General features: G+C 42.0%; 2 protein-coding genes across 8 annotated transcripts in view; one reads left to right on the forward strand and one right to left on the reverse strand.

Annotated features, from left to right (window-relative positions):
• Positions 1 to 18660, forward strand: part of ilf3.L (interleukin enhancer binding factor 3 L homeolog) — a 23628-nt gene extending 4968 nt beyond the window's left edge. Inside the window, exons 4-20 of one of the 3 annotated variants that reach the window (XM_018250832.2) lie at positions 1 to 163; positions 250 to 397; positions 2009 to 2100; positions 2504 to 2599; positions 2981 to 3092; positions 3184 to 3281; positions 3402 to 3516; positions 3599 to 3709; positions 4527 to 4726; positions 5568 to 5711; positions 6561 to 6698; positions 6789 to 6965; positions 7164 to 7308; positions 7740 to 7799; positions 15084 to 15482; positions 16738 to 16860; positions 17668 to 18660. The exon at positions 1 to 163 is cut by the window's left edge and continues 18 nt beyond it. In XM_018250832.2, coding sequence (XP_018106321.1) covers positions 1 to 163; positions 250 to 397; positions 2009 to 2100; positions 2504 to 2599; positions 2981 to 3092; positions 3184 to 3281; positions 3402 to 3516; positions 3599 to 3709; positions 4527 to 4726; positions 5568 to 5711; positions 6561 to 6698; positions 6789 to 6965; positions 7164 to 7308; positions 7740 to 7799; positions 15084 to 15482; positions 16738 to 16860; positions 17668 to 17807 — 2461 coding nt within the window. In that variant the 3' untranslated portion in view covers positions 17808 to 18660. 3 annotated transcript variants of the gene reach the window in all.
• A 12033-nt stretch (positions 18661 to 30693) lies between these two features.
• Positions 30694 to 55652, reverse strand: LOC108710164 (beta-1,3-galactosyltransferase 2). Of its 5 annotated transcripts, none has more exons than XM_041587231.1 (4): positions 55410 to 55652; positions 54134 to 54238; positions 47447 to 47536; positions 30694 to 31770 (listed from the first exon to the last, which is right to left on the reverse strand). In XM_041587231.1, exons 3-4 carry the CDS (start codon positions 47519 to 47521, stop codon positions 30781 to 30783), a joined length of 1065 nt encoding a protein of 354 aa, XP_041443165.1. In that variant the 5' UTR covers positions 47522 to 47536; positions 54134 to 54238; positions 55410 to 55652; the 3' UTR covers positions 30694 to 30780. The 5 variants fall into 5 exon arrangements, with proteins under 5 accessions (XP_041443165.1, XP_041443164.1, XP_041443166.1 ...); XM_041587230.1 differs by having other exon boundaries at positions 54134 to 54355; XM_041587232.1 differs by lacking the exon at positions 47447 to 47536 and having other exon boundaries at positions 55410 to 55649.
• Between the last annotated feature and the right edge of the window lie 16437 nt (positions 55653 to 72089).

The raw sequence follows: 72089 nt of genomic DNA on the forward strand, positions 1-72089 counted from the left end.
AAATCCAACAAGGACTCTTCGTGGCGTGATGAGGGTTGGACTTGTTGCGAAAGGGCTTCTACTGAAGGGAGACTTGGACCTTGAGCTTGTTCTGTTGTGCAGAGATAAACCCACAATTTCTCTTCTGAAAAGGGTGGCTGACAACCTTGTCTTGCAGTTTGAGGTATGAAAAACTATTTGTATGTATCCTACTGCTGGTCCAGTTTGTGTTTGAAGTAAGCATGTCTTCCTTATTCTCTCCCCTTGTAGACCGTATCCGAGGATAAATACGAAGTCGTACAGAACATAAGAGAAGCTTCAATCGTCATCAAAAACACTAAAGAGACCCCTCTGACTCTTCACATTCGGCTCACATCCCCCCTGGTCCGAGAGGAGGTTGAGAAACTGAGTGCCGGAGGTATGGGAAGAAGAAAATGGGCAGTGATCACACTACTAAACGTTCTCCTTTAAATTTTGCTATCAGCCCACCCCCCATATCTGGTTTGGCTTCAGATCAGTGTTTTGCTTATTTGTCTAATTCATAGAAGATCATAACTGCACTGTTTTATAACTGCCCGTGTCACTGTAATACCCTTGAATTCTGGGCCTAGTTGCCAGCTATGTTATAACTTTGTAGTGGCCTTCTGCTATGGATATTACAGTTGTCCACCTGCTGTGCCAGCGCCTCCTGCTACTTGGTTTAAAGGGGTTGTTCATCTTTAAATTAACTTAAGTATGATGGAGTGTGATATTCTGAGACCATTTGCAATTGGTTTTCATTTTTTATTTGTGGTTTTTGTTTTATTTAGCAGCTTTCCAGTTTGCAATTTCAGCCGTCTGGTTGCTGGGGTTCAAATTGCCCTAGCAACCATGCATTGATAACATTTGTAGCCTTAAATAGCATTTGTTTTTTAGATGGGTTCAGTGACCCCCATTTGAAAGCTGAAGAGTCAGAAGAAGGCAAATGATTAACTATAGAAAATAAGTAATAAAGACCAACTGAAAAGTTGATTAGAATTGGCCATTCTATAACATACTAAAAGTTCATTTAAAGGCGAACCATCCCTTTAATGAGTAGCAGATCCCTCTGGCTCAGAGTGAATTTCTTGACAGTAGAAGGTGTATATATTTGCATGTACATTGGGATGTGTGTGTTGCAGCAATAATGACTGACTTGGCCCTGTTTGAAACAAGTCTACTGCCAACCTGTTTTAAAATCAATGCAGAGTTTTGGATAAAGTTAGATTAGTTCTTTTGTGGAGACCTAATCGAACACAACCTAGATTCCCGAGCCCTATTTACTGTTCAGGCACGTTCCTATTTCATAGGCTAGCCTTATCTAAAACCCTGGTCTTCAGGCATTTGACTTGCTGCAGCACAGACCTGATCCCAACTTGTTGTGCTTCTATGAATATATTTGATTTTTTTCTATATGGTTCTGACATCTGATCTCGTATCAAGACTTTTAGTTTGTCGATTTTTAGGGACGCTGGACCTTTGACCAACAGGAATCTCTCTGTCATGGGCTGTGGCCAGGGCAGTCGAGCTGGGCTGGGATAGCGTTCCACCATACAGAAATCTTAGCTTTTAGCTGCAGAATGTGTGATATTTTAATCATTGAAGCAGCATTCTGTCCCTTCTGCTAATGTCAACGGTCAATGGTCCTATTTAAAAGCATTATCAATTTCTGCCTTTTATTAAATTGTGTGCAGCTAAGGCTATAGTAAATGATGAATAAACAAAACAGACTGCTGCTTTAATGCATTTCAGTATTGTAGTGTTCTAGTCTTTATAATAGCATGGGGTTTTTTCTAATTCTTTTCAGCCCATAGTACAGTTTTTTTGTTTTGTGGGAAGCATTGTGAGTGCTAGAGATTCCCCAAATTAGTTTCCTTAGTTTAGCTGTAGCCAGGGAACGAAGAGAGCAGTTATAGGAGCCCCACTGCCCTCTGGAATCTGCCTCATCCCCCGTCCACCTGACAGACACCCCCTTGGTCAAACCGTGCCTTGTCTTCTTATCCATGAATAGAAACGCTAACAGTCAGCGATCCTCCGGACGTTCTGGACAGGCACAAATGCCTTGCTGCATTGGCGTCACTCCGACACGCCAAGTGGTTCCAGGTTTGCACTTTATTATTTCTGTATTAAAGTAGTAAAATAATTTATTTATCCTTAATGTAATCATGTTTAAAGCAACTATTAAGTTAACCACAAATATCTGTGCAGGACTTGGCACCTGTTTCTCAGTAGGCTGTATAAGAGTGTGCACTCAGAGTATACACCACCCCACGTGGTGACATAAATGCCTACTACATAGTTGCTGCTTTGTTCTAAGAGTAATTTTATTTTATATTTTTGCTACACTTAATTGCAAACTTAATACATACATATGGCATATTTTTTAAACATAGTTTATTTTACCCTTGACAAAGTAGCACTAAAATTTGTTAATCTTCTTTATTTTATTTTCTCTTTGGCTCTGATTGTGACACCAAATGTTGACTTGTATTTGATATTGTCTTAGGCTAGGGCCAATGGTCTGAAATCCTGCGTGATTGTCATTCGTGTGCTGCGGGACCTGTGCACACGTGTACCGACATGGGAGCCTCTTCGTGGATGGGTATGTCCCTAAACTTAAAATATAAGCAATAATTGCAATCTGTTTGTGGTGTAGGAAAAGCATATAGCAAGCTGGTTTGAGTATATGGCCAATCTCACAACATTAGGGGCCATTCTGATATTTCAACTGTGCAGAGAACAGGTTTACAATAGCAGTTACATTTGGTTAACTAAAATTATATTTCTATATTGTGAATCTAGTATAGGTAAATCTAAAAACTGGACTTGCTGAGTAATCAATAAAGACGTTTCACTACTCATCCAAGCAGTTTCTTCCGTTCTATATAGTGAAGTGTCTTCATTTATACCACATTCTGTCTTTGTATTGACTCCTAGTAAGTACTTGTTTCTATCTAACCGTATGTATTCTGTATAATTTTAGCCTCTGGAACTTCTTTGTGAAAAGGCAATTGGAACAGCAAACAGACCCATGGGTGCTGGGGAGGCACTGAGGAGAGTTCTGGAGTGCCTGAGCTCTGGGATCCTCATGCCAGGTTTGTTTTGTTGCGCATTCCTTAGTAGATTGAGTCTTTGTCTTGTAGCTTCCCAGAAATAATGTTTACAGGGGTTTTTTTTTTTGTTTAGATGGTCCTGGATTGTATGACCCTTGTGAAAAAGATGCTAGTGATGCTCTTGAGCATCTTGAAAGGCAGCAAAGGGAGGACATCACACAGAGTGCACAGGTCAGTATTGAACAAGTTTTGTATTACATTAAACATCCCAGATGAATTTCTAGAACGGACTCGAGTTTTATATAGCCCAACTTTCTTCTTGAGCTATCTGACGCTGTTTTCTCTTTGCAGCATGCATTGAGGTTAGCAGCTTTTGGCCAATTGCACAAAGTCTTGGGCATGGACCCATTGCCTACAAAGATGCCAAAGAAAACCAAAATTGAGATACCCATCATTGACTATACAGGTAGATCTCCAATACGCTCATATTTTAAAAACAAAGCTTCTTACTTTGTTCTATGTTCTAACTTTTCTCATCGATCCCACAGTCCAGATTCCTCCCAGCACTACCTATGCCATGCCAGCTCTCAAGCGCCCTATTGAGGAGGACGGAGAAGACAAGTCGCCGAGTAAGAAGAAAAAGAAGATTCAGAAGAAAGGTATTTGAATATTATAAGCAGAAAACCTTCCCCGCCCCCCACGCTTGCTGAAGACAATCTTTGTTATGGTCCGATTTTAATGTAGTTTGGTATAATTTGTAAGCTGTGCAGATATTATTCCATCCTGGGGCTGTACTGCATGGTACAATATCCATGCATAAATCTTGACACTATTTCATCGGAAATATTTTTTGCTTAGTTACTGCAGCAATTTGTCTCCAAGTACTCGTGGCCTATGGCACAGATACAATACTTTTGCTATAAACAATTTAGTTAATGCTTGGGTCTCCAAGCACAAGTTAAACAGTGCAGTAGTCGCGCTAACTGGAAAGAACTACTCATTTTACTGTTAGAGTCCCAGTAAGTGTAATCAGTCCAATCAAATTGAAATATTTCATATTTTACCTGCTTTATGCTTAAAGGGGGAAATTGTAATATTAGCTTCAGCATACTAAAATAAGAAACTTTCTCAATACAATCAAAACTTCTGTAGTTTCTGAAATAATGCAAGTTTATCTTTTCCTCTCGGCATCTTTTTCTCATTCTGTTTTCATTCAGGAGTTGTAAACTGGATTATTTCAGAAATTTTGCAGAATTTAATTGATTGTATTTCGAGTTTCTTCAGTATGAGGAAGATTATATCAAATGTTCATTTTCATGATCGTTCCCCTTTAAGAGTGTTTAATGAATAGTAATACAGTAGTGAATAATCTTAGGACATTCGTTAAGCATGTTGCTACCAGAAAAGATCGAATGTATTCAATTTTAACTTGTTATGCAGACTGTTTACAGTTAAAATTGTGTAATCTACACACAGATGAGAAGAGTGAACCTCCTCAAGCTATGAATGCATTAATGAGGCTGAACCAGCTTAAGCCAGGTCTGCAGTACAAGCTAATATCCCAAACAGGACCTGTACATGCTCCTATCTTTACTATGTCAGTGGAAGTCGATGACAAGACGTTTGAAGCTTCAGGTCCTTCAAAGAAGACTGCAAAACTTCATGTAGCAGTTAAGGTAGGCATCTGCGTGTTGATATATTGCACTGTCTTTGGCTTTAATAGAATGCTATACAACACACAATCGTTAACTTTGCTACTTATGAGCTACCTTTGGATAGCATGCTTATTAATGTAGTTTTACACCCTTGAATGGATTCTGTCAAGATTATTACTGTTTACACTGCAAATTCCCTCTACCATATTTCATTCCTGAATCAGCAAGTGTCATTTTTTTTAGATTTAATATTGGTGTGTAGTTGAATCTCAGGTCATTTTGCCTGGTCATGTGATTTCAGAAAGAGCCAGCACTTTAGGATTGAACTGCTTTCTGGCAGGCTGTTTCCCATACTCAATGTAACGGAGTGTGTCTCAGTGCGACCTGGATTTTACTATTGAGTGCTGTTCTTGGATCTACCAGGGAGTGGTTATCTTGTGTTGGGGAGCTACTATCTGGTTACCTTCCCGTTGTTCTGTTAGGTTGCTGGGGGGGAAAAGTTGGGTCATATCGCTCCAACTTGCAGTAAAAAAGTGACTTATGTTTAGCCCCATGTCAGATTTCTATTGAATATAAAAAAAAATCTGCTGTTACGAGAAACTGATTTCCGTGCTGGAGCATCACTATTAACTGATGCTTTTTGGGGGGGAAAACATTTTTTTTTCCCTTGACAGTATCCCTTTAAGGTTTTTGTTAGATGCCATGCCTATGTTAGCAAAGAGACAAAGATCTCTGTAGTGATGGTTGGACCAGTCAACCTTTTACTTTTGTGGTTTGTTCAGCATTCCCCTAATTGAAGGGACGTGTGTGTCCCTGCTTGCTAACTATAGACACTTTAATCGGATTTTCCTCTTCATGAAAGGTGCTGCAAGACATGGGTCTCCCTACTGGTATAGACGAAAAGGAAGAATCAGTTGATGAATCTGAAGAGAAACCAGTTTTACAAACTCCATCACAAACCGCTGATTCTGAACAAGCTGATTCTTCTGCAGGAGATCAATCGGAGGTAACGTTGTAACAGGCTTGCTTTTGTTTAACAAATGTAGACCAGCCTTTCATAATACCAGCCCCAAGGCTGCAAACAGTTACCCTGCTCTTTAAAGGTAAAACCTTGACTCTCCTTGTGTTTAAAGGGCATGTAAAGACAAAAAAAATATATCCAATTTTTACTTTAATGAAAGATCTATTTCCAATATACCTTAATTAAAAAATGTGTACCGTTTTTATACCTGACTGTATGCAGTGAAATTCTCCCTTCATTTACTGCTGTGGTAAGGAATTGTCAGACGGTCCCTAACTGCTCTGCAGGGAAACAATCATACTTATGAACAGCAGGGGGAGCTCCGCCTTACTTTCCAGCCATACAGAACTCAAGCAGCTTCGTTTGTTTCCCTGTAGAGCAGTGGGTGACTGTGTAGAGGTTTGTATTGGATTTTATTTTTGCCTTTACATCCCCTTTACTGTTTCCAACTCCAGCTGCAGGGACAAAGATCACAGATTGCTTATATTGAAATTGCCAGTAATGTGCTTTGTTTTCATTTACTAATGGCACAATAAATTCTTTAATTTTCTTTCAGTGGATACCAAGAGCTGCAAGAGTAGTGTTCTGGCTATTGTATTAAGCCATCCAGTCACTCCAGCCTTTACATTTTTGGTTAACTGTATATTGGAAAAATTTATTTTGCACAGCCTTTCTATTTACCTAGTTTTTATTTTTATACTGAACAATTCCTTTAAAGGGTTTATGATGCCAACATTAAGGGTGAAATAAAATCGTTTTAGTATCTGATAAATAGCAGGTACCATGCTATTACTTATATTTATTAGATATAAATATATATTTCCTCCTCCCTAGAGTGGAAAGCAGCAGGGACCTATTCTTACAAGGCATGGCAAGAACCCCGTCATGGAACTGAATGAGAAAAGGCGTGGCCTGAAATATGAACTGATTTCAGAGACTGGTGGAAGCCATGACAAGCGATTTATAATGGAGGTAAGTTGGCTCTGTTTGACCTGCGTTTGCCAAGGAAGTCTTACTGTACGGTTATACACACAGGCTCAGACTGTGGGTTTTTTCTTTTAGGTTGAAGTTGATGGCGTGAAATTCCAGGGAAATGGCTCTAACAAGAAAGTGGCAAAAGCTTATGCTGCGCTTTCTGCCCTGGAAAAACTCTTCCCAGACTACACGACGTACACAGAAGCTCCCAAGAAGAAGAGACCTCCTATGATGCCAAGAGGTGGACCCAAATTTGCAGGAAAGGTGTGTGAATTTGCCACAATAGATGCTATTGGAGTGTCTTTACTAATGCAAGTCACTCGCTATAAGTTTTAAAGTTAGAGTGGTTCCAATTTAAGAAATTTTAAGTGGGTGTTAAAAGGGTGTGAGCTGGTCACTACAAATTGCAGCTTCTAGTAACTAGTCAATTTAGAAATCTGACAGAACCTTTCTTTCAAGCAGCATAACCAAGGTTTTGGAATGATGTACAATGAGGTACCCCCTCCCCAAGTCATGAGAGGTCGTGGTAGGGGTGGAATGAATCGTGGCAGAGGAAGAGGCCGAGGTGGATTTGGTGGTGGGAACTATGGCGGCTACATGAATTCTGGTAGGTTCTGTTACATATTAAATGTTTTGTATCTTACTGAAATGTCTGGGTAATTTGTCTGCTGGAAGGGTCAGAATAAAAGGGCTGCTAAACATCTATGCTGCTACCATCAGTTCAGTGTATGTGGCATTTCTAGCCTTCTCATTTTTAAGCTTTGGTTCTGCTTTACAGTGGCTTAATTCAAAGCAGTTGGGGAACCCTTGGACGCCCACATCCAGCCCATGGTCCTCCATTTGCAAGGCCTTGTTCTAAGAAGTATAGCTGTGCATCTCTTTGAAGGGCACAGTAGGTGAAAAATAAATTCAGCTCAAATCTTATTCCACTGATTGTGAACAAAGGGAACTATACTTTTAAGCATAAATGGAGTCCTAATCTGCACTTAGGGCTTTTTTCTTGCTTACCTTTTAATATCTGAACCTTCCCTTTCATAGGTGGCTACGGCGGAGGTTATGGTGGAAACAACTATCAAACTTCTGCAACAGCAGGTTACAGTAAGTTGACTCCCTGCAACATAATTTGAGGATGTCTGATTTTAATCTAAAGGTCTTGTTTTGTACGCAGTTTATTTTTCCCCTTAAGTTCTTTAAAGGGATCCTGTCATGATTTTTTATGGTGTAGCTTTATTTCTAAATTACTGTTTACACAGCAAATAATTCACTCTGCCATGTAAAATGTAATTCCTAATCTAACAAGTCTATTTTTTTGTTGTTGTAATATTGGTGTGTAGGGAGCCATCTTGGGTCATTTTGCCTGGTCATGTGCTTTCAGCTAGAGCCAGCACTTTAGGATGGAACTGCTTTCTTGCAGGCTTTCTCCTACTCAATATAACAGTATCAGTGGGACCTGGATTTTACAATTGAATACAAAACTACCAGGGAGCAGTTATCTTGTGTTCGGTAGATGCTATCTGTTTACCTTCCCATTGTTCGTTTAGGCTGCTGCTGGGGGGGGGGGGGTGTTATATCAGTGGGACTTGAATTTTACTATTGAGTGCTGTTAGATCTACCAGGCAGCTGTTATCTTGTGTTAGGGAGCTGCTATCTGGTTACCTTCCCATTGTTCTGTTAGGCTGCTGGGGGAAAAGATCAGAGCACAAGTCACATGACTGGTCTCAATTTTATATAAAAATCCGCTTTATCTTTTGAAAAATGGATTCAGTGCAGAAGTCTGCTGGTGCGGCACTATTAACTGATGTGTTTTGAAAAAAAAAAAGTGTTTTCCCATGACAGTATCCCTTTAAACTCACCAGTAATGGCTTTACTTCAGCCCACAGGGGGAATCAAAGATGCGTTTGTGCACTACTCGAGGAGAGAGTAGCCTTTTTTTTTTTTTTCCCTCCACAAAGACTGACTGTGTATACTTTCTAGATTACAAAGGCCGGCAACCTGACACATGCAAGTGTAAAAACTTAAGTGGTGGTGTAAAGCATTCAAAAGGGGCTGATAGATTGAATGACTTAGGTCACCTGCACCTGTTGTGAGTTTACCTGTGGCAAAGCATCATATTTATTATAATGCATTCTAGTTAAAGGGGGAACGATTGCAACAATGTAATATAAACTCCATCTTACTGAAATAACTACAATGTATTGAATATCCTGCATTGTTTCTGAAGTCGTTTATCTTTAATATTCCTCTCTCAGCATCCGTTTCTCTTTATTCTGTCTTCATGCAGCAGTTGGGTGTCAGATATTCATTGACAGTTAGATCCAATATATCTTATAGGGGGCTCCTTTTGCCTAGAAGATGTATTAGAGCTCACGCTATTAAAATCACCAGACATCATGTCTCTCTACATGCAGAATTTGTGCAAAAGGCAGTTATTTTGTTAGATTTTGTTTGTACTGCAATCAGTTATTTGAGCTCTAATACATCTGCTAGGAAAGGAGCCCCCTATAAGATATATTGGATCATTCATCTGACACCCAACTGCTGCATGAAGAGAGAATAAGGCAAAACAGATGTTGAAAGAGGATTAGTGAAGATAAACTTGAATATTTGATTGCATTTACTAAGTTTCTTATTTCAGCATGATGAAGCTTATATTAATATTTCATTTTCGTTTTAATTCCCTTTTAATGAATAGGGCTGCTTTTGTCTTTCATTTTACATTTCTCTGCTTTGGTTTAACAAAGTGAGACCACCTACAACTCACGTCTTTGTTTGTGCCTTTTCCCCCTTTTTCACCACTTGGAGCAGCATCTACATTTTTGGTGGGAGGGGGGAGACGTGAGCAGAGAAATCTAAAACATTGTACAAAAATTGTGGCTCCGTGCCCCTTTACAAAAGAATTCTAATTCTTTTTTTCTCTGCTGTCTCCCCCTTTTTGTAGGTGACTTTTTCACAGACTGCTACGGTTATCATGATTTTGCATCTGCCTAGAACATCTCTAGAGTATTGTACCCACACACAGGCTTTTAAATCCAGTCTCTTGAACTACAAAGCCAAGAACGTTCTACTTTTTTTTAATTTGCCTCCTCCCTTGTCCTCTTCCTTTCCCTTGTACATGCCTGAGTTCTCGGAACGCACACATCAAGCTTTCTGACTTGGCAATGTAAACAATTTTGGCAGACTGAACCTTCCCTGGAGCATTTTTATTGCCGGAATTGGATTTTTTTTTTTTTTGTCGATTTTTAAATTGTCTAGTTACTGCACTCTTCGTTTCTCGATAAACTGAAGCCACTCTGCTGTTCTTGAAGCGTAGCTTTACAGGCAATTTTAAAATTTCTTTTTCTTTTTTTTAAACTTATTTTTTACTTCAAGTGTTTTTATTGTCTCAAGAAGTTGCATTCATTGTTTTGGATTTTGGCGTGGTCGTAATGTTTTAATAAACCTTGTTAAAACTACTGCGGATAAGCTCCTTTTTGTACATCTTGCTTTGGGCTAAGTATGCTCTTCTAAAATTGGCCTTTTTGTTTATTTTAAAGGGTCCATTTTATAACTGCAAATATGGTTAACCTTTGGCACCCCAGCTCCACTTCCCTGCAGCCATCTTTGCAACCGATCTTCGAGCAGCCAATAGCAGGGGTGCCATAGGTTCTTTCAAGTAGCAGTTACATCTTGCTACGCAGGTTCTCTTCAGTCCTCAAGCCATTTCAATGGCACCATGGTTGGTTACCAGAGTGTTTCTTAAAGGCAGCGACACACAGGGAAATTGTGATTCTAGTTTCCAACGGCAGGAAACAAAATCCCAAATCATTCACTTTTATAGCCAATGTTGCTGCTTGTAGCAAGGCATGAGCACTGGCTATAATAGGATTTTTTTCCCTGCCCTTTGAGATACTAATTGCTGTGTAAACCCTGTGTGTGGTTGTCCTTAAATGGGAACTTTAATATAAAAATTGTTGGGAATGTTAAAATTAAGTCATCTCTGGCCACATATATGGTACATTAAAGAGGTGGATCACCTTTAAATTAACTTAGAATGCTATAGAATGGCCAAATGTAAGCAACTTTTCAACTGGTTTTCATTTTTTAGTTTTTGAATTATTTGCCTTGTGCTTCTAACTTATCAGCTTTCAAATGGACCCCATCTAAAAAGCAAATGCTCTCTACGGCCATAAACATATTATTGTTGCTACTTTCTTCCTTTTTTATTCAGGCCTCTTCTATTCATATGCCAGTGTTATTCATATCAATGCATGGTTGCTAGGGTAATTTGGACACTAGTTACCATACTGCAGGGATTACAAACTGAGTTAGCTTTCTATTCAGCAGCTCTCCAAACTACAAAATATAAAAAATGAAAACCAACTGCAAGTTCTAAGAATATCATTCTACATACTAAAAATTAATTCAAAGGTGAACAACCCCTTTAAAACTCTGTGATGACTCCCTATTTGCAGTGATGGGTTACAATGAACTCCTGCTTTTGCAGCTTTCTGTTGGGACAGAAATCAAGGCTGTATTGTCGGCATTATGATTTCATCCTGACCTGAAACACTGCAGCACCCACCTCAGAGATGGCTGAGGCTCGGACTCGACCTCTTGTGTCACTGACCATCTTCTCTGCAGGGTTTAAAGGATAGGTAAACATTAAAAATTTTAAATTTAAGAGGGTGCCATTATAAGTACTTTTGTAATGTACATTCATTTGTGTTTTTTTTAATTTCAAGGTATTAAAGGATACACGTACTGTTAATATGAATGAATTTATAGTTACAACAGCGCCACCTGCCATTTTACGACCAGTCGGACCACCAAGTAGTCAAGAAAGTTGTCAGAAGTAAGTCTGCTCTAATGTTCTGCTTAGGAAATAAAATTTGAAACCTCTATCAAATCTTTCCTAAGCAGAAGAACATCAGAGCAGCCTCTTTCTTTCTCCTGACAACTTCCTTGACTACTTGGTGGTCAGACTGGTGGGAAACTGACCAGCAGGTGGCGCTGTTGTAACCAAATGCATTTATATTAACAGTAAATGTATCCTTTAAAATCTTGGAATTTAAAAAAAAAAACTGTGCATTGCAAAAGTACTTAGAATAGTACCCACGTCAATTTTAGTTATTTTTAAGGTTTAATTATCCTTTAAGGGTGAAGCTCTTCATCTTAAAAAGCAGAATGGGTTTTTTTTTACCCTAAAATTTAAATGGCATGTCAACCCAAAGATGATTTGTCTAATGAGGGAAGTCATTTTAAGCAACTTTCCAGTGCGTTGGGAATGGCTTATGTTTTCCTTTTATTGGGCACATTTTTATTTGTGGGTTTTCATCCCCTTGAACTGCATACTATGTACTGGAAAATGTGTTAACTCTCCCAGCAACATTTGTACATTGTTCTCTTTTTAATGCTCTCCTCCTCAGTTCAGTCCTTTTTTTTTAAATGAGCAACCCTTTACTCTGAACCTGAAATGAGTTTACTAAACACAGGAGGTAAACTATGATTTATGGAGGGAGAATGCAGAAAATGTGGTTAAGGTGGCCATAGACGTAACAATTACAATCTTTCCTGGAAAAGATGTTTCAAGGAAAGATTGTAGAGCTGAATCGTCATATATATAGAGAGAGAAACAATATAATTCTACCTGTATCAGACGATTCAGCACTAACAATGGCTGATCAAGTGCCTACAAAGGTGCGGAATCAATTCCGGCTCAATCGACGAGCCGACCGATATCGGTCTTCTGCCCATATCAGTCGGCTCTTCCATCAGATCATACAAAATATTGTCAAAGATTTTATTGGTGCGTCTATGGCCCCCTTTAGTGTAGCTTTATTGCCATGTATGTTATATTACAGAGACACTTTCTGCATTTTCCTCTGAAATCTATTGGTTGCTATTATGGACTGAACTTTAGGGACCACGATGAGACATTGAATGCCTTAACCTGTGTGACCCTTTGGACTGAACTTGGCCATTTTATAAATTTCCAGCAATCCTTGGCTCCAAGCTAATGTATATTGTTAGGAGCAGTACCACGTGTAGCTGTTTAGGTGCTTGCAAAGCTTGTCTGTTGTACACTTGTGGGACTCTATAAGTAGGGCTGTGTTCTTTTGTAGGGGATAGTCCTATAGACTTGTGCTTTGTTTTGTTTTTGGCTTTTACCCACTTATTTCTTTTCTGGTCGTATTTATTGGATTTAAAAGGCTGCATTTGGTTGTTCAAGAGGTTATATTTTGAGCTAGATGCTTGAATTTTGAATGGTTTCTATGGCTACTGTGAAGGTGGTGCCTGTTGTAAAGCTCCCCATAGATGCAACGATTCTTCTTGCCGAACGACCGATTTTAGGGAAGTCAGACCAATCCTTCAAAATTATCATGCGGATTCGAACGATCATACATCTTACGATTTTTCGGCTGTCAGGAAATCGGCCAGGTCAAAAAAATCTGTCGGTCCCAGTGCAATCTATCTGTTTGCAGGGCCAAGCAGGCAGTTACTCTTTGTTTACCTGGCAAATTGGTCTTTTTAGTTGGTCAATTTGTACGGACGTTCCGAGAAAATCGTGGTCTCACGATGAGGATCTTTTAGAGATCTCAACATCTATGGCCAGCTACTTAGATTTTGGTTTTGGAGGACTTTGGTAGTGACAGGTTTATACCCCCCCCCCAACTTATGCAATTATAGGTTTTAGGGAACCTCTCTGATCAAGCTGTATAATATCTAGTATAAGGGGCATGTTTACTAACATTGGAGATGTTGCCCATAGCAACCAATCAATCTAACTTATATGTGTCTGTTTAAGTTTAATTGCCGATTGGTTGCCATGGGCAACATCTCCAGAAATCTCTCCAGATATTTATCTCCCATGTTAGTAAACATGCCCCTAAAGGTCTGTGTGTTGAGCCCCCCCCCCCCCATGGTCTTTCCTGGTCAATATCTTGCTGAAAGTTGGCATGTTAGAAAATCCTGTTGGATCGGGGGCCGCATCTTTTCATTAGTTGCCAGTAATGAGATTTTAGTCTTTATTTATTTTTTACAATTTTGGAGTTGTCAAAACTACGGGAAAAAAGGGTTATTGGCTAAATAGTAAAGGCAGTGAAGTCTCACTATGTGTCAGATCTTGGGAATAGAAGGCCGTATCCTCTCATAGGATGCCTGATTGCATAGAGGTTTGAAGGGTGGTTTTAGAGAAGCCTGACTGTGTCAAGCCAAGAATGTGTGGGGGCCCCCCCCCCCCGAAGTTTGTTTGAATGGCCTAGTCATGTTGCTTGGATATTGTATTCAGGGGATATTCTTTATAATGTGAAATATCTTCCCATTTATATCTGTCGCCAGGCTGTCCAATGGTGGATGTGGCTCATTTAGTTGCTTACCTTTGCTCTAGTTTGTCTTATGCAGACTTTCCACAGGGTTTTAGTTGAATCAGCTGTAGCCTATTAGCAAAGGTTCTGATGAAGGTGAGGGGCTGAAAAGTGGATACATAGCAATGGTAGGAAGTACTAATGTTGCTGATAAAGCCAAGCAGTGGTGCCATAATACTGCCAACACATACATTCCTTTCTAATAACAGTATCACCTGAATGTGAGAAGTCTACTCTTCTTAAAGGACATGCAAACCTCCTCCACAAAAATGTAACCAGTGAACAGCCTCTTTGAAATCTTTAAATACCTGCTACTCTAGTTGTTTAAAGGTTAACAGTAAGACTGCAGTATCCCATTAATCACTTAGAAATTCTTCTCTTCCTCTAACCCACGCTGCCCCCTCCCTCAGGAATTTGCTTTGGCTGTTGACTTATGAGCATGCTCAGTTCTTCTCTGCTCAGATCACCAAACACACCCTCCAGTCTTAACAGCCAATGAAGAGAGGACATTGCTGGATCCCATTGAAGCTCTGCTCCAGCTGTCTGATCCTATTTATTAATTTTTTAACCACCTCTCCTGAGCTCAGCTTAACCATTTCAGTGCTCAACCCCAGCAGAACTTTTTATCAAAGTATGTTGTGCCTGTGTAACTTTGCATTCTGCATTGTATGAATGTTACAGCATACATGTCCTGTTTGTACATGTCAATGCTACTGATGATGTATCAGAGGGAAAATGGCTGCCGGGTAAAAGCTGCCATTTGTTGTAGGAAAATGTGATTGCATTGGCAAAATGGAGGTGGTATATGCAGTACAAATGATGTGGCTTTGCTGGGGAAGAAATGCCCAATTTATATACATGGTAGGAAAATGCAAGCTTTACACGTCCTTTAACCGTTTTCTTATGGCCATCATTCTTATATGCAGCTTCTGTTGCTTTGCCATATAGAATGGGCAAAGAGTTGGCCACAGGATTGATGATTTCGTTTTCCTGTCATGATCACCGCACTTACTTGATACTTGATCTTTCCATGTTGCAGGTCAGTTCTATAGCAATGGAGGAGCTTCAGGTAATGCAGGAGGGGGAGGTGCAGGATCTGGTGGCTACAGCTCTTACTATCAGGGGGAAGGTTATAATGCACCTACTCCACCAAAACCTTTTGTGAAGAAGCCACCCCCTCCTCAACAACAGCAACAACCACCTCCACAGCATGCCAGCAACCCTCCCAAACCATCCTATAACCAAGGCTACCAGGGCCATCAAGGTGGGCAGCAGCAGCAACAACCACAACAGCAGCAGCAGACTTACAACCAGAACCAGTACAGCAATTATGGTCCACCTCAGAAACAAAAAGGTGGCTACAACCAGGGGACACAGGGAGCTGCAAGTGCCGGCTCTTACAACTATTCCAACTCTTACACAGGAGGCACAGCCTCAGGTAAGTAATGGTGTTTTGGTGGGCTGGATTACATATACCTGAAATAAAATTGCCAGTGGAAATTATTCTCATATACACCTTTTTAAAGGAATCATGGGTAAATAGGCTGTGCATGATTACGACAAAAAGTATCTCAAAACTCGCACTCGGTAGATCCAATCGCAAGTCAAAAAATCATTCAATTTTATTAACTACACATCTCATAAATTGTCTAACCACATCAATTCAAGTTCCTTTCAAATTGATCAAAATTGAATGAATTCATTTCATAAACTGGATAAAATGCAGCTGTTAAAACAAACTAATTCACCCAGATATCACAAAAATTGAGTTCATGATGATTTAATCTGATACTATTAAAAATCCTGGAGGTTAAGACAAGAGGTTTTTGTCACTGACCCTTAGCAACAGGTCGTTCCCGTTTTTTATACGTGCCAAGTCTAAATGGGAATTTGTTACTCTGTTCAAATTAGTGCACTAGTCAACTAGTCAAATGCATAGTTGCTGTTTAAAGGGGAAGATTTGTTGGCACTCAGATTAAAGTGGACCTGTCACCCAGACACACAAATCTGTATAATAAAAGTCCTTTTCAAATTAAACATGAAATCCAATTTCTATTTTTTATTAAAGCATTCATAGCTGTTGTAAGCTCATTTAAACATCTCAGCTGTCAATCAAATATTGTCTGCCCCTCCTCTATGCCTTAGGCATGGAGGAAGTGTCCAAGCACTGCCTGCTTGCTATAATTTGTTCCCAGACTGGAGGAAACAAGATTCAAATAATTTATATCGTTAATTTTGCTTGACTATTGTGATAAAATCGGATTTTGAATAATTTTTTTGAGTGACCGGTCCCCTTTAAGGGATAATTACCCCAGATTTCCATTGAATTACATCCGTTTGGGGATTTTAATTTGAAAGTTCCACAATAAGATGTGATCCTTTCCCACAATGAGTGCATGAGCGCTTATTATTGGAACTAAAGTCGCATAATAAAGGCTGTTTCTAATAGAATTGGCCTAAAATGTAATCTATAAAGTTGAAAGTAAACGGAGTCTAGCCAGAATACTGCTTCAATGTTGCAGCTCTTTAACTGCTTAGTCAGCACCTGGTTGGGGATATTTGTTCAGTTTAATTTTTATATTGAACATGGCCTTACCCTTTCCCAGCACTTCAACAATTATGAGTGTTTATTGAATTCGATAATTTCTGGATAGCACTTGTGTTCCATGTTCTAAACTCTCGCTGATCTCTAGGGTACGGCAGTGGAGAGGGTGCAGGAGGGCGAGGTGGCAGCTCTTACACAGCGCCAAGCTCTGGTTACAACACAGGGGCGCACACCAGCTATGGTGCAGCCAGCAGTACCTCATCGTACCAAGGCAAGAAGCGATTTACTGCCTTTCGTAACATTGGTGTAATGAATTGCCATATCCCACTGTGTGCCTTGAACATTATTCTACTATTTAAAAGGATTTTTTGCTACTATTGACAAGCTCAAACTTAAGCCTCATGCAATAATAAGTTCACTATATAAAATGTTATTTTTAGCCACATTCATTTTTAGGACTTAGTTATCCTTTAAGGGTTCAGCCATCCAAAATTTAAATTTTTGTTTTAAAGGAACAGTAACGTCAAAAAATAAGTTTTAAAGTAATGAAGAAAATAGAACGCTGTGCTGCCCTGCACTGGTAAACCTGTTTGCTTCAGAAACACTACTATAGTTTATATAAATAAGCTGCTGTGTAGCAATGGGGGCAGCCATTCAAAGCAGAAAAGGCTCAGGTTACACAGCAGATAAACTCTGTAGAACATAATGGTGTTATCTGTTATCCATTAGTTAACCTGTGCCATAGACTTTTTTCAATTTCCACCATTGCTACACAGCAGCTTGTTTATATGAACTATAGTAGTGTTTCTGAAGAAAACACATCAGTTTTACCAGTGCAGGGCAACACTACATGATATTTTCATTACTTTTAAACACTTATATTTTTTGGTGTTACTGTTCCTTTAAGCCGATTGACTTAATTTGCTCTAAGTGAATCTTTTTGCAAGTCACTGGGGAGGGGGTGTATAGTTTAATAGAATATTTAGTTTTTCCACTGGGGTTGGCGCTTTAAATGATAAAATCTTATCTGAATGTTCTTGTGAACTTTGTATGTTAATGAATTGAACTATCCTTGTAGGTTACACACAGTCGAACTACAATCAAGGTCCCCCCGGACAGAACTACAGCGGCCCTCCAAATAATTACCAGCCCCCTCAGGGAGGAGCAGGAGGTTATGGCAGGAATACAGATCACAACATGAGCTACCAGTACAGATAGACTCTCTAGTCCATCAGTCTCCTTCCAAGGAGTCCCAAGCTTTTGTTACTTCTCGTTTTAACACGCCATTAAGGGGATGTTCTGCTCTTAACCTCCTCCTGGTTGCAGTGCTTTTATGTAACGGCATCACTCCCTTCTAAATGACCTCTTTTCTTCCATTTTTGTTCTTAAATTGGCCCCTCAGCTGTGTTGTCATAATGCTCGACCTCCCCCGGAAGCAGCCTTGTCTGTAACTTGTAATTTTTTGGGTTTTTTTATCCACCTTTTCATAAACTTGGAGTTATAGAGAAACATGGTCTGGGAAGAGCAGCTAAATATTTCAGGGGGAGGGATGTAGTCGATGAAGGTTTAATATAAAGGTCACCAAAACCTTTGTGCTCTTGGGATTTGACTTTCACCCTCCTTTATAAAAGTAATAGTGACCTGGCAGTACGAATGGCTGTGTAGGAATATTGTACATTTACAATCAACAATTTTGCTTTATTTTTTTGCAAATGTACGTTTCATAACTCCCCAATCAAGACAAGCTATTAAGGTTTTGCACTACCCCCCCCCCCCCCGAAGCATGAGAAGGTGGTTTAACCCCTCTTGGGCATCATTTTCTTTGTTCTGCTGCATCAGGCACTTCCACTGCTACACGTAAGAGAGGGGGGACTCAGCCTGTCTTTTAGGCAAGGGAAGTTTTAATCCTGGGCAGAATCTTCATCCATTTTCACCTCCATTTCCTTATCGGTAAAATAATTCTGTGAAGTGACTTAAGCTTTGTGTATTTTAACGCGTTAGTGTTTTTGAAATGTTTTTGTTTTTCCCTCCGTTTTATAAGTGAAGAATTTATTTTAAGAATACAGTGGGATGCATTTTTTTTTTTGTTTTTTTTTGTATGTCTCGTATCATTCAGGCAGTATCTCGAGTGAACCGAAACATAGGTGAATAAAACATAAAAAAAATGAATGGCGTTTGTTTTTTTGGGGGGGGGGGTTTCCCTAAAATGTGTCCAAATAGAATTTAATTGTCGGTTCAGAACAGGCCAGTTGTATTGCCTCTGCTGGAGAGAATCCAAGCAAAGTATTGATGAAGGTCTAGAAATCTGCAGTGTTTTCATAAGTCAAAACGAAATGGTGGTCCTATTGAGGGGAGATCCGGAACACTGGCTCTGTTTAAAGAAGGAAATACCTACACTGAACATGGTCCATACTACTGACACCACAGAACCCCAAAAAAATGGTTATTGTGGGGGTTATTGCTCCATGAAAACCACAACTAAAACATTTTACATTTTGTGGGCCAATCATATTAGACTATATGTTCAAGGGCCTCTTTAGGTGGCCATAGACACACCGATCCTAACGTACAAATCAAGGATTCTTACGATATTCGGATCGTGTGGCGTGTGCCGACATCTTTCGTCCGGCGGAGATCGGTCAGGTTTGCTTTTGACCTGACCGATCCTGCCGGAGCCCACGGCACATCCCGATATAGTCATGTTTGTTAATGGCATATCGGGGAAAGATCCGCTCGTTTGGCGATGTTGCCAAACGAGCGGATCTTTGCATCTATGGCCACCTTTAGACTTGTCTGGCACTCAGAGTATAGTCTTAAAAATCTCTTTGTAGGTCCTCAACCAACCTCAAGTCTCTTGTTAAAGTGGTTATTCACCTTAAAATAACTTTTAGTATTTTGAGTTATTTAGCTTTTTGCTCAGCAGCTCTCGAAGACTGTCAGACCTTGAGAAAGGCCCTAAAGAGGGCTGAAATGTTCAGGGGCAGGTAATATATGATTGACAGCTGAGGTTTTTTTTAGAGTTTTATAGCATGGGTTTTTGAATAAAATAATTTTTGGGTTTCTTGCTTAATTTGAAAACTTTTATTCTATACTTAAATCTGGGTGCCAGGTCTCCTTTCTGCACTGCTGGTTCTGATGGTTGAAATAATGTAGCAAAAGTCAGTTGTGCATTCTTCACAGGTCTGCTAATCTGCTGGCCTTCTCCATTGTCTGGGGGACACAGGAAACAGTGGGGTATAGTGGGTACCACTAGGAGGCAGGACACAACAAGAGAACACGCCCCTCCTCCGCAGGCTTTACCGCTCCAGTAGACTGATACAGTTTTTTTTTTTGTTTTTTTTTTGAGGTAGGACATTATTTTTTTCTGTGATAGTGGTCAGGGTATTATGACTTCAGGAGATGTTAGACACCTACATGAAATAGGTTGCCTGCCTCTGTCATCTTCCAGCATGGGAACTGTACCTGGGGTCCTTGGGTGCTAGCAGCATGGATAATCCAGCCTGAATTTCTCTCCCAGTCCCAATCCAGTACCCTGGACACACCATGCTCGCCCCCCCGCCCTCATGTCTAGGCTTAGGAGACAGCTGAAAAAAAAAAATGGCCTTTTTTTTGTTATGCAGCTAATGCATTCACACACCATGTCTGAGGGAACCAGTGAGGGTTTTTTCCCCAGGGGGGTCTACAGTCACTTCTGTAAAGTTCCTTGCTTGTGCCAAATGCCATAAAAGATTGCCATCGGGCCATAATGTTCAAAAATGCAGGCCTCCTGAGCAAAGTCCAGAACTCCCAGTAAACCCTTCCCCCCCACCAGTGTGCCAGACTTCCCATGGGGGAACTGCTGTGGCACAAGGGGACCCACAACTACCAGCGTCACAAGCCATCAGCTCAGTTCAATATTGGGATCCCCAAGTTATGTACAAAATTGGGGGGTTGTGGAAGCACTCCTAAGGCTAAATCAAAGTATATTTAAGTATAATGGAAGTGCTACTTACAATGCACTTCCCTGGGCCCCTGTCTCATAAGTAATTCAATATAAATGCAAGTGCATGTGTTTACAAAGACAGGGGGTTTTTTAGTTACAAAGTTATGATCATAAAGTTGAAAAGCCACCATACCACGTCAAGGTAAACCCCATAGGGCGGTCCCTAACTTGTTTATTCTCAGGTCATAATATAAAAAGACAATTCTCTGCATAATAGCATTACCTGTATTCAGTGTTTGTGGAACATTGGTTTCACTCTGGAGCCTAGATCCTCCCCCGCCAGTTAAGGCTTTTAAGAGAGACACAGGATCCTCAATACTATGACGGGTAGGTAAACAAGTTAGGGACCGCCATATGGGGTTTACCTTGATGTGGTATGGTGGCTTTTCAACTTTATGATCATAACTTTGCAACTAAAAACCCTTGTCTTTGTTAACACATGCATTTGCATATCTACTGAATTACTTAGACAGGGGCCCAGGGAATGTGCACTGACCCATTTGGATATGCCAGTAGCACTTCCCTTATACTTATATATATTTTTACTTAGCAATGCGGGTGCTCCCACAACCCCCCTTGTGTATTTGCTTTTACAGCCTGTAGCTTTGGCTAAGCTTCTTGTGGCTTGTAGCACCCCCCATACCCACCCCTATTAATTAATAGTGGCCCTATGCTTTTAACTGCACCATATTTATACATTTTTGTCAAAAATGGGCGTTGGTTTGGGCAATCACTCTCTCTTAAAAGCTGCAATTCAGCAGCGGGGGAGGATTTAGCCCTCCAGAAACCAAGGTTCAGCAGACTTTTACTTTTTACTTTACTATTGCTATTATGCAGAGAGACACAGGATCCTCAATACTATGACGGGTAGGTAAACAAGTAAGGGACCGCCATATGGGGTTTACCTTGACGTGGTTTACCTCAACTTTATGATCATAACTTTGCAACTAAAAACCCTTGTCTTTGTTAACACATGCATTTGCATATCTACTGAATTACTTAGACAGGGGCCCAGGGAATGTGCACTGACCCATTTGGATATGCCAGTAGCACTTCCCTTATACTTATATATATTTTTACTTAGCAATGCGGGTGCTCCCACAACCCCCCTTGTGTATCCCCAAGTTATCCCTATCTGTGGACAAACTCCTTTATCGCCTCGATAACCCAAAAGTTAGGTTTCTAAACATAGGGCACCTTCTCCCTCAGAGGATGAGTGAAGCCAACTCCAGAAATCAGTCTCTGCCACCTCCAGAATGGGAGGAGGATTCATTTCTCCTTAGTCTGCTTGGGGGACACAGGAACAGTGGGGTACAGCTTGCACCACTAGGAGGCAGGACACAAAAAAACAAACTAGTCCCTCCTCCTTCTATAACCCAGCTCCCAGCCTGAGCCAGGCCGGTTTTGTTGTGTCCTCAGGAGGTTAGGACATAGGGCTCCTACAGGTGTTAGATTTTCGCGCCCCACTTAGTAAAGGCGGAGCGTCCTGCCTCATGCCACTTCCTCTCCTTACCTACTGTCCAGTTCTAGGCCTGGTGGCGCGTAGTCTCGAGCGCCAGCTCATTCCTGGAACCAGCAGAGCTGCATCAGACTCCCTCAACCGCACAATAGCCATGCTGTCTTCCCTATTTTTGAGACAGTCCTGTTAGGTGCACGCAGCAGGGGTTTTTTTATTTTTGTTTTTCAGTCACCACTAGTGGTGCCAATTCTACAGATACGTAGTGCTTTTTACTGCTGTACTGGCAGACCCATAGTGCAATTTTCAGAGGGCTTTTTAGGTCTCTGTTATACCCCTGGTCCCAGAAGTACCTTGTGGTCAGAATCAGATCTGTTTCAAATAATTCCATTGATTTTATTCACTTTTAGCTCACCATGTCATTCCAGTCGCAACCTCTTTCCAATGGTGGCAGCTACTGCACCGGTCATATTCTTAGCCTGTGCCAAATGCCGCAAACGTTAAACACCTGGTAACAAGGAACCTCTGTGCTCCACGTGAAAGCCACTTGAGACTGTCTAGACCCCCTTGGGGCACCAGTGAGCCAAGCCATAGACCCCCCACCACAGGGATCCCAATCCCCTCCCCAGTGGGCTTCTCAACTGGCATCAGGCATTCCTAAGATAGATAGTTCACTAGACAGACTTCTAGCCCATCTAGACAACCCCAAACCTAAGCCTATTAAGCGCAGGGCTCCGTCTCCTTCCCCAGGGGAGAGCGACGATGAGTCCATAGCTCCATCTCCCCTTCCCTTAGACTCAGGAGATGAACAGGCCCTCTCTGATGGAGAACTGTCCCACAGCTCCGATCAGGAGGAAGAGAACTCGCCTAAAATATCCTCTGAGGCCATTGACTCCCTTATTACTTCTGTCCTAGAAACCCTACACCTACAGGAACCTGGAAATAGCTCCAGTTCCTCCTCAAGCCTTTTCAAACGGCAGAGCAGATCCTCTACTTCTTTTCCCTCCCATGACCAGCTCAATCACATCATTCAGCAGGAATGGGATAAGCCCGAGAGACGTTTTCAGCCAAACCAGCATTTTCTCAAGCTATATCCTTTCCAATCGGACCTCACTGAGAAGTGGGCCCCTCCCCCTTCTGTGGATGCCCCAGTCTCAAGTCTTTTAGAACACTGCATTACCAGTCCCTGACGCAGCTTCCTTTAAGGATTCCATGGACAAGAAGCTGGAGGGCCTTCTACGTTCCCTCTTCTCTGCTGCCGGCACCTCTCTGTGTCCTGTTTTAGCTTCCGCATGGGTCAGTAGGGCTGTCCAATCCTGGTCAGACGCCCTATGCCGAGCAATCTCTTCTGGTGTTCCACGCCAGGAACTTTCAGAGCTGGCTTCACAGATCAAAGAAGCCAACGACTATTTGTGTGAGGCATCGCTGACTCTGCCCAGGTGATAGGCCAATCTTCTGCATTAGCGGTGGCCGCCCACCACTCTCTTTGGATGAAATTCTGGGCAGCGGACCTCTCTTCTAAGAAATCCCTCACTTCTATTCCGTTCAAGCCCTGACCTGGACAAGATCATCAGTCAAGCTACAGCGGACAAGAGCACTCTTTTGCCCCTGCCTAAGGCATGCTCTTCCTTTTGTAGGGGAAAATTTTTCAATTTTTGCCATTTGCTGTCCAGAATCAGCATTTCCAATTTACAGCTCTTCCCTTTCGGCCCCTCGAGTTTTCACAAAGATCATGCCAGTAGCCACGGCACTGATCCGTACCTCGGGGGTATCCTTTACTCCTTACGTCGACAACCTTCTGATCAAGGCTCCATCCTTCCTAGCTGCCCAGCAAGCTCTCCAGTTGACCATGGACAGATTGCAGGACATCAATCGCGACAAGTCTTCCCTGACTCCAAGTCAATCAATGGTGTTCTTGGGAATGCTCTTCGATACACAGGTGCAAACTGTGTCTCTCCCCCCAGACAAGGCCCATCCTTTACGGACCCTAATGCGGTCTCTGCTCTCGAAATCCAAGCACACTGCCAAATTCTGCATGAAAGTTCTGGGAGTCATGGTGTTGACCATAGAAGCAGTCCCTTTTGCACAACATCACCTCAGGGAGCTTCAATGGAACATCCTCTCAGCCAGGAAACGCAGATCTCTACTTCAGAAGATTCGACTATCGCACAGGACCAAGGCGTCTCTTCATTGGTGGACTCAAATCAGTCACCTGACCAAGGGCATTCCCCTCGGGCATCCTCCATGGTGCCTCCTCACCACGGATGCAAGCCTATCCGGTTGGGGAGCGGTCCTGGAGGGACATTCAGCACAGGGACTCTGGTCCCCAGTGGAGAAAGGTCTCCACATCAATCTTTTGGAGATTCGGGCCATCCGTCTAGCCTTAGTCCATTGGTAAGAATCCAATCCGACAATGCCACAGCAGTAGCATATGTCAATCACCAAGGCGGACCAAGAAGCAGGCGTGCACTAAATGAAGTCGAAATCTTTCGCTGGGCAGAGAATTACCAAGCACATTTCTCAGCGATATACATCCCAGGACTTCTCAACTGTGTTCCTGTGTCCCCCAAGCAGACTAAGGAGAAAAGAAGATTTTGTGTACTCACCGTTAAATCTCTTTCTCTCCAATCGCTTGGGGGACACAGGACTTCCCTCCCTGGTTGAGGCCTTCACTCTTCAGACATGGTTGCCTATGCAACCAACCTTTCATTGTATATAGTTTATTAAGGCTTCATGTTATTGGTAACCTCCTGTGATATAGCAGGAGGGGGTATAGCAGGAGGAGGAGGGACTAGTTTTTTGTTTTTTATTGTGTCCTGCCCTCTAGTGGTGCAAGCTATACCCCATTGTTCCTGTGTCCCCCAAGCGGCAGGAGAGAAAATTATTTAACGGTGAGTACACAAAATATCCTTGTCTTTCAGAGGGGGAACTCTCACATAGTCTCCAAAATTCTACTCAAGCAGTGGATTCTCTGATACTTTCAGTTCTAGAAACCCTTAATCTACATGAACCGGAGGGCAGCTCTGACAGTTCCAAAGGGCTTTTCAAGGGTCACAAATGTTTCCCTCTCAGCTCGAGCAGATTATCCAACAGGAATGGAACATGGCCGAGAGACGTTTTCAAGCTAAAGCTGTATCCCTGCTCTACAGACCTCACTAAGAAATGGTCCTCACCACCTTCAGTGGATGCTCCTGTATCACGGCTTTCCAAGAACACAGCCCTCCCAGTCCCTCATTTAAAGGAGAATTCAACCCCCCACTGTGATAAGTCCCCACTGGACCTCCCACCTGCATAGTCTTATCCCTGAATTCTGTCCCCTCTAGAAATAGTGACCACACATGCAGAGTGAACGCAGTGGATCTCACTGCTGCCAGCTTCACTTCAGTAATCTTCGTGAAGTGAGCAGTGCAGTTGGAGCAATCTTCCAGTTCGTGACAACTGTGCATGCACCGAAAGAGACGGAAATTGCCGACAGGGAGGAAGAAGACCCGAAGATGGAGCTCATTGGATGGAGCAAATTAAAGAGGCAAATAAGTATATTTGTGAAGCTTCTCTATACTTGGTCCAAGTGATCAGCAGAACATCAGCATTGGCTGTAGCAGACAGCAGGTCCCTTTGGATGAAACTGTGGTCAGCAGACCTCTCTTCAAAATCAACTTCTTTACCATTTAAGGGTTGGCTATTCTTTGGCCCAGACCCAGACAAAATTTTTAGCCAAATTACGGGAGGCAAGCACACTCTACTTACTCACACATCCTTTCACTGGGGAATTTTTTTCGTTCCTCCCAGAACAAAAGCACCAGATTTCCACTATGACAAACCTCCTCAAGAAGAGGACGTTTTAGGGGCAAACCCAGGTCACCCTTGCAGAACCGCAAGCCCTCCTCCAGACCTGCAGATAAGCCCACTTCAGCATGACGGGGTACCCCCACCGGAGGTTACAGACTTCCAACCACTCCACTGGTCGATACCTGGGGGAAACTCATTGGCGTCTGATAACGACAGATGCGAGTCTCTTTGGCTGGGGATCGCTTCTGGACAGCCGCGCAGCACAGGGTCAGTGGACCCAGGAAATACGAGCAATCAGCCTGGGCCTACATCACTGGCAACAAGACCTAACTGAGCAAGTCATAAAAATTCAGTCAGACAACTCCACTGCGGTGGCATACATAAACCTCCAAGCTGGCTCAAGCAGCAGAGCGGCACTGAACGAGGTTAACTTAATATTTCAATGGGCGGAAACCCATCACACTCACCTGTCCGCCATCTACATCCCAGGCAAAATTGGGAGGCAGACGTCTTCAGCAAACAAATATTGGACCAGGCGAATGGTCACTAACGGAAGAAATCTTCTATAACACTACGGGGGGGGGGGTACCGGAGGTGGACCTCGTAGCAACGAGGTACAATCGAAAAGTGCTGGTATTATTCGATCATTACCAAGACCCTCTGGACAGCTCCCTGGAATCTTCGCCTAGCATACACTTTCCCTCCGCTTTCCTTAGTACCCAGAACGATCAAGAAGCTACAGAGGGAACAAACCATTCTCATTCTGATAGCTCCGAAGTGGTCCAGACACACCTGGTTTTCAGATCTTCTCAACCTCTCAGTAGCGGACCCATGGACCTTGCCTCCCTGACTGGACCTGCTCCACCAAGGGCAAATTCGGCATCCTAATCCAGCCAGCCTCAATTTAACTGCATGGCTCTTGAGACCCAGATCCTGAGGTTTTTTCCGTGCCCCACCCCTTGGAATTACTACAGGAGGGCCTGTCCAAGGATCTGTCCCACAGGTCATTCAAGTCACCAGTTTCAGCCCTATCAGTTCTATATCAGAAATGACTAGCACTCCTACCTAACGTCAAAACATTTATACACGGGGTAACTCCATGGAAGCGGCGCTACATTCCTTGGACCCAGTCAGGGCTCTCAAGTTCTACGTACATTGTTTCAAAAGTCACAACCAGCAGTGCAGAGAACAGAAAGGGAAAGTTGCTGTTTTCAATAACCCTTACAAATATCTGTCACACTTGAAACGTATTTTGGAAAACACTTCGATCCTTAGGGCTTTTACACACGGGCGGTTTTACCTGCGTTTCCCTGCGTCTTCTGTTCAGCCGCAGGGGAGCGCAGGAGTAGACGCACTCAATTATTGTGAAGGGGGCTGTACTCACACAGACGCATGTATGTGCCGAAAAGCAGGTGAAATGCAACATGCTGTGTCCCACCTGTGCTTGGCGCTTACGTCTGTGTGAGTACAGCCCCCTTCACAATAATTGAGTGTGTCTACTCCTGCGCCCCCCTGCAGCTGAACAGAGGAAAGCGCAACACAGGGTAGCGCAGGTTTAACCGCCTGTGTGTAAGAACCCTAAAGTCCTGGTTTATTGACCAAATTTACTCAGGGGAAACTTATCAGTACAATCACCAAGGGACGAGAGCATTTGTAATCATGATATTTAATTGATTTGCATTTTTAGGTGTGGGAAATTGCAAGGCCAACTAACTCAGCAGCCATTAAGTTTATCAGGGCGAACGGTCATTCTCTCTATAGGCACTGAAATGTTCAGAATCCCTATCCCACTGTTTAGGCACCATCTCTCCCTACTATACCTGCTATCCCACAGTCACACTCCCTTCCCAGAGACTATTATCCACTGTTACTATAGACACCATCTCTCCCTACTATACCTGCTATCCCACAGTCACACTCCCTTCCCAGAGACTATTATCCCACTGTTACTATAGGCACCATCTCTCCCTACTATACCTGCTATCCCACAGTCACACTCCCTTCCCAGAGAGTATTATCCACTGTTACTATAGGCACCATCTCTCCCTACTATACCTGCTATCCCACAGTCACTCCCTTCCCAGAGACTATTATCCCATTTTTACTATAGGCACCATCTCTCCCTACTATACCTGCTATCCCACAGTCACACTCCCTTCCCAGAGACTATTATCCACTGTTACTATAGGCACCATCTCTCCCTACTATACCTGCTATCCCACAGTCACACTCCCTTCCCAGAGACTATTATCCACTGTTACTATAGGCACATCTCTCCCTACTATACCTGCTATCCCACAGTCACACTCCCTTCCCAGAGACTATTATCCACTGTTACTATAGGCACCATCTCTCCCTACTATACCTGCTATCCACAGTCACACTCCCTTCCCAGAGACTCTTATCCCACTGTTACTATAGGCACCATCTCTCCCTACTATACCTGCTATCCCACAGTCACACTCCCTTCCCAGAGACTATTATCCACTGTTACTATAGGCACCATCTCTCCCTACTAATACCTGCTATCCCACAGTCACCACTCCTTCCCAGAGACTATTATCCCACTGTTACTATAGGCACCATCTCTCCCTACTATACCTGCTATCACACAGTCACACTCCCTTCCCAGAGACTATTATCCACTGTTACTATAGGCACCATCTCTCCCTACTATACTTGTTATCCCACAGTCACACTCCCTTCCCAGAGACTATTATCCACTGTTACTATAGACACCATCTCTCCCTACTATACCTGCTATCCCACAGTCACACTCCCTTCCCAGAGACTATTATCCACTGTTACTATAGGCACCATCTCTCCCTACTATACCTGCTATCCCACAGTCACACTCCCTTCCCAGAGACTATTATCCCACTGTTACTATAGGCACCATCTCTCCCTACTATACCTGCTATCCCACAGTCACACTCCCTTCCCAGAGACTATTATCCCACTGTTACTATAGGCACCATCTCTCCTACTATACCTGCTATCCCACAGGCACATTCCCTTCCCTGAGACTATTATCCACTGTTACTATAGGCACCATCTCTCCCTACTATACCTGCTATCCCACAGGCACATTCCCTTCCCTGAGACTATTATCCACTGTTACTATAGGCACCATCTCTCCCTACTATACCTGCTATCCCACAGTCACACTCCCTTCCCAGAGACTATTATCCACTGTTACTATAGGCACCATCTCTCCCTACTATACCTGTTATCCCACAGTCACACTCCCTTCCCAGAGACTATTATCCACTGTTACTATAGACACCATCTCTCCCTACTATACCTGCTATCCCACAGGCACATTCCCTTCCTAGGCCCCTTATTATTCTCCCTCTATACTTACTCCCTCGGCAAACTAATGAACTCATATGGTTTCCACTACCACCTCTATGCTGACGATACTCAGATCTATCTTTCCTCTCCTGATCTCAACCCAGAACTCCTAATTTGGTGATATGCACACTTTGTGGATGAATTGATCCTGAAACGTTCAGTGGCTTTAACTTCAGAGTAAGGCACCACCAGGCTGTCCAAATATTCACAAATAGTAGATAGCACTCTGGAGAACTGATTTCCGTAGTTAAAAAGTTACTTTATTTTAAAAATGCATGCCGGCGTCCATTTTCTAAAAAAAAGTAACTTTTTAACTACAGAAATCGGTTCTCCAGAGTGCTATCTACTATTTGTGAACTCCTAATTTGGGTCTCCTCATGCCTGGCCGCTATCTCTACTTGGATGTGGCAACACTATCTCAAATTAAACCTCTCTAAAATGGAAATGGTTCTCTTTCCTCTAACTAACACCCGTAACATCCTGGAAGTATCCATCATAGTTAACAATTCCACTATCACCCCATCTCCCCAGGCCCGGTGCCTTGGGGTTATCCTAGATTCTGCCCTGTCATTCACTCCTCATATCCAGTCACTTATTAAATCATGTCACTTCCACCTAAGGAACATATCCAAAATACGATCATTTATCACCCAAGATGCTGCAAAAATTCTTCTTCACTCTCTCATCATATCGCGTCTAGACTACTGTAACTCTCTATTTAATTGGCCTTACCCTCCAGAGACTGTCATCTCTCCAGTCCATAATGAACACTGCTGCGAGGCTCATACACCTCAGCATCCGCTCCTCCTCTGCCTCGCCATTCTGTCAATCCCTGCACTGGCTTCCGTTACCTTTCAGAATCAAATTCAAATTAATGACACTGACTTTCAAAGCACTTCATAACTCTGCTCCACCCTACATCTCTGAACTCATCTCTATATACTCACCCACTCGCTTACTACGGTCCTCTACTGACCTGCTACTCAACTCTTCTCTCATTACCTCCTCACATGCTCGCATTCAAGACTTTGCAAGGGCTGCACCCATTCTCTGGAACTCTCTCCCACGGTCTGTCTGACTTCCTTTCTGCTTTCAAAAGATCTCTGAAAACGCACTTCTTTCGGGAGCCTACCCTCACTCTGCTTCACTACCAAATGCAATACCACATACAGAACCACATCTCTCACCCACTTCATTCTGATCTTGCCCACTCCCACACCTTGTGTCTTATTCCCTCCCTTCCCTTTAGATTGTAAGCTCCTTTGCACAGGGCCTTCCTCACCTTTTGTACCGGTATTGGCTGTTAATTATGTAACTCCATATGTTCTATGTATGTAATTTATGTGATTTAGTTGTATTAACACATTTATAAACACAGCGCTGAGAAATGTGTTGGCGCTATATAAATACATGTCAATAATAATTATAATAATAATATCCCACAGTTTTTCAACACCTTTTCTGCATATACCTTTTTCACCTATTTATTTTCCCAATAATATATTGTGGTATATTATATGCAGTGTGATTTACAGAACATTTATTAGAAAACAAAAGCAGATATGATCCATATTTAGAAATAGGGTTCATGTTCTCGGCAAGGCATCTTATCACGTACACGTTTTTATTGCCTTGAGGAAATCGGGCCACAAATTAAGCAACTCCTCTGACTTATAATGGTGGACAGTAACCAGCCTGGCAAACTGGCAGCCATTGTACTTGATCCTGTCAATGTTAAACCAGTATCGTCCTGGCCAGGATATGTACAACCCTATTCTTTTCAAGCAGAGACCCACAAAGACATCCTCAAATGGCAAGAGGCTCAACTCCATTGCCTGTTTGTATATGAGCGGGGCCAAGCCTCCAGAGAAGACATAGCCTGTGCCGGAACAGTAAGTGGCGTAGCCATTTTCAGAGTAGTCTGAATATGAAATGTACCACTTGCTTTTTTTATTCCTGTTGGGTGAAGCTCCTGACATGACCCGTCCTGTGAATAAACCCAATTTGAGGGGCTTCTCTGGCTGTAAGATCTGCTTCACCAGGAACCAAGGGTTGAAGAACATGTCACTATCCACCTTCATGACATAACTGACTCGGGGGCAGAGACGACTCACCCACTCTATACCCATCAGTGTTTTGATGGTCAGATTACGGTAGGTGTCCAGGAAATCCTGTTGGATGATGTCATGGAATGTAGAACTCTCTTGTCTCACAGCCATTTCAACATCATTATTATGGGAATGACCCAGAAGGAAAATCCTCTTGATGGAGATTTCAGGGACTAAGCTTTCATTGGCCCAAGTCTTCCTCAGGACGTCCCTGATGAGAACATCTTGTGGCATTGAAGGAATGAGCAGCAGTAAGAATGGGGGGTCTCCTCTACATTTTGATGGCTCCTCGATGAGATAAGGGTATAAGGGCTTTGTGATAATGGGCTCCTTTGTGGCTAATATCACAGCAATGTTATTCCTCCCGATGGTGTTGTAACTGTATGAAACATAAACCAGCAATACAAGCCAGCACAGAATGAAGAAACTGAAGCGTTGGGTTTTATTTCCTCCTTGCTGAGTAAATGAATTTTCATTCATTCCAGTTTTTACCTGTGAACACAAAAAATTCACATAAAGAAACGTTCATAATTAGACACCGGTCACAACAAAAAACCTTTCCAGATTACTCTAGCAACCATGCATTGATTTGAATGAGACTGAAATATGACTACGAGAGGCCTGAATAGAAAGATGAGTAATAACAAGTAGCAATAACAATACATTTGTAGCCTTAGTTGAACCACCCCATTTCATTTATCAATAATATTTTATTGGCAACTATAATAATAAACCACCAGAATGACATAAAACGGTCTGAACATATAAGATCATGTTACATCTGTCAGTGAGTATAAATTGAGTACAAGTGGTATTGGCCAATCCGTGATACAATGAATACAATTAATACAGTCAATAATTACTTGTAATACCAGTGAACGACCCCTTTGGACAACAGGCAGGACAGATAGAGAAGCATTTTCTCTGTATACAGATGACTCCATATAACCCCCTGACTTGGATGATTTCTTAGCTTTGGTGACTGCCACCTTGGCTTTAGCACCTGATCAACAGAAAGAGCAGTTTCTTATCTGTAAGTTTATTTTTTCCGTAGTGAAGTGAGCACACAGGCAAACGGCGGCTCTTGCTTCGGCCTCCGCGTAAGTGTGTCCTATTTTTTGTCTGGAAGTTCCCATTCTATGTTTATGGTGGACTTTAAAGGAATTGTTCAGTATAAAAATAAAAACTGGGTAAATAGGCTGTGCAAAATAAATAATGTTTCTAATATAGTTAGTTAGCCAAAAATGTAATGTATAAAGGCTGGAGTGACTGGATGTGTAACATAATAGCCAGAACTCTACTTCCTGCTTTTCAGCTCTGACTGGTTACCTCAGAGACTTGAAGGGGGGCCACATGGGTCATATCTGTTGCTTTTGAATCTGAGCTGAAAGCTGAGGATCAATTGCAACAGTTATGTCCCATGTGGCCCCCCTTATAGTCACTGTCTAACTCAGAGTTAGAGAGCTGAAAAGCAGGAAGTAGTGTTCTGGCTATTATGTTACACATCCAGTCACTCCAGCCTTTATACATTACATTTTTGGCAAACTAATTATATTAGAAACATTTTTTATTTTGCACAGCCTATTTATTTACACAGTTTTTATTGTCATACTGAACTGTTCCTTTAATGACCACATGTACGGGAAAAAGATGGTTCTTTTTGGATACATCCTGTCTGGTCTGGTAGCTGATGCTCCTTGTTTCTCTAGATCAAGTGGGACATTCACTAAAAATCGTAGATGCGCTGGCGTCCGCTTCTCCGCCATGTAACAGACGCACTTATGTGCAAAGTTACTTACAGAATGACTTATGTAAAAAAAAACTTGGACAGAATATATAATAGTGTAACTAACTAGTGAATGACAAACTAGATTTGAATGACAAAATAGCCCTGGTCAGTTGCTGCTGCTATATAAATAAATCATGATCCCTTAAAATTGCCCCTGCATAAATGACCCCCTTTTGTTTGCTCACAGTACTCAGGAGTGGCTGCTCATATAACCTACACATCATACTATACAGAATATGTGTGCACATGATCCGTCCCACATCTGTGGATAAAACTATATTCGTAGTAGTTGAACTATAGCTAAGCACATTATTACGCCGACTAGGTTTCAAGATTACAGCTAGGAGGAGACATTGGAGCCTACGAAATTTATAACTGACTCAGAGTTTGTCAGACATTACTGAAGGGATATTAGGCCTATTATAACGATGGGTAAGGGTGGTGACACACGCGTGGGGGCAGATGCATCAAGGGTCGAATCTCGAGGGTTAATTAACCCTCGATATTCGACTGGGAACGAAAATCCTTCGACTTCGAAGTCGAAGGATTTTGCGCCAATACTTTGATCGAAAGATTGAACGATTATTCCTTCGAATCGAAGGATTTTAATCCAACGATCGAAGGATTATCCTTCGACCAAAAAAACTTAGCCAAGCCTATGGGGACCTTCCCCATAGGCTAACATTGGGTTCGGTAGCTTTTAGGTGGCGAACTAGGGGGTCGAGGTTTTTTCTTAAAGAGACAGTACTTCGACTATCGAATGGTCAAATAGTCGAACGATTTTTAGTTCGAATCCTTCGATTCAAAGTTGTAGTCGAAGGTCGAAGTAGCCCATTCCATGGTCGAAGTAGCCAAAAAAACACTTCGAAATTCGACGTTTTTTTTCTTCTATTCGTTCACTCGAAGTTAATGAATTGGCCCCTATGATTCCGGGGAAATTAGTCGCCCAGCAACAAGTCTCCTCTTCATTGGGTGACTAATCTCCCCAAAAAGCCTTCCCACCAGCTAGAATGTAAATCGTCGGCGGGATGGCACTTGGCCAGAAGTTTCCTCGTGAGGCAACTTCAGAAAATGAAGCGTTCCGAGTGCCATGCCGCAAGAGATTTACATTGTAGCTGGTGGGAAGGCTTTTTGGGGTGATTAGTTGCCAGAAGAAGAGGAGATTTGTGGCTGGGTGACTAATCTCCCCAGAATCTTAGCGTGATAAATTGGCTGGTAGTGGATTAAACGATTCTGCTGTGTTAGTTAAGTCAAAACAGCCAGACAAGTACAGTAAATTCTAATACTCCAATATTAAAAAAACCTAAATAGGTTGTTTTTGGGAATAGAACCTATTTAGGGTTTTTTTTAATATTGGAGTATATTATTGTGGGATTATTTGTCAATTTTAATTAATTTAATGATAACAATTGATTTTTAATTTATTGCACGGCACTTTATTGAATAATTAATGTGTAACGTGATCAGTTTAATTTTTATTGGGTGGTGTTAAGAAACCAATATACACATAATTAATTTTAATTTGATGATAAAGGCGTATGTATAATTTAGTTCAGTGACCTATTTGAATTAATTTGGATAAGAGTGGTGTACTTTTTCTCCTTTACATTTAGTGAGCAAGAACAAGTTAATCCCTCCCTGCCAAGCAATGGGACAATAAATACCAATAAAAGATTGCTTCCGCCCCCCGGCCGCCATCTTTTTTTCTCTTGTTGCTCCCCCCCCGTAGTGCCAGAAGGGTCTCTCTCCCCTTCTGAAGCTCTAGGACCGAGGAGTGCCTCGTGTGGGTCTCCAAGAGAAGCCTCTGGTCATCTGCATCAGAAGGAGAATTGTAGGATAACAAATAATGAAGAAGATGAAATTTATTCTTTCAACACTTACAAGGTCGAGCCTCTCATCAAAGAGGCTAGGAAAACACTTGGGGGCAAATTCACCGAAGCGCCTAACGCTAGTGTGAATTCGCTATCGTTGGGCATTTTCGTTACTTTGCAAATTCACTAACGGACGCTGGTGTAACTTCGCTAGTGTAACTTCGCACCCTTACGCCTGGCAAATTTGTGCAACGGACGTAACTACGCAAATTCACTAACGCGCGCATTGTACTGAACGCTGCCTTTTACGCCAGACTTCCTTCGCCACCTCAGACCAGGCGAAGCGCGATAGAGTAGATAGGGATTGCTTCAAAAAAAGTTAACATTTTTTCTAAGTCACAAAAATGCTGGCGTTTTTTCTTTATTGTGGGTGATAGGCTGAAAAAGATCGAAAATTTTTTAGGGGCTCCCCTCCTTCCCCCCTAGATTTCCTAACTCATGGCACCTTAACTATACAGTGGGCACATGTGTAGGGCAAAATAAAAATTTTATTTGCTGTTTTGAAGGTTTCCCAGGCTTGTGTAGTGCTGCTACGAATACTTCCATTGAAATGTGAATTTGGCGCCGTATGCAAATTAACCATCGCTAGCGTAACTTCGCTTTGCTTGGCGAATTAACGCTAGTGCAACTTCGAAACCTTATGCTACCCCTGAGTGCAACTTTGGATTTTAGTGAATTTGTGGAGCGCTGGTGAAAATACGCCTGGTGAAGTGCGGCGAAGCGCGGAGAAGCGGACGCCAGCGCAACTACGATTTTTAGTAAATGTCCCACTTGATCTAGAGAAACAAGGAGCATCAGCTACCAGACCAGACAGGATGTATCCAAAAATCTGTATCTAAAAAGAACCATCTTTTTCCCGTACATGTGGTCATTAAAGGAACAGTTCAGTATGAGAATAAAAACTGGGTAAATAGATAGCCTGTGCAAATTAAAAAATGTTTCTAATATAATTAGTTAGCCAAAAATGTAATGTATAAAGGCTGGAGTGACTGGATGTCTAACACAATAGCCAGAACACTACGTCCTGCTTCTCAGCTCTCTAACTCGGAGTTAGTCAGTGACTATAAGGGGGGCCACATGGGACATAACTGTTCAGTGACTTTGCAATTGATCCTCAGCATTCAGCTCAGATTCAAAAGCAACAGATATGACCCATGTGGCCCCCCTTCATGTCTCTGAGGTAACCAATCAGACCTAAAAAGCAGGAAGTAGTGTTCTGGCTATTATGTTACACATCCAGTCACTCCAGCCTTTATACATTACATTTTTGGCTAACTAACTATATTAGAAACATTATTTATTTTGCACAGCCTATTTACCCAGTTTTTATTTTTATACTGAACAATTCCTTTAAGTCCACCATAAACATAGAATGGGAACTTCCAGACAAAAAAACAGGACACACTTATGAGGAGGCCGAAGCAAGAGCCGCCGTTCGCCTGTGTGCGCACTTCACTACGGAGCCAGCGGAAGTGACGTAGTTTCTCTACGCATTAAGTTTACACAAAATGCCGGCGTTTCCAATGCGTTCCGCAGTGGAACGCAGTATCACGGAGACTGCGTTTCTCTCCACAGCGCCCGTCATACAACAATGGATACCCCATTCCAGGAATAGTTAGACACAGTCCGGGGGCCCTTTTATCAGGCGACCAGGGGAGCAGTTGAGGGTGGCAAGACAGAAAAAACACACCAACTCATAATAACACAAGCCGGCATACTACTTACAGCGTAGTAACTTATACTCACAGACCCTGGACATCCATGTATTACACCGAATGTCCGCTTTTTTGTCAACTGCTCTGGACAGCCCTGGCTTATGTAACATGAAGCCTTCTTATGCTGTGTGGCTCGCTCCCTGAGAGACTTACTAGCCCCCAGAGCCGGGCCACATCATGCAGGCGCCCTAGGCAACCTGTCCCATTGTGGCGCCGGCTGAGGGTGCGCATGCGTTGACGCCGGCGCACATGGGCGTGTTGACGCCAGCGCGCATGCGCACAATCGCAAATCAGCATGCGCACATGCGCAGAAAGGCCAAACCGTGCAGGAAGATAGGGAGTAATGGGACCGGACATGGGGTAGGCGACAGAGCAGGTACGTGCCTGGCGCCCCCCCAGCTTTGCGCCCTAGGCTTGTGCCTACTCTGCCTACCCCTAGTTCCGGCCCTGCTAGCCCCAGTGCAGGTATCCCACGAAGGGGAAAGCCTAATGGGACATTCTCATATGCGAGAACTCCAGGACAACCCCTGGTGCCAAGAGCTAAGTCTGGCCGTAGAATTCCTGACATGAATTTGTATCCTGTCTCCTTGAGGACACTAGAAAAACTGAGCTCCCCTGTGGTAAATAGGGGGTATAGCTGAAGAGGGCGGAGTCAGCTCTTCTTCTAGTGTCCTGCCTCCTGATGGTAGAAGCTAAACCCCATGGTCCCTGTGTCCCAGAGATATGTGCAAGAGAAAGATATTTTACAGATAAACCCAATCCCTTCGCTACATCAGAAGTCAACATGGTAGAGTTCCTGCAGAGAGAGGTAGAGCTTAAGTTAAGCATCTCCACCCAAAGAAGTCACATCACAGATATATCCCACTTCTTAAAGGTTGCTTGGGCACACAAACCTCTGGTCAAGAGGTTCTTTCTAGGACTGAAGAATATTTCTCCTGTTAACAGAACACAAGTACCTCCATGGGATCTATGCCTAGTCCTAGATGCACTTTCCTGCGAACCATTTGAGCCCATTGAAACCATTCCCATGAAAACACTGAACCTTAAAATGTGTTTTTTGTTGGTCATTTAACGGCCAGAAGAGTGGGAGAGCTGCAGGCCCTGTTACTGACAGAAGGGAAAATTACTTTTCTGCAGGACAGAGTAGTGCTAAAGACATACCTCCCAACATTTTGGAAATAAAAAGAGGGACAAAAAAAGTTGCTGATTTTTTGACCACGCCCATTTGTGTGGCCACACCCCCTAATTCCCATGTTCACTTTACAAAATTTGGCAGGTCATGAAAGTTTGAACATATTTGTGTGGTTTTTTTTTCCAGTTATTACAGTTTTGCTAATGAAGGTGAATTGCCTTTTAAGCTGTGAGTCTAACTTTTCCTAAGGGACCTGTTATACAAATGTATCTTATCTGCTGCTTTGGTTGGTCTGGGCTCTCTGCCAAAAGCCAATTAAGTTAGAAACTTTGTTTCTTTTTCTGCCTGTTCAGTTAGATGTGCAGGGAAAATCAGGACTTTCCAGTACAAACGAGGGACTGTGGGTTGAGCTGTCAAAAGAGGGACTGTCCCTCTAAAAATGGGACAGTTGGGAGGTATGCTAAAGAGAGAGGATAAATTCATCCCTAAGGTAGGGTCGGATTTCCACACTACCCAAGACATCATTCTACCTTCATTCTACAAGAATCCACACTCTGGATGTGGTTAGATGTTTAAGCACATACCTAGAAAGAGTAAAAACCTTCAGAACATCAGACTCCCTACTGGTGATCACAGAGGGGGGAAAAAAGCTGGAGCTAAACTATCTAAATCAACTCACAAATTGGATCAAGGAGTACATAAGAACTGCGTACGATTTAAAATCTAGCACAGTACCCTCTAAATTTAGAGCACAATCTACTAGAGGCATAGCAGATTCATGGGCATTCCAGTCCAGGGCTTCTTCTGAAGAGATCCCCAAAGTGGCAATGTGGTCTTCACTCCACACATTCATCAACCATTATAAATGTGACGTATTGGTACAGCTGTATTACAATCGGTGTGAAACTCTGATTAAAATCCCTCCCTCGCAGTTCTGTGTAGATGCATTTGTATATCCCATTTTTGCCCACTGCCATGTGTATGGAACAGAAAAAGTGAAAATCATATCATACTTACCAACATTTCCTTTCCTGGACTGGAACATGACAGTGGGCACAGCTTCCCACTAAGGTTGCCTCCTTTTAGGCTGGTGGAGACTGGGGTTATGATACGGAGGCAACGCCACTTCCCAAAGATTGCGGCCGTGGGGAGGAAGCAGGCTTTAAATGTTATTTCCTGTCCCATTGCTTGGCAGAAGCGATTAACCCCTTCTTGCCCACTGCCATGTTCCAGTTCAGGAAAGGAAAATCTCGGCAAGTATGATATTATTTTCACTTATCACCTAAAAGTATCATATTTATGTTTTGCATACTTTTCTTTCTCTAGAATCATTATCAGCATAGCATTATATTTCTCAGCCATTTGTAAGAATTTCCAATTCGTGTTTAGTGTTTAACAGCAGCCCTTTTAGAAAATGTTTGTTGCTATGCAGCACAGGGGACATTAGAGGGCGCCCTCTATAGCAGGCCAGATAGTATCCTATGCCTTGATTGATTGACAGAATGGAGTTCGTAATATAATGACATCCTTTTGTGCACTAACCAGGTTTTGTGCTCATTCTTAAATGCAAATAAGTATTTCGTATATTTTTTAATCTACGTAATCTCATGTTATATACCATGAGAGACATTCTCTCTGTGTATTAGGGATAGTTCTATATACAGAATGTACAGCACCCTATAAAAAATGCCCTGCCATAGACAATACTGAGAATTGCTTCTGCTAAAACACACACGTGCTGTCTTAGTAATATAATATCTTTTATATATATATTATATTTATATTTATTTATATATATATATATATATTATATATATATATATATATATATATATATATATAATATTCATGAAGTACCTGCACTCCTTCCTGGTTGTCGAGGGTGGGTGCTTGGTCAATCGTAGTATATAGAGTTCAAAGTGGACCAGCACACCAAATTTTCAATCAAAAAAAGGTTTATTCCAACATCACTTTAGTGTCCAACGTTTCGGCCCACATTAGGGCCTTTATCAAGGCCCTAATGTGGGCCGAAACGTTGGACACTAAAGTGATGTTGGAATAAACCTTTTTTGATTGAAAATTTGGTGTGCTGGTCCACTTTGAACTCTATATATATATATATATATATTAGGTATATTAGGTATATTAGGGATGCACCGACTATTTTGGATTCGTCCGAATCCCCGAATCCTTTGTGAAAGATTCGGGCCGATACCGAACCGAATCCGAACCCTAATTTGCATATGCAAATTAGGGGTGGGAAGGGGGAAAAAAATTTACTTCCTTGTTTTGTGACGAAAAGTCACGTGATTTCCCTCCCCATCCCTAATTTGCATATACAAATTAGGATTCGGATTCGGTTCGGACGGGCAGAAGGATTCGGCCGAATCCGAATCCTGCTGAAAAAGGCCGAATCTTGGGCAAATCCCGAACCGAATCCTGGATTTAGTGCATCCCTAATATATATATATATATATATATATAGACAAATACAAGGTTCCTCTGCACTCAACCCATTATCAATATATTAAGACAGAGACATTTTGTGCATACTGCTACTAAAAAATGCCTTACCCTTTAAACAAAACAGGGATTGTTTGTCCATATATTGCAATATATTTAAGCTGAACAACTACGTCAAAGTCATCCCATATCTGGCCAGTCCTACGCTTAATTTTATCTGATTCATTAAGAATTCTATTGCTTCATTATACATTTTACACAGGGACTAATTTTTACCTGCAACTTACTAGCTGCTTTCAAAGTAAAACTCCCAAACTTGGCTGCCCTTTTATTAGACACCAGTGGGATCACCTGACTATAGTTGGGAAGGGTGGTAGCTACAACATGGAGCTGGTCACTGCTCCTGTAGAACTATAACAAACAAGGGAAAGTTGTGCTCACCACTAGTTTTTAAAATCATTAGGCGGGGGTGCAATGAGGGTGTGACCACAAAATACATATAGTCAAATACAAGAGTCCTCTGCACTCAACCCATTATCAATATATTTAAGACAGAGACATTTTGTTACTGTAAATGATAAGGATATTAGAAGTCACTGAGGGGTTCTATGACCATATAAAGGCACAAGGCTGCAGGCTGAGTTATACAGGGAACTCTGAGTATCACTCATGTATTATAAGGGATAATGTACCCCCTACTGTAAATGATAAGGATATTAGAAGTCACTGAGGGGTTGTTCTGTGACCATATAAAGGCACAAGGCTGCAGACTGAGTTATACAGGGAACTCTGAGTATCACTCATGTATTATAAGGGATAATGTACCCCCTACTGTAAATGATAAGGATATTAGAAGTCACCGAGGGGTTGTTCTGTGACCATATAAAGGCACAAGGCTGCAGGCTGAGTTATACAGAGAACTCTGAGTATCACTCATGTATTATAAGGGATAATGTACCCCCTACTGTAAATGATAAGGATATTAGAAGTCACTGAGGGGTTGTTCTATGACCATATAAAGGCACAAGGCTGCAGGCTGAGTTATACAGAGAACTCTGAGTATCACTCATGTATTATAAGGGATAATGTACCCCCTACTGTAAATGATAAGGATATTAGAAGTCACTGAGGGGTTGTTCTGTGACCATATAAAGGCACAAGGCTGCAGGCTGAGTTATACAGGGAACTCTGAGTATCACTCATGTATTATAAGGGATAATGTACCCCCTACTGTAAATGATAAGAATATTAGAAGTCACTGAGGGGTTGTTCTGTGACCATATAAAGACACAAGGCTGCAGGCTGAGTTATACAGGGAACTCTGAGTATCACTCATGTATTATAAGGGATAATATACCCCCTGCTGTAAATGATAAGGATATTAGAAGTCACTAGGGGCCATATAAAGACACATGGTTTCAGGCTGTTATACAGTGAACCTTGAATATGTATTATAATATCAATTATAAGGATATATATAAATAATTAAAGACACAAGGCTTCAGGCTGAGTACCACTCATGTATTATAAAATATAATATTCAGGCCTGGTCAAGCACTAGAGAGGGAAAAATTCCTTCCTGACTCCAAAATGGCAATGGGACCAGTCCCTGGATCAACTTGTACTATGAGCTATCTCCCATATCCCTGTATTCCCTCACTTGCTAAACCCCATCCAACCCCTTCTCGAAGCTTATAGAATGCATGATATACCTTGTTATCCAATGGCCTCTTCTCCATTCTATTCTGTCCTTGCTCGATCTTCCACTTTTCCTCTTTACTTGTTCACTTAATTTAAAGCACTACTTCTCCTTTTTTGCCAGTTTTCCACCCAGCCACCTTTAATAATTTAACATTTTTTCTTCATATTTTGCTCTTGTTCCCATCTTCTCTGGCCCCCTTCTGTACACTTTTTCTCTTCTGCTTTCCACAACTATTCCATTTTCTTTCTTGTATGCAACAGTTTATCTACCTCTTTCTGTACTTGCCTTTTTTAATATACCTCCTTTGCCATTTGCTGCTGTTTTCATTTTCTCTCCATTTCTTCCCCAGTAGTCACTTTCCCACATGACATTTTTGATCATGTTCTCTTTATACATTCCCAATCTGCAATACTGGCAACAACACTTTTAGACACACACAGGCACACGCAGACTCAGGCACACACGGATACATACACACGGATACATACACACAAACATATACATCACGGACACACATTTCACAGAAGCCAGTAAAACAGCAGAGTTGACAGACACTAACATAGAGCTCTGTAGCCTTATCACATCTCTAACCTAAATAAACAAATAGTGCCTTTGCAGCCATTCAGTTAGTCCTGCATGCAGAATGGCCACATGAGTTACAGCTAGAAGAGAACTGCTGTAATACAAGGAGCGGGGAGGGGCAGCAGCTGAACCGTATCTTTGTACTCCTTGCTGCTGCTGCTACTTCGCTCTCATGCTCTCCCCCTCCCAAGTGTTTTCTTTTCTCTCCCGGGACATCAGAGGGCACCGTGCAGCCGCACTCCCGGTAGTTTCACACCCACACCTATAGAAGTGCGCATGCTTGGTGATGGGTAAAGCCTACTGCCTCTTGCCTGAAACGTAGAATCTACGTGCAGTCGTGCAGTCACAGTGTAGGCCAGCCACTAGCATCACAGGGTCCTATGCTCTGACCATGTTACATTGCTTGTGAAGTCGGAACACAGCTATGGGCAGACGCAACCAACCAGCTATTGCCTAGAACTGCTGCAAGTTAGTAAAACATGCACCGGTCAGCTATGGGGACGGGGCTGCCTTCCAATCACTCCGGTCCGGTGCTCTAAATAAATAAGAGAGTGATCCTAGGGGCCCACAAAGTGAGCTGCCGGGGGGGCCTGAGGGGGTGCGGGCCCTGGACCAATTGCACCCCCTGCTCCCCTGGTAGTTCCGCCACTGAGGAGGCATCATTTCTGGCCTCAGCCCAATGTTTTGCAACAGGCTGTTGAGCGATATCTTGTTTTCCCTCCCTTGCTATCCTTTCGGGGTTTAATTCTGCCCTGATGCTCGATCGGTGCCAATCCTCTCCTATAACTGCCTTACTGTTTTCCCACAATAAAGCAATCCACAGGGGCACTTTATAATGTACACCACCATTGTGGTTTCACAGTTCATCCGCTGTCTGACATATTATCTCACACATCCTTTACATTTAAATATACCCGGCTGGACTGAAATCATTGATCCACTACTTTTTTTTGTTATATTTGTCCCTCGGATCAGATGGACTGAGCTGCTCCTTCAGATTCATGGCCCGTGAATAGCTAAACTTGGGCTTCTTACTTAACTTTCCCTTCAATTGCTCATCAGTGTGTACAACATCCCAATATTTGAGTATTATATTTTTCACCTCTCTACTCTTTGCACCAAATTGCCTTACATAATAGATCTCATCCTTTTGTTGGCTTCTGTCTGACTCTACAACCTTATCCATCTCCTTTAGCAGCTGCCCTCGATCTAAACTCTCCGCCCATTTCAATGTTGAATCAACTAATTGTCTCGGGTAGCCTCGGGAAATAAATGTTTCACCCATAATTTGTAAGTCCTGTCTCCTTTTGGAGATCTCACTATCAATTCTGGCTACCCGCAACATTTGTGATTTGGGCATTGAGTTTAGAAGATGCCTAGGGTGATGGCTGTTGTAGTGCAATATGGTGTTCCTGTCCGTAGGTTTCGTGTATAACGGTGGCTATCTGGAGGCAGCGATAGGTTCCCTATGCGACGCGCTCAACGTCCAGCTGGCTACGCATCCAGCAGTGTGGGGACGGATAGTGAAGCGGAAGCAAGTACATCCCAAGCCGTAGCACCAGCGAAACCTTTTTTAGAGGTAGGCGCACGGGACGAGAGCGATCCAGGAAGGCGGCAAACCCGCAAAGCATCAACCGCAGAGGCAGCAACAGAAGCGGTTCGTCTCAGTGAAGCAGAGGAATCGTTGCTCACCAAGGGGCCGGGATTTGTGCCATCATCGGTGAGTAGCTCTAAATTTCCACATATCATTGACAATTTCAAATTGACCAGGCAAATTCGATTGCGGGAGCACTTTGGCAAAGGAATTAAGGACATAGAACTGGGGGAGGGTACAAGTGAAGAAGCAAGGGGAACCACACGAGGAAAGAGTGGTGTGGGGGACCCATATAAAGTTGATCTGGATAAGCAGTTCAAAAAGAAAAGTGAATTTGACCCCACCAGTAATAATGCCTCTATTAAAACCTTTCACCGACTTCTTAATAATGACATGATTAAGTTATATTCTGATAGAAGTAAAAGGCGAGGTAACTTGCCTCCAGTGGAAAAACAGGCTGTAACAAAGAGATCATCATCCGGAATGCGGATAAGGGAGGTGGAATAGTGATTATGGATTATGTGTACGTAACAAACTATTGTCACAGTTATCGGACACCACTAACTATGGTAAATTGTTGTTTAATCCCACGGACAAATTTAAGAGGGAATTGAGTAATATATTACAGATGGCAGCAGTGCAAGGGTGGATAACAAATAATATGTACGGATATTTGGTGCCGGAGTATCCCATTATACCTGTGATTTATACATTGCCTAAAGTGCACAAAAGTGCCCTGTGTTACTAAAATCGGGAGTTATTAACGTGACACTAATGACTTTCTGAAGATGATACAGAGTATAGAATTGAATCTGGAAGATGTGGTTTTAGTGACATTAGATGTACAGACTTTATACACATGTATACCGCATCGAGATGGATTGAATGCTGTGAGAAATCTGATAACAGGAAATACGGATTATGTTGGTCCCCCAATTGAATTGGCATTGTCGTAACTAGAATTCATCCTATACAAGAATTATTTTAAGTTTGAAAACCAATATTACCTCCAACGCACAGGGACCGCTATGGGATCACGAGTTGCTCCCGCACATGCGAACGCATATATGTGGGAGTATGAAACCCAACATATTTTTACAAATTATATTTTTCGGAGATATGGCGCCTTTTATAGGCGCTATATTGATGATATTTTCTATTTGGTGGAGTTTATTGATAACTTGAATTGATTAGAAAGTCCAATTAAGCTTAAGATGAATTACAGTGAAGACAAAGAAAACTTCTTGGATGTGACAGTGTATAAAAATGAGGGAAGACTACAAACCTGTATATACACGAAACCTACGGACAGGAACACCATATTGCACTACAACAGCCATCACCCTAGGCATCTTCTAAACTCAATGCCCAAATCACAAATGTTGCGGGTAGCCAGAATTGTTAGTGAGATCTCCAAAAGGAGACAGGACTTACAAATTATGGGTGAAAAATGTATTTCACGAGGCTACCCGAGACAATTAGTTGATTCAACATTGAAATGGGCGGAGAGTTTAGATCAAGGGCAACTGCTAAAGGAGATGGATAAGGTTGTAGAGTCAGACAGGAGCCAACAAAAGGGTGAGATCTATTATGTAAGGCAATTTGGTGCAAAGAGTAGAGAGGTGAAAAATATAATACTCAAATATCGGGATGTTGTACACACTGACGAGCAATTGAAGGGAAAGTTAAGTAAGAAGCCCAAGTTTAGCTATTCACGGGCCATGAATCTGAAGGAGCAGCTCAGTCCATCTGATCCGAGGGACAAATATAACAAAAAAAGTAGCGGATCAATGATTTCAGTCCAGCCGGGTGTATTTAAATGTAAAGGATGTGTGATGTGTGGAACACTGATTTTGGGCACATACTTCACACATCCATATACGGGTAAGAGATACAATGTCAGACAGCGGATGAACTGTGAAACCACAATGGTGGTGTACATTATAAAGTGCCCCTGTGGATTGCTTTATTGTGGGAAAACAGTAAGGCAGTTATAGGAGAGGATTGGAACCGATCGAGCATCAGGGCAGCATTAAACCCCAAAAGGATAGTAAGGGAGGGAAAACAAGATATCGCTCAACAGCCTGTTGCGAAACATTGGGCTGAGGCCAGACATGATGCCTCCTCCTTTAGGTGTATGTCAATTGAACACGTTAAGGCACATCCCAGGGGTGGTGACATTGAAAAAATGCTGTTGAAGAGAGAAGCATTTTGGATTTACGAGTTAAATTGTATGATCCCTAATGGCATGAATGGACAAGTTAATTTGAGCTGTTTTTTGACATAATTTCAATGAAATTTCCTTCAGTTGGCTGCAACACTATAACCAGATAACTTTCAGTGGATACAAAAATAACTCCTATAGTACTTATGTGGTTGTTACAGTAATGTTTTTTACAGTTACAAATGTTTCTTTTTAGGATTTATATCCAATGGACACTATGGACACTGTAACTTGAACTCTGTTAGAATGCACTGGTGACACCTTGTGGAGATATTAAGGTTTTACAATTTTACATCTTTTAATGCGATGATATATAATTCACACTGACACAGATAAGTCTTAACCACGAAATTATATATGTATTATTAATACAAATTATATATTTGTATATTTATATATTTATAGAGCGCAAGATTGGAGTCGAATGACACATGATGTAGATATGTTTTTTTAAAAAAATAGATGTTTTGCACATGTATAAAGATGTTATTTAATCTAGGTTTTTTTAAACCAATTAACCAATTATGAGACACCTGAGCACGGATTGGCTTGTTGTGAAGCACCAGGGTATTTAAGATTTTGTTTTGTAACACTGTGTATCTTCCTTGAAAAAGTTCCCAACAGGGACCGAAACGTTGGAGATAGATACTATGTAATAATAAAAATTACATTTTTTTCACTAAAGGGAGTGCTGGTTTGGAAACTATTGGTGTATGCAAAAATTACTGTGCACCCCTCTCTATTCTATATTGCCTTGGAGTGCGGATACTCATTGGAGAATTATATATATATATATATATATTATATATATATATATATAATATATATATATATATATATATATATATATAAAGCCTTGGTGTGTCCGCACTCCACTGAAATAAACAAAATACCCAGGTGCTACTCCAAAATGATCAATAACAGTCCGCAAATAGTGAGTGCACACTGGGAACCATTCAGTAGGTTATTTAAAACTTCATTTTATTTAAGTTAATTAAAAAACAGGCCGACGTTTCGGTCCCCTTCTAGGACCTTTATCAAGACCATGATTGTTTAAAAATCAACATGTTAAGTAGACAAACAAAAAGACACTCACCCAATCGTGTGAACCTGTAAAGGTCATGTGAACACAAGGAAAAGCCCACTCACCAGCATATAAAATATTAACCATGTAGGTGTTGAAACACTGTGAAGAAACACAACCGTATAAAAACATTTTAAAACCTTATAGTGTATAATACACAAATTTCAGGATAAGGTACCAGACTGCAGGGACACTTAAATACTTAGTTAAAGAAACTAGTTAAGACAGGCAGAAGACGGATACTACAGTATACAATGTATCACTATTTAAGGGAATGGAAAGAAACATCTTGCTCCATCTGGCAGAGCTGGTTACTTACTATTTACAAAACATGTTTCAAAAATGTTATCACCTTGTTGTAATAAACTTACTATCTCACCTCTGTTGCAAAAAACATGTTAAAGGACAATTTACATTAAGACCTAAGGGGGCCAGGGGATTTAACTTTTTTATCCAAAAGACTTCACGTTGAAGAAGAATGTTTGAGTGGTCACTACCCATCCAGAGCGGTGGAATATGATCAATCGCAATGTATTTAAAAGTCGAAAGCCTATGGCCGTGTTCCAAAAAATGTTTCGCTACAGGTTTTGTAGTCTTTCCATCCCTAAATGCAGTGCTTATTGCAGATCCACGTCCATCTATTCTTAGTCTGAGGGCCAAATCTGTTTTCCCTACGTGAGACAAACCGCACGGGCAGGTTATCAAATATATAACATTTGTGCTGCTGCAAGTGATATGATGCCGAATAGCAAACTGCTTACCGGGATGTGGATGTAAAAAAGATTGACCTGGAGACATAAAGCGGCAAGAGGTGCAGGTAGGGCACTTAAAGCACCCTGGTTTATCACCTGTCAGCCAGGTATGTTTTTAGTACTATAACATGGCACCGGATCATTTTTAACTAATAAATGCCGTAGGTTGGTTCCCCTCTTATAGCAAACCAATGGCGGATTGGGGATGGTTTTAGCCAACTCCTTATCAGCCTGGATGATATTCCATTGTTTTCTTACAAACTCACCGATATTTGACGTGCCGTGATTAAATTTAGTGCTAAACACCATGTTAGATGGTGTCACTTTTTTTGTAATAGGCTCTTGAAAGTGATTCCTATCTATAGCCAACACTTCATCTAGCATCCGGTCAGTATAGCCCCTAGCTTTAAAGGGATCCCACATCTCAGTCAACTGCAATTCACCAATACTATTAACAGAGTTATTCCTTAGCACCCTGCAAAATTGAGATATTGGCAAAGATTTTTTCATTAAATTGAGATGGCAACTGGGAAAATGTAGAAGGACATTCTTATCCGTAGGTTTACGGTATAATGATAATAATCCACTTTGGTGCCATTTATAGTGAGTGTAACATCCAAAAAGTTAATAGTATGGGGATGTATATCGTATGTAAAACGCACTGGGCTATCCAACCTGTTCAATTCGGCAACCATCTCAATAAATTGTGCCTCAGTGCCACCCCATACAATTAACAGATCGTCAATATAGCGATGAAAAAAGAGGAGTTTGTCCCCATATTTTGGCAAAATGAATTGTTGCTCATATCGGTGCATAAACAAATTGGCATAGGCTGGTGCCATTGCCGCACCCATAGAAGAATCCCCCTTGGTAACAGACAGGCCCCCGTCAGGCCGAGGAGGGAGAGGCCCAAACGGTACTCAACGAGGAGGGGGAAGAAGGGGACGAGGTTGCAGAACCTAATGGTCCCAATCTAAAACTTATCCCACCATACCCTAAACACTTCAGAGACAAGTCTGTTAAATAAGGGACTTTCTTTTGTTCCCTCTGGTCGGTTCAATTCACTGGACTGGGAAATTGACTGTTTTAAGTTTGGCCGTTTACTAAACCTGAAAGATCACTTTAAGAGCACTACTCAGGGTGTTGATGTACCCCAAACGCTCAAATTAAAGAGCCTTTTTACCCCTCCAACTAGTAATCCGGCTATAAAACTTTTCAAACATTCAGTTGAATCTGAAGGCATTGCTGGATCTCTATCTAATGTGTACAGGGATAATCTATCTGAAGCTGAACGTACAGCTATACTCCCCCTTTGCGGACAAAGGGGGAGGGATTGTACTGATGGATTACTGTGATTATATATCTGACATTGTGAGACTGCTTGCCGAACCAAATGTGTATATTCGTTTACCTGGTGATCCACTCCCCACGCTTTAAGAGCAAAGTTCATAGCCTTATTTTGAAAGCCTTTAACGATGATATTATCAGTGTTCAATTGAAAGATTTTTTGATACATTTACATCCTAAATGTCCAGTACTGTATTCCTTACCCAAAGTACATAAAAGCTTCACCTGCCCCCCTGGTCGACCGATCATGTCAGACCGTGATTCACTTCTCCACCCGATTGGCATTTATATTGACACTATACTTCAACCGGTGGTGCATAGTACACCTTCTTATCTTAAGGATACACCATATTTACTTGAGTGTCTTAAAGGGATACTGTCATCGGAAAACATGTTTTTTTCAAAATGAATCAGTTAATAGTGCTACTCCAGCAGAATTATGCACTGAAATCCATTTCTCAAAAGAGCAAACAGATTTTTTTGTATTCAATTTTGAAATCTGACATGGGGCTAGACATTTTGTTAATTTCCCAGCAGCCCCCAGTCATGTGACTTGTGCCTGCACTTTAGGAGAGAAATGCTTTCTGGCAGGCTGCTGTTTTTCCTACTCAATGTAACTGAATGTGTCTCAGTGGGACATGGGTTTTTACTATTGAGTGTTGTTCTTAGATCTACCAGGCAGCTGTTATCTTGTGTTAGGGAGCTGCTATCTGGTTACCTTCCCATTGTTCTTTTGTTTGGCTGCTGGGGGGGAAAGGGAGGGGGGTGATATCACTCCAACTTGCAGTACAGCAGTAAAGAGTGATTGAAGTTTATCAGAGCACAAGTCACATGACTGGGGGCAGCTGGGAAATTGACAAAATGTCTAGCCCCATGTTAGATTTCAAAATTGAATATAAAAAATCTGTTTGCTCTTTTGAGAAATGGATGTCAGTGCAGAATTCTGCTGGAGCAGCACTATTAACTGATTCATTTTGAAAAAAAAATGTTAATTGTATGGGGTGGCACTGAGGCACAATTTATTGAGATGGTTGCCGAATTGAACAGGTTGGATAGCCCAGTGCGTTTTACATACGATATACACCCCCATACTATTAACTTTTTGGATGTTACACTCACTATAAATGGCACCAAAGTGGATTATTATCATTATACCGTAAACCTACGGATAAGAATGTCCTTTTACATTTTTCCAGTTGCCATCTCAATTCAATGAAAAAATCTTTGCCAATATCTCAATTTTGCAGGGTGCTAAGGAATAACTCTGTTAATAGTATTGGTGAATTGCAGTTGACTGAGATGTGGGATCACTTTAAAGCTAGGGGCTATACTGACCGGATGCTAGATGAAGTGTTGGCTATAGATAGGAATCCCTTTCAAGAGCCTATTACAAAAAAGTGACACCATCTAATATGGTGTTTAGCACTAAATTTAATCATGGCACGTCAAATATTGGTGAGTTTGTAAGAAAACAATGGAATATCATCCAGGCTGATAAGGAGTTGGCTAAAACCATCCCCAATCCCCCATTGGTTTGCTATAAGAGGGGTACCAACCTATGGCATTTATTAGTTAAAAATGATCCGGTGCCATGTTATAGTACTAACAAACATACCTGGCTGACAGGTGATAAACCAGGGTGCTTTAAGTGCCCTACCTGCACCTCTTGCCGCTTTATGTCTCCAGGTCAATCTTTTTTACATCCACATCCCGGTAAGCAGTTTGCTATTCGGCATCGTATCACTTGCAGCACCACATGTTATATATTTGATAACCTGCCCGTGCGGTTTGTCTCACGTAGGGAAAACAGATTTGGCCCTCAGACTAAGAAAAGATGGACGTGGATCTGCAATAAGCACTGCATTTAGGGATGGAAAGACTACAAAACCTGTAGCGAAACATTTTTTGGAACACGGCCATAGGCTTCCGACTTTTAAATACATTGCGATTGATCATATTCCACCGCTCTGGATGGGTAGTGACCACTCAAACATTCTTCTTCAACGTGAAGTCTTTTGGATAAAAAAGTTAAATCCACTGGCCCCCTTAGGTCTTAATGAAAATTGTCCTTTAACATGTTTTTTGCAACAGAGGTGAGATAGTAAGTTTATTACAACAAGGTGATAACATTTTTGCAACATGTTTTGTAATAGTAAGTAACCACCTCTGCCAGATGGAGCAAGATGTTTCTTTCCATTCCCTTAAATAGTGACACATTGTATACTGTATTATCCGTCTTCTGCCTGTCTTAAAGGGATCCTGTCATCGGAAAACATGTTTTTTTCAAAACGCATCAGTTAATAGTGCTGCTCCAGCAGAATTCTGCACTGAAATCCATTTCTCAAAAGAGCAAACAGATTTTTTTATATTCAATTTTAAAATCTGACATGGGGCTAGACATTTTGTCAATTTCCCAGCTGCCCCAAGTCATTTGACTTGTGCCTGCACCTTAGGAGAGAAATGCTTTCTGGCAGGCTGCTGTTTTTCCTTCTCAATGTAACTGAATGTGTCTCAGTGGGACCTGGATTTTACTATTGAGTGTTGTTCTTAGATCTACCAGGCAGCTGTTATCTTGTGTTAGGGAGCTGCTATCTGGTTACCTTCCCATTGTTCTTTTGATTGGCTGCTGGGGGGGAAAAGGGAGGGGTGATATCACTCTAACTTGCAGTACAGCAGTAAAGAGTGATTGAAGTTTATCAGAGCACAAGTCACATGACTTGGGGCAGCTGGGAAATTGACAATATGTCTAGCCCCATGTCAGATTTCAAATCGAATATAAAAAAATCTGTTTGTTCTTTTGAGAAATGGATTTCAGTGCAGAATTCTGCTGGAGCAGCACTATTAACTGATGCATTTTGGAAAAAAAAATTTTTCCCATGACAGTATCCCTTTAAGTGTCCCTGCAGTCTGGTACCTTATCCTGTAATTTGTGTATTATGCACTATAAGGTTTTAAAATGTTTTTATACTGTTGTGTTTCTTCACAGTGTTTCAACACCTACATGGTTAATATTTTATATGCTGGTGAGTGGGCTTTTCCTTGTGTTCACATGACCTTTACAGGTTCACACGATTGGGTGAGTGTCTTTTTGTTTGTCTACTTAACATGTTGATTTTTAAACAATCATGGTCTTGATAAAGGTCCTAGAAGGGGACCGAAACGTCGGGCTGTTTTTTTAATTAACTTAAATAAAATTAAGTTTTAAATAACCTAATGAATGGTTCCCAGTGTGCACTCACTACTTGCGGACTATATATATATATATATATATATATATATATATATATAAAGGGCTTTTTAAAGGGTGGTTAACCTTTAAATTAACTTTTTATATATTATAGAATTTCCAGTTCTAAGTAACTTCAACTGGTCATTATTATTTTTATTTTATATATATTTTTTTAATTATTTTTAGCTTTCTCAAGGATAACAAGGCTGCCTGAGTTTAACAAAACCTTTACAATTTTACCCAACAGAAACAACGCCCAACTCCTGTATAGGCCCTGCCTGAGGCACAGCTGTACCTGTTGTGTTTGCAGATAAGAATAATGGCCTCGTTACTTATACAGCATCACAATGCATGGGGTTAACAATTAGCAGACTGTTTATAGCAATAATTCCCAGCATTTGGATCTAAACCACATTCTTAAAAGGGTGGTTCACCTTAAGATTAACTTTTACTATATCATAAAATTGTTACGTTTGGTATCCCAAACCTAGAACAAACCGCAAGGACCCGGACACGGCTCACTTGCCTGTTCCTTTTTCAAGGAACAGGCAAGATCAGGAACAGGCAGGTTCAAAAACAGATCAGGAACACTTAAAAATAGCACCCAGAAACTATGTTAATAGACCTACATTGGGCAGTGAGTTTCTGGATGACGGCCCTTTAAATATTTGAATTTTATTGTTATTGCTACTTTTTATTACTCATCTTTCTATTCAGGCCTCTCCTATTCATATTCCAGTCTCTTATTCAAATCAATGCATGGTTGCTAGGGGTATTTGGACCCTTGCAACCAGATTGCTGAAATTGCAAACTGGAAAGCTGCCAAATGACTCAAAAACCACAAATAATAAAACATGAAAACGAATTGAAAATTGTCTGAGAATATCACCGTCTACATTGTACTAACAGTTAATTTAAAGGTAAACAACCCCTTTAAGTGCTATGAATGATGTCAGGGGCAGGAAGCAGGGGATGGCTGAATAAATAAGGAGGGTAAAACACTAAGTACAAAGGTCTGTGGGTTGGGGGGGGTAGCCATGGTTTTACAAATTAGGCTACTCAAGTGGCCAGTTCCTCCCACCTGTGTATGATGTCACTGCTGGGTTATGATGACATAATTAATGCTTTGCAGTAACTGGCAAGTCAGGTTGTAGATATAATGGTTGCTGGTTGGGCAACAGGTTCAAGTGTGTAAATATGTGGCTTCAGTCTAGGTAACTGTTTTTAAAATATTGAAGGAATCATTGCCATAGAGCTCATGGAGAGGCATTACCAAAGCAGCCAACACATGGCGAAATTAGAAGTAAAAGATCAGATTAGCACACTGGGTACAGACAGCTGAATGAAATTAAAGGAAAGACTTATTCATACCTTGTATATATCCCCTTCCTTGTGTCAGGTACGTGTATCTGCCTCTGGAGCTCTCGCTTTAGTTTCAGCACAGACAGTCCATACTTCCTATATCTGCTGTACGAGCTGCACAAGACGTATCAGTAACAAACAAGAAATCATTAGCTCATGCTGGGCTCACAGTCCTACCAGCCACTCCCACGGGGACGAGTCAACAGAGCTTTATCTCCTAATGGGTTGTTTCTGGCAACAAAGAGGGAGGCATGTGGTTTAGCACAAAGCTAAATGGTGTATATAATGCACTTACATTCATATTAAGGAGAATTGAAAAATAAAGGGGTACATTATCCCTTATAATACATGAGTGATACTCAGAGTTTCCTGTATAACTCAGCCTGCAGCCTTGTGCCTTTATATGGTCACAGAACAACCCCTCAGTGACTTCTAATATCCTTATCATTTACAGTAGGGGGTACATTATCCCTTATAATACATGAGTGATACTCAGAGTTCCCTGTATAACTCAGCCTGCAGCCTTGTGTCTTTATATGGTCACAGAACAACCCCTCAGTGACTTCTAATATCCTTATCATTTACAGTAGGGGGTACATTATCCCTTATAATACATGAGTGATACTCAGAGTTCCCTGTATAACTCAGCCTGCAGCCTTGTGCCTTTATATGGTCACAGAACAACCCCTCAGTGACTTCTAATATCCTTATCATTTACAGTAGGGGGTACATTATCCCTTATAATACATGAGTGATACTCAGAGTTCCCTGTATAACTCAGCCTGCAGCCTTGTGCCTTTATATGGTCACAGAACAACCCCTCAGTGACTTCTAATATCCTTATCATTTACAGTAGGGGGTACATTATCCCTTATAATACATGAGTGATACTCAGAGTTCCCTGTATAACTCAGCCTGCAGCCTTGTGCCTTTATATGGTCACAGAACAACCCCTCAGTGACTTCTAATATCCTTATCATTTACAGTAGGGGGTAAATAATATACATATAATGTTTATACATAAATAACTAATGGAGTCACAGTGGGAGAAACAAGAATAAGCCAAATGCATGCAAAAGTCTTAATAAAGGCAATGCTTGTGGGAGAGCTTTATCAGACAGTGTATGTCCACCTTAAATTAACAATGGCAGATAGTTTTAGTATAAAAATCTTTAGTTCTTTCAACAATTCTCCCTGCACACAGTTTAGGTGTGTGTGTGTGTAGGGGGGGGGGTTAGGCCAGAAGGGGAATGTGGAAAGTAGCCAGCCACAAACTTAGTCTTACCCAGTTTTTCCAGAGCCCAATGTGAAGGAGCCAGACAAGTGCAACAGTAGGTGGGAAATTCAAATCAGTGTGAGGATGTCTGCAGCTCTTTGGCTGTTCTGCTGTGCTGGCGCTCGCTTGCTCTCCCCTGACAGAGGAAGATAACGGGCAGGAGGCGGGTCTCAGATTGAAGAGGATCGGGGAAACCTCTGTGTGCACGACGGAAAAGCAGCTCCACCTCCCGGGTCCTACATGGCGAGTGATTGTCCGGCCCTGTGCTCCTCTCCCCCCCCCCTCAGTCTGACACTAGTTTTAAAGGTAGCAGGGCAGTCCCAAAATAAAATGCCTGCAGCTTTAAAAATGGGGCAGTGTTTAATAAGTGCAGCGCCGCATCTAATTGATCAGGCAGCCGGTGGCCCACTTGAATACAGGAGAGAGCGGCCCTCGGGCATATGCCCGAATAGACAGATTATCAGTCCGGGCCTGCCGGTGTATAGAAGTGCAAAGACCATAGTATTTGGCCCAGAAAAATTAGGAAAATCAGGAAATTCCCCTACTAGGAAAGCAGAGACTTAAAGGGGTTGTTCAACTTTAAATGAACTTTTCGATTGATATAGAGAGTGATATTCTGAGACCATTTGCAATTGGTTTTCATTTTTTATTTGTGGTTTTTGACTTATTTAGCTTTTTTAGTCTGCAGCTCTCCAGTTTGCAATTTCAACAATCTGGTTGCTAGGCTCCAACTTCCCCTAGCAACCATGCATTGATTTGAACAGGATACTGAAATAGGAATAGGAGATGGTCTGGACAAAAAGATGAGTAATAAAAAGTAGCAATAACAATAAATGTGGAGCCTTACAGAGCATTTGTTTTTTTAGATGGGGTCAGTGACCCCCATTTGAAAGCTGGAAAGAGTCAGGAGAAGACGGCCAATAATTTAAAAAACTATAAAAAGAAAAAACGAAGGCCAGTTGAAAAGTTGCTTAGAATCAACCATTCTATAACATAATAAAAGTTACGTTAAAGGTGAACCACCCCCTAATAATGTGGTTTCGATCCAAATGCTGCAAACTGTCTGCTAATTGTTAACCCCATTGTGATGCTGCATATGTAACGAGGCCATTATTCTTATTTGCAAACAGGTACAGCTGTGCCTCAGGCAGGGTCGATACAGGAGATGGGCGTTGTTTCTTTTTGGGGAAAAATAGTAAAAGTTTTGTTAGACTGGGGCAGCCTTGTTATCCTTGAGAAAGTGAATTCTGTACATCCAGCTAAATTCTCGGTAGACACAATTGGGGGTAATGGGCATTCACCTGTAAGTGCCCCAATGTTAATGTGCCCATAGAAACCCCAGTGGATTTAATGTATGATACTGTCATTGCATGTAGTACCTCTAAAGCAGGGGTCCCTAACCTTTTTTACCCATGAGCTGCATTCAGATGTGGTGGGTGCCAAATAAGAGCTGTGATTGGCTATTTGGTAGCCCCTATGTGGACTGGCAGCCTATAGGAGTCTCTGGTTGGCAGTACACCTGGTTTTACTAAAACTAAAACTTTCCTCCAAGTCTGGAATTAAAAAATAAGCACCTGCTTTGAGGCCACTGGGAGCAACATCCAAGGGGTTAGTGAGTAACATGTTGTTCATGGGCCACTGGTTGGGGATCACTGGTCTTAAATGTGCCAGTGTAGAGGCCTCTGATTAAAGGTAATACACAGCATTACTACAGAGGAAGCAGACCCTGCGGCTGCAGTGGGGCCCTGTGAGGTCCTTATACGCATACAATTTCAATAAATATTGGTAATACAGGCCAATCTCTAGAAATTTTGAGAGCCTGAAAAAAAAAAATTGCTGTGGGGCCCAGTTATATGTAGTTACACCACTGCTGAGCTGGCAAAGAAAGTACAAAATTAAAGGGCAACAATGCCGACAGACAAGGAACAGTCCAGACTGTGAGTTATAGTAGTGGCAGACTATTTGGTCTCCATGCAATAAATCAAATGCACTATCTCTGCCCAAGCAGAAAACATTCCATTACTGTATGAAACATGTGAACTGGTTGCACTTAGCTCAGTGCTTTGCCTCTGTATGAAGTTCTTTTCAGCTATGCCGCTGAATCCACATCTACAGACTGACCTGGTTAGTTCAAACAAGAATAATAAGGTACCTGCTTATTCTCTGGTGTTCCTACAGCAACCCAACTGACAATGGAACAAGAGAAAAATCGAAAAATAACCATTAGAAGGTAGAAAACACCTCAGTTCAGTAGAATGGAAAGCTACAAACAGTTTGATAACCAGTGGCAGAACTATAGAGGAAACAGGGGAACTGGACTGTGGGTATAAGTGATTTGTGGGTTGGGTTTTTCCCCGCGCCCGACTTCCAGGTTCCTTTTATACCTGCGCCAACCTGCCCCGCCAATGATGTCACAAAAGGGGCAGGGTGAGCAGTCGCGGCTATAAAACCGGAAGTCGGAAGCCGGCAGTGTAAAATGGGGTGCAAGGTCGGCCCGAATCTGACCGACCCTCAGGTGCCACGGGTCGGCCCGCACCAAAAACGGAACTAGAGGGGGGGCGGGCCCTGGCGCAGGACGCGCAGCCGGGCCCCCGCCCCCCTCCGTAAACCCGGAACTGGCCGCCGAACATGCGGCGGGTGGACTGCCGGGGGGCCCTGAGGGGGTGCAGGCCCTGGCCCGCTCGCACCCCCTGCTCCCCCGGTAGTTCTGCCCCTGGCCCGCACATCACTAATCTGCTTCCCTTTATAGCTAATAGCTATAGCATCCCCAGCCGTTTTCTTACCTGTTGGGAGGAAGGGGGACTCCCCAGTCTGCACTGAGTGGGTGGGGTTGGGTGGGGAGTGGGTGGGGCAGGGCGGAGGGGGATAGGAAGTGGGTGGTAGGATGGGGATTGGAGTGCGCTGGGCCCCTCTGAAGATTTTTTTACAGGGGGTACCCGGTGCACTCTAGTTATGCCACTATTGATAACAGAAGCTTCTGAACATAACCGTACTTAAGCAAGAAGAAAGGCGGCACTCAGGTTAGGCACACCGACCAAAAATTGCCTGATGCATTTCGGGAACACCTCCCTTAATCATAGGCTTATGATTAGGGGAGGTGTTCCTGAAACGCGTCAGGTGATTTTTGGTCGGTGACCTGTTGCAATAAACCCCCTTTTTAACCGTGCCGCCTATCTTCTTGCTTAAGTACCGTCTATTAGAGTGGGAACGCTGTTGGCAGAGCACCAGGGATTGAAAGTGGAGCTGTACTAAAGAATGCAGGGGTGAGTCTGGAGCAGCCTTATTCTTTTATTGACTATGAACATAACACCTAACAAAGGTAGAAGGGGCTGGGTAAGTTCAGAATTACGGGAAGGCCATCTCTCATAGACTACCAGTTAATCAAATAATACACATTTTAAAAAAAAAACGATTTCCTATTTCTCTATATTAATAAAACAGTTCCTTGTACATGATCTTATTGGGTTTATTTAATAAACAAATGTTTTCTTTAGTAGACAAGAGATGGTGATTCAAATATGGGAAGATCCCTTATACAGAAAACCCCAGTTCCTGAGCATTCTGGATAACAGCTCCTGTACCTGTACTTATTAATACACTTATAATGGCAATATCTCAGACCATATTGAACTGTAATTCCTTTCATTATGCAAAATGTCATTTTTATCTTAATGTGGAAAAATTGGAGGTCCTACGACCTTCCTCAGTAGATACCTGTAAACAAAACTATGGGACAAACAGTGAACAAAACAGGGTAAACACCACAAGCTGGTCCTGAGAAAATGAATATGCTGTAAACCTTGATGGAACTACACATTGGCACAGTGTGTGAAAAGTGAAGAATGCTGATAAAAGTTAATAAGTGACCATGTAGCAAAGCATTCAGCCTAGTGTGGGACATAGATAACCAAGTGTGTAGCCAATACTTTAGGGCAGAGACACATTCTCAGATACGGGAAGATAAGTCACCCGGCAATAAATCGCTTCTTCTTCGTGAGGCAACTACGATAAACGAAGCACACTGTTTGCCATCCCGCCGGCGATTTACATTCTAGCCAACGGGAGGCAGTACGGGGAGATTAGTCCCCCCAAAGAGGAGGAGATTTGTCACTGGGCCTGAATCTGATCCTGTGTCTCACCCCTTAATAGTGCAAGTATTTTAATTTTAACTCAGTACTGACACAGAGGTCCAATAACTAAAGACATTCACATGGTAAAATACAATGGTCTATATAATATGGGCAATAGTGTTTAAAAAAAAAATAATATGGTTGATATACAATGATCGCTGGCAGTATTCCAATTTGTCCACTGGGTGGCCCATATCAAGAGGTTGTATAGTAGAGTTCTTCCAACTCTAAATCGTTGTTACCTGTTCCCAACATTCACAACAAGGGTTCTCCCTCTTGGGCACAACTCTTTACTGGGCCTTGTTGACACCAGGTTCCCCAGCAAATATCCATCTGGGTCAGAAGAAGGAGGCCAAAGAGGAAGAACCATCACTATACAATCACTACGTTAAAGGCACATATAGTATAAGTGAAATCCACCCTACTCATGAAGGCAATAATGAATAATACATGGTGCCAGTTTCACTCTTAGCTAAAAGTTATGTTTAACTTAAAAAATGTTCCCTTTCTATGTTTCAAATTAGGGGAGTAAGAAAACACTGGCACAGCATGGGTTGCTTCTAGCAGGGAAATCCCTTGCTCATTTATTGCGGATGCAACGTTTCGGGGCGTAACCCCTTTGTCAAGCATACAGGATGTTCAATGAGCAGAGTATTTAAAGGATTACAAATTAAGCTCTAATTGGCAAACATAATTACTTTGAAAACTCAAAAAATTAACAAAAAATTAAAAAGCGAAAAAAGATAGAAAAAAGACCATAATTCAGAGGTGAATAATATCAACCAACGAAAAAATATTCCATCAAACGAAATAATTGTCCAAGGTAGTGAAAATGTCCTTCCATAAAAATTGTGAAATATCCTTCAAAAAAAGTAAAGTGTCCATATGATAATACATAATTATTTCAAATTACCCCACTAGCATTTAAAAAATAAACTTGGCTTAATGGGCAAAAAATTCCAACATAATATTATGAAGTATCTTTCCAAGTAGATTAAAAGTATCCAAACAGTGTAAAATTGTGTCAAAACAGTGTTAATCTCAAGTGCATATACAATGTGTCAGTTTCCATAAATTACATAAAATTACTTTTCAGGGAGCAACAAGTAACAATAAATACTAAGACTACAATGCTAGTGCAAAATGTATAAAATTACAATATAATAAAAAAATTTTAATAAATTTTCTTAATAAATTTTCAATCAACCACACAATTGGTATGTTAACTATAAAAAAGTTTAAATATTTACTTATTTGAAGATTAACAATTCACTTCTATCTTACCCTACATAAATGGAGAGAAGAGAACCTTTCCCTGAGGCATAGCTCGGCAGATAGCTTATCTAAAAGGGAAAAATAATTATAATTAATACACAATGCTTATAAAAAACAACTCATAATAAATTCGTCATTTAACCCTTTTGGATGGCGTGTTTGCAAAAACCAGATCCAATAACACTCTCTCTGGAGCAGTGTTTTCTTTAAATCCATGCCTGGTTTTGGACTAACTTTTTCTAATATTTGCCACCTTAGTTGGGAAAGTTGGTGGGCATGAGAATGAAAATGTTTAGCGAGTAAAGTTTCACCTTTAAATTTTTCTTTCTGTTCATGGATGCCTGTGGTAACTGGTGGTGGACGGTAGGTGCGGATGGTAGATTTATGTTCGTTTAACCTTAATTTTATGGCCCTGCTCGTTTGTCCTATATACAGTAATCCACATGGATATTTTATGCTATAAATTACGTCCTTGGTATCACACGTAAAAAAACCTTGTATTGCGTGTTTGGTACCTTGGTGTGGATGAATTACAAACGATCCAGGGGTAATAGCATTGCAGTGACCACAATTTCTACAAGGGTATTTTCCACACCTTTGGGTCCCCAAAAGTGTACACATTCCCTGCTTTCTCTTTGGTTTTTTCTTTATCAATTCGCCGATATTTCTGCCTCTCCTATATGAAAATAGGGGTGGTAAGCCAAACAGGTGCCCATATTTTTGATCAGTACTTAGGATATTCCAGTGTTTCAAAATGATATTCCTAAATTTTTTGGAATTTGTATCATACGAAGTTATAAAGGGAATTCTGTGTATTTTAGGCCTACCTTTTGGTTTTCTAACGAGGGCCTCTTCCCTAGGGATCAATTCCACCTCCCTTCTAGTATCCATAAGTGCAGCTTGGTCATAACCTTTTTCTGCAAAGCGTTGTTACCAAAGTCAGGGAATCTGATTTAAATAATTCAGGTGTGGATGTGATCCGTTTTACCCGCATTAACTGGCTTTTTGGTAACCCTTTAAATACACCTGGTGGATGGAAACTAGTAGGTCTAAGCAAGTTGTTTCTATCAGTGGGTTTACTGTATAACGAAGTAGTCAGTACCCCATCCACCACCTGAATATTCACGTCCAAAAAATGTAATTTAGAGGGATCTGATTCGCAAGTAAATTTAATGGTAGGGTGGACACTGTTTAAGTGACAGACAAATTCCTTTAACATCTCAGGAGGCCCTGTCCAAAAAAAGAACGTATCGTCTACATATCGCATGTATTCATAAATGAATTGATTATATATAGGATGGGAGAAAATAAACGATTTTTCAAACTTATCCATAAATATGTTGGCATATGCGGGTGCCATGTTGGCACCCATGGCACAGCCTTGCAGTTGCAAAAAATATTCTTCATTATATGTAAAATAATTTTTGGACAAAACCAACTCAAGTAATTGACAAATAAATGTAACCCTATAATTAGGGAGGTTTAAATCAGACAAGTAATCACGCATGCAATCAATGCCTTCAGAGTGGGGTATAGAAGTGAAAAGATCCTTGACGTCCAAGGAACATAACAGAAAATTATCAGATGGTAGATTCAAGCTATTCAGTCGTGTTAAAAATTCAGTGGTATCTGTAAGGCAAGGTTTCAGCGATGGTAAAGCCTGTTGGAGGAACATATCAATGTAAATGGCCGGAGATTGCCATAGTGAGTCCACGTTTCAAACAATGGGTCTCCCGGGGGGATTGTCTAAACTTTTGTGTACTTTTGGCAAAAAGTACACATATGGTATTCTTGGTTGCTGTGTAAATAATAAATGTGACACCTCATCTGTTATTAATCCTTCCATTACAGCAGCATTAAGTACAATATTCAATTCATTTTTGAATTTGACAGTAGGATCCCCATATAATTTTTTATAATGAGACATATTTTGTAATTGACGCTGGGCCTCTGCTTCATATGCAATTTTATCCAGTATCACAGTACCCCCTCCTTTGTCGGCTTTAGTAAGGATGATATCAGGATTATCTTGTAATGTTTTCAATGCATTATACTCAGTAACTGAAATATTTTTTGTACATTTCTTGTTAGTTTTCGTTAAATGCTTACTGATATCAGCCATTACTACAGTTTCAAAGGTGTCAATCGCAGGGAAGGACCCTGGAGGAACGAAATTACTTTTTGAACCCACTTTCTCTTTTAATGTTTTTACAAAATTGTCTGTTGAGTCAGAATTTTTTCCAGCAAAATGTACTTTAAGTTTCTAATAAACTTAAACATATCAATCGCCATATTAAACGGCGCTGCAGTGTATGTCGGTACAAAATTTAACCCTTTACTCAGAATGGAAAGTTCGTTAGTCTCTAGTTCATGTGAAGATAGATTAATAACATTAGTTACCTGCGGTGCCTCCATGCTTGCTGGCGTTTGGGTCTGGGTTTTCCTCCCACGGCCCCTCCGTGTCCTTCGCTTCTTGTGTAATGGCCTTCCCCTAAAAAAGGAACCGGGGAACTCTGTGAAGACCCTGGTGAGGTTAATTCCAAATCGGAGAGCTCTGCTGCTGATTGCCGTGATGAATTTGAAACATGTTGTCGATAGGGACGTGAGGCTCGGCGTGTTTCCTTCCAGGGATATACTTCCCCAGCTTCGTAATCGCGTGTGTCTCTCTTGAATTTGCGCAATTTCAGTTGCAATATTTCTTGTTGTAATTGCTCTATTTTCCGCTCAAGTTCCTGTATCCCCGCAGTGCTGCTTAACCCCGCCTTCGTCTTGTATTCCTCCTCTGCCACGAATATTTCTTGCTTTAATTCCTTCTGGCTGGGCTGCAGTTTCTGAATCGTTAAGGTGATTAAGTCCAGACTGCACCGATTCAGAATACCGCGCCATTTGGTAAGGAAATCCTGGTCTCCGCGGAATAGTGCCGGTTGAATAGTAATCCTCAGCCCGCGTGGGATTCTTTGCGCTCTTGCATACTCTGCAAGGGAGGCTGTCAAGCCTGGGTTAATAAGTCCAGATGGGAGGAGACAAGGAGTGATCAATAGTCCCAGATTTAGCCGGAAGCGAGGTACCAAGGAATAAGCAGAAGAATCGTCAGGGACAGGCCGAGGTCGAGGCGGGCAGAATTCGAGCGTAACCGGAAACAAGCTGGGTCGGGGGCAGGCAGATAGCAAGCGAAGTCCAAAAACAGGCAGGGGTCAAGCAGGAAGAAGTCAATCAGAAGTCCGAGGAAACAAGCCGAAGGTCAAAGCCGAAATCAGAAATCAAGTCACATCCAGGAGCTAGGATTATAACCAAGCAAGGATCCTTTCCCAGAGCGTCTTTTTAAAGTAATGTTTTGGCGCCAAACGTGAGGACGCTAGCGTCATTACGCCGCACGCCGTTGCGTCAGCGGACGTTTCGTCGCCCGCGTCCACCCCGGCGCGCGACAGTTTTCGACGCGCCTGCGTCCGCGTCCATGTTGACGCTCGTGCACGAATGAGCCTTACATTGCCCCCCCCCTGAGGGGTGGCCTCTGGACACCTCTGGATGGTTTCTCAGGATGTTTCTTGTGGAAAGCTTTGATGAGCCTCGGAGCATGGATGTTTCCTACCGGTTCCCAAGAATTTTCTTCAACCGAAAACCCCTTCCACTTGACCAGATACTGCAATTTCCCCCAACGAAGCCGAGAATCCAAAATTTGTTCTACTTCAAATTCGATCCCTTCTTGACAAACAACAGGAGGAGCAGGAACAGGATGCTGGCAGGAGAAAGGACTAGAATGAAATTTCTTCAATAAGGAGGCATGGAAAACTGGATGGATCTTCATGGATCCTGGAAGTTCTAGTTCAAAAGTGACTGGATTAATACATCTTTTAATTGGAAAAGGCCCAACAAATCTAGGGGCAAACTTCTTTGACGGATGAGGAAGGCGAAGATTGGTAGAGGCTAACCATACCTTGTCTCCTACTTGGAAGTTTGGATCTGCTCCCCGTCTTCGATCTGAAAAAACTTTAAATTGGAGTTGAGCCTTGCGGATCATGTGTTGAAGCACCTCCACATTCTCCCTCAGAAATGTAAGTCTATCCTGGACCGAAGGAAGAGATACTTCTGGAAAAAGGCCAGGAAACATGGTAGGATGAAATGCAAAATTAGAAAAGAAGGGCGTCTGTTTCGTAGATGAATGAATGGTGTTGTTGTAAGAAAATTCAGCCAGAGGAAGAATTGACACCCAATTGTCCTGCAAATAAGAAGAAAAAGACCGAATGTATTGTTCCAAAGTTTGATTAGTTCTCTCTGTTTGTCCGTTAGTCTGAGGATGGTATGCAGAGGATTTCATTAACACTATTCCCAGAGCTTTACAGAGAGCAGACCAGAATTTGGATGTAAATTGTGTGCCTCTATCCGAGATGATTTCCCGAGGCAATCCATGAAGCCGTACAATCTCCTTGACGAAAACATCCGCAGTCTCAGAAGCCGAAGGGAGATGAGAGAGAGGAACGAAATGAGCCATCTTTGTGAGACGATCCACCACCACAAAAATAGTATTATGTTTATTGGAAAGAGGAAGTTCCACAATAAAATCCATGGAAATTGAACTCCAAGGTGCCTCTGGAGGTGGTAGAGGTTTCAAAAGACCCATTGGTTTGAGGTGAGAAATCTTAGACCGGGCACAATTTTCACATGAACGAACGTAAGAAATGCAGTCTTTCACCACTGATGGCCACCAAAAAAAACCGTCTCACCAAATCTAACGTCTTCCTTATTCCAGAGTGACCTGCTAAAGGATGATCGTGCATAAAACTCAATGCTTCAGCCCGAAGTGAAGGAGGAACCACGATTCGTTGATTAAACAAGAGGACACCATCCTTTACATGTAACCACTTAGAATCAGGGTAATCTTCAACAGACTGCTGGGTGTCCTCCACCTTTTTGAGAAAAGAAGCTTGAAGAAGCAGAAAGTTTCCTGAATGAAGAATGGTAGCTGGAGGAGTTGTTGATTCTACTTCAGAAAATTGCCGGGAAAGCGCGTCAGCCTTCACATTCTTAGAACTGGGTTTATACGTAATGTGAAACTGGAACCTTGAGAAAAACAGGGCCCAACAAGCTTGGCGAGGATTTAAGCGTTTGGCTGACCTTAAATACTCAAGATTCTTGTGATCCGTAAAAATTAAAATTGGATGTAGCGCACCTTCCAATAAGTGTCTCCACTCCTCTAGAGCCATACTTAATGGCCAATAACTCTCGATCACCCACACCATAATTTCTTTCAGTGGGACTGAGCTTCTTAGAAAAAAAAGCAACTGGGTGAACACTGTCCTTAATTCCAGACCTTTGAGAAATAATTGCCCCAACTGCATCTTCAGAGGCGTCAACTTCAAGTAAAAAGGCTTAGAGGGTTCAGGATGAATGAGAATTGGAGCGGAGATAAAAAGTGTCTTCAATTTCTCAAAAGCTTCTTGTGACTCCGAAGACCAAAAAAATTTTCTCTTGAGGCTGGTTAAGTCTGTGATTGGTTTGATTATGGCAGAAAATTTTTTAATGAACCTTCTATAAAAATTAGCGAAGCCCACGAATCTTTGCACCCCCTTACGATCCTTGGGAGGCGGCCACTTAAGAATTGCATCCACCTTTTTTACATCCATACAGACCCCAGAAGCAGACACAACGAAACCCAGGAATTCAATGGATGACTTTTCAAACTCACACTTAGAGGCTTTCGCATAAAGCTTATGTTTCCTTAAGCGTAACAGGACCTCTTTAACGTGTACGCGATGCTGTTCCAAGGAAGAAGAGAAAATTAAAATATCGTCCAAGTAAACGACAACAAATTGATCAAGGAGATCGCGGAAAATATCGATTACAAAATGTTGGAACGTAGCAGGGGCATTGCAGAGACCAAATGGCATCACCGTATATTCGAAATGCCCATAACGTGAACGAAAAGCTGTCTTCCACTCATCTCCCTTGCGAATTCGAATCAAATTGTAGGCCCCTCTCAAATCCAACTTTGAAAAAATCTTAGCTTGACTCAATCTTTGGAAAAGTTCTGAAATAAGTGGTAAGGGGTATCGATTTTTGACTGTGATCTTGTTAAGATCTCTGAAGTCAATGCAGGGTCTTAAGGAATGGTCCTTTTTCTCCACAAAGAATATTCCTACACCAGCGGGAGATGTAGAAGCTCGGATAAACCCCTTCTCCAAATTCTCGTCAATATATTTCTTCAAAGTTTGAAGTTCAGGCTCAGAAAGCGGATAGATTCTGCCAAACGGGATAGGAGCACCAGGGAGAAGATCTATAGGACAATCATAATCCCTATGAGGAGGAAGAGAATCAGCTCCCTTTTCATCGAAGACATCAAAAAACTCGTGATACACAGGAGGGACTGCTTGAATCTCACCTTTGTCCAGAAGAATGAATTCTTTCAAGGGAATATTTGATTGACAGTTTTGAAGACAAAAAGAAGAGTTAAATATTAGAGAACCGGTGTACCAGTCAATCGAAGGATTATGAAGTTTCAACCAAGGTAGACCTAGGATCACAGGAAACAACAAGGAATCCATCACATCAAACTTTATTTCTTCATAATGTTTAACATGGGAAGCAACAAAAAGTGGAGTCTCATGAAGAATTGAGCCCGAAGACATCAAGGAACCATCCGCCAGCTTAATACCGAGTGGCTGGGGCTTGGGAAGTAACGGAAGATTATGCAGTGTAGCAAAAGTCTTGTTCATAAAGCACCCACAAGCCCCAGAGTCCACAATGGCGTCAACCTCAATCTTTCTTGACCCCATCTGTAACAAAAGACGAATAGTCACAAAAGAGTTCGTTGGAATTGAAGAATTATAAACTGAAGACGATTTAGCGGATGTACTACCCTTAGGACGAGTTGGGCAGCCTCGGAGGAAGTGACCGGATTGGCCACAATACAAGCACAGATTTAAACGTCTGTGACGAAGTCTCTCCTCGGCTGTCAAAGCTCCCCGGGCCACACCAATCTGCATAGGTTCAGACTCTGAAGAGATAGCAGAGGGGGCTGGTTGGTGGATGGGAGGCGGAGCTACCGGGATGACCCATGAAGGAGATGGTGAAAAATTAACTGGCACCTTCTCCAGCTGCCTCTCTCGCAGTCTTCGGTCAATTTGAACCGCCAGCCGAAACAACTCTTCCAAGGTATCTGGAATACCTACTCGAGCCAACTCATCTCTAAGACCGTCAGACAGCCCAATGCGGAATTGTCTCTTTAGAGCCCTGTCATTCCATTCCGTGTCTGGGGCCCAACTCCGAAATTCGGCAATATAATCCTCCACCGGTCTCTGTTTCTGGCGAAGGGCCCCCAAGGCAATTTCTGCTGTGTCAATGCGGTGAGGATCCTCATAGATTGCACCCAAAGCCTGAATGAAAGTTTCAGTAGTAGCTAGGATAGGACTGTCCTGTTCCATCAAGCGGTGGGCCCACGCTTGGGGTTGTCCTTGTAGAAGGGTAATCATTGTTCCACCCGAGCGTGCTGAGTAGCATACGTATTAGGCTTTAGCGTAAACAGGAGTTTGCACCCATTAATGAAAGTCCTGTAGGTGCTTCTATACCCCGAAAACTTGTCGGGTAACGCCACTTTGGGTTCAGAGGAAGATCCAGAACCGGCCCCAGAATCCTCAGGAGACAAGAAGGAAGGACCCGAAGCAGAACGGGAAAGAGTCACTGGTTCTTGCAGAGCCTGTAGCTGATCTTGCATAACTTGATAGCCGCCTTGTAACTCGTGGACAGCTTGAGCAAGACCTGCGATCTGCTGGGAAATAGTTTTCAGCACCGACCTCTCCTCCTTGGACTCCATCTTGGCTTGGTTATACTGTCAAGCCTGGGTTAATAAGTCCAGATGGGAGGAGACAAGGAGTGATCAATAGTCCCAGATTTAGCCGGAAGCGAGGTACCAAGGAATAAGCAGAAGAATCGTCAGGGACAGGCCGAGGTCGAGGCGGGCAGAATTCGAGCGTAACCGGAAACAAGCTGGGTCGGGGGCAGGCAGATAGCAAGCGAAGTCCAAAAACAGGCAGGGGTCAAGCAGGAAGAAGTCAATCAGAAGTCCGAGGAAACAAGCCGAAGGTCAAAGCCGAAATCAGAAATCAAGTCACATCCAGGAGCTAGGATTATAACCAAGCAAGGATCCTTTCCCAGAGCGTCTTTTTAAAGTAATGTTTTGGCGCCAAACGTGAGGACGCTAGTGTCATTACGCCGCACGCCGTTGCGTCAGCGGACGTTTCGTCGCCCGCGTCCACCCCGGCGCGCGACAGTTTTCGACGCGCCTGCGTCCGCGTCCATGTTGACGCTCGTGCACGAATGAGCCTTACAGAGGCTGAGTGCAGCGCCCATGCCGTTTCCCGTCTCCTAAGTTGCTCTAACTTGCGGAGCAGATCCGGCTCAGAAGGAGAAGTGGCTTGTGGGAGACTGAGAGTAGCGTGGAGAATCTTCTTTCGTTCTGCCTCTGTGAACCCGAAGGTATCAGCCTTTCGATCCGTAATAGCCGCAATATCAGCAAAAGACATGCCGGAGGCACTTGAGCGGGGTGCTGTGGGCAATAAGCCAAAATAACCAAGGGAGTCAGAAAATAAATAACCCTAGCACACCCTGGCCTTCCCAATCAAATCGAATCCCAGGTGCTCAGTGAAGGAGGCGTTTGGCTACCTCAAGATCCACATGAAAAGTAAGAAAACACTGGCACAGCATGGGTTGCTTCTAGCAGGGAAATCCCTTGCTCATTTATTGCGGATGCAACGTTTCGGGGCGTAACCCCTTTGTCAAGCATACAGGATGTTCAATGAGCAGAGTATTTAAAGGATTACAAATTAAGCTCTAATTGGCAAACATAATTACTTTGAAAACTCAAAAAATTAACAAAAAATTAAAAAGCGAAAAAAGATAATTCAGAGGTGAATAATATCAACCAACGAAAAAATATTCCATCAAACGAAATAATTGTCCAAGGTAGTGAAAATGTATTATCATATGGACACTTTACTTTTTTTGAAGGATATTTCACAATTTTTATGGAAGGACATTTTCACTACCTTGGACAATTATTTCGTTTGATGGAATATTTTTTCGTTGGTTGATATTATTCACCTCTGAATTATGGTCTTTTTTCTATCTTTTTTCGCTTTTTAATTTTTTGTTAATTTTTTGAGTTTTCAAAGTAATTATGCCAGCGTCCATTTTTTGGATGACAGCATCCGGTTTTGGCGAAATTGCGCCAGCATCCAATAAAAAAACGGACGCTGGTGTCCATTTTTTTTGATGCCAGCGAATTTTCGCGGCGCTTTCACGAATTTATTCGCCTATGGCGAATCGTGGGAATTTGCCGCAAATTCACGCCTGGCAAATAAATTTGCCCATCACTAGTCCTTGTCAGAAGCATATTAGGAAGGGGATAGTCAATCACAGCAAAAGACCTCAGTTCCCTATCAGGTTCAGATTAGTTTCTGATTGGTTCCTTTCCTACAGTGTAGTTTTCTGAGTGCCGCCTGTTCTCCTGCACAGCCTGGGAAATGAGGCAGCGGGAAATGGAACAGATGGGCGGGACTAGTAGGGTTTTTGGAGAAATATTTAATAAATCAGCCCAAAACACAATTTTTTACAGCACAATACTTCCATCACCTCCAGGGAATTCTCTATACCAATTCCCTATCAACTGTGATTCCTACCCTACAGGCAATATCACCTGGGAGAGATTCTTCCAATCTGGCGCTACATTGAAGATCAGTTCTAGCTCAACCCGATGGTCGGACTGGGCTGACGGAACACAGGGAAAAAACCTGGTGGGCCCCGCCGGCTATTAGTACTGCTCCCTGTACTCACGGTTGCCTTCACGAGCAGGAAAAAAAGGTAGGAGCAGGGGGGCCTGGGGGGGGAGGTTTGGCGGCCCTGGGCTCCAGTCCAACCCTGCTCAACCCTAACCAACCGGGACCTTTCTCAAGGATAATGTGCACAAACAGTGTAACCAATTAAATACCCTCCCCCTCCAGTGAATTTGGGGCCCTCCTGACGTCATAAGTCCATATATAGTCATTTGAATAAACATTTTATTCCTTTTGTTGAAGAACCTGTGTGTCCTTATTTTCTTGCACCACTAGGTGTCAGTGTTGTGCTTGTTAGTGTCCATATAACCACATTTCCTATTACTTCTATGGAGGAAACATTGTTGCAAGGTGTAAGGTGTTACAAAAGAAACAAAAAATGTAAAAATATATACATAAAAGAAACACATTACTCACAGGGTTGAGACATTTTCACACCTTATTTTGGCACATTCCTGTGTGGTTAAGAGACACAATTAGTATCACCATTATTGTTCGTTCAGTTTCAAGTTAGGAAACAATTAAGTTGTAACTGCCCATTCAGACCCTTAGGAAAAATGACTATATATGGACTTATGACATCAGGAGGGGGAGAGTATTTAATTGGTTACTCTGTTTGTGCACATTATCCTTGAGAAAGGTCCCCAGGAGGGACCGAAACGTCGGATTGTGATGTGAAAAATAAAAGCAATCACTTTGAAATGAAAATGAGAGTGCGGATCCTCTATTACTATAGATATATATATATATATATATATATATATATATATACAGGAATAGCGACACTCACGGGACTCTTCTGAAGCTTAACAAATGTGATACTTTATTGGAGACTCAACGTTTCGATCCCCCACAGGGATCGTCGTCAGGAGAATACAGAACAAACAACCAATATATATATTTCCCCTATATCCCTTATGGCAGCACCATGAGATTATTTTGCTTTCCCTTTCATGTAGGACAAGTAAGAAAAAAGAGTTAATTAACCCCACCCATAAATACCAGCCACTCAAAACCCTCTCTAGTGTTTTTTTGTCCTACCTTCGTAGGCAGGTGAGAGCTTTATCCGTGTAAAGGTAGATGCCTATAACATTCTTTCTGTTTTTTTCCAGGTTTGACGATGCCAGGTCCCTAGGGGACTTGAAGACCGTAGACTGCATTACCCAAGGGGTTTTTTTCAGTCGGAGGTTGGGTGACCTCTTAGGTTTTTTCCGTCACCGCAATGGACTGTGCAGCCGAGGGTTGCCCATAAACAAAATGGCGACGATAACCTCTGACGCGCAACTTAGAGTTGACGCGATTGGTTACACTGATGATGCGGATCAAGTGCGTGAGGAGGTTCGCGCCAGAGAATCTTTTTAAGCAGATCACGCTATATTCTGGCGCCCCTTTTGACGTGAAAAGTTTAAATCGTGATCAGCCTGCTGCTTAACGTTGCTGCCTGGGTTGCAGCCTCCTTG

This window comes from Xenopus laevis, chromosome 3L (genome assembly GCF_017654675.1).
Source record: "Xenopus laevis strain J_2021 chromosome 3L, Xenopus_laevis_v10.1, whole genome shotgun sequence".
In the NCBI taxonomy this organism is placed as follows: Eukaryota; Metazoa; Chordata; class Amphibia; order Anura; family Pipidae; genus Xenopus; species Xenopus laevis.

What these genes read in the sequence shown, in the direction of transcription:
- LOC108710164 (XM_041587229.1), bottom strand. Translation starts at nt 38,970, where the DNA reads ATGGGACAGGAAATAACATTTAAAGCCTGCTTCCTCCCCACGGCCGCA. An exon ending in GTCCAGGAAAGGAAATGTTG is followed by an intron (nt 31,771 to 38,802) that starts GTAAGTATGATA and finishes TTGTGTTCACAG; the next exon opens with GTAAAAACTGGAATGAATGA.